General features: G+C 45.2%; 1 protein-coding gene, 2 long non-coding RNA genes and 1 pseudogene across 3 annotated transcripts; 1 reads left to right on the forward strand and 3 right to left on the reverse strand.

The window, feature by feature from the left end:
• The first annotated feature begins 17,334 nt into the window (after positions 1-17,334).
• Positions 17,335-22,672, forward strand: LOC136482907 (cysteine-rich receptor-like protein kinase 5; annotated as a pseudogene).
• A 430-nt stretch (positions 22,673-23,102) lies between these two features.
• Positions 23,103-33,843, reverse strand: LOC136482909 (uncharacterized). The gene is made up of 11 exons (XM_066480064.1): positions 33,815-33,843; positions 29,296-29,373; positions 28,956-29,032; positions 28,751-28,829; positions 26,420-26,669; positions 25,841-26,322; positions 25,540-25,569; positions 25,399-25,457; positions 25,094-25,160; positions 23,521-23,785; positions 23,103-23,409 (listed from the first exon to the last, which is right to left on the reverse strand). The coding sequence occupies exons 2-11, from the start codon at positions 29,336-29,338 to the stop codon at positions 23,232-23,234; spliced, it is 1,530 nt and encodes a 509-aa protein (XP_066336161.1). The 5' UTR covers positions 29,339-29,373; positions 33,815-33,843; the 3' UTR covers positions 23,103-23,231.
• A 404-nt stretch (positions 33,844-34,247) lies between these two features.
• LOC136482910 (uncharacterized) lies at positions 34,248-35,560 on the reverse strand. Its single transcript, XR_010765245.1, has 3 exons — positions 35,161-35,560; positions 34,411-34,509; positions 34,248-34,320 (listed from the first exon to the last, which is right to left on the reverse strand). It is a non-coding gene; the product is annotated as an uncharacterized lncRNA (long non-coding RNA).
• Positions 35,561-35,868: 308 nt separating this feature from the next.
• Positions 35,869-37,709, reverse strand: LOC136484372 (uncharacterized). The gene is made up of 3 exons (XR_010765926.1): positions 37,610-37,709; positions 37,441-37,534; positions 35,869-35,976 (listed from the first exon to the last, which is right to left on the reverse strand). It is a non-coding gene; the product is annotated as an uncharacterized lncRNA (long non-coding RNA).
• Between the last annotated feature and the right edge of the window lie 19,641 nt (positions 37,710-57,350).

Here is a 57,350-nt window from a genome sequence, read left to right on the forward strand (position 1 = left end):
CAGATGCCACCAACAATCGCTAATCAAGAGTACTAGACGATGTACTTCGACGGATCGCTAATGAAGAAGGGCGCCGGCGTGGGACTAATCTTCGTATCTCCCCTCGGGGTCCACATGAGGTACATGGTTCGGCTCCATTTTCCCTCATCAAACAATACCGCAGAGTATGAAGCGCTCATCAATGGCCTATGAATCGCTATCGTGCTGGGCATCTGACATCTCGACATCAGACGTGACTCCCAGCTGGTCATCAGCTAGGTCATGAAGGAGTCAAGCTACCACGATGCCAAGATGGAGGCATACTGCCAAGAAGTTTGACGGCCGGAGGACAGATTTGATAGCCTCGAGCTCAATCACATCCTAAGGCGCCTCAACGAAGTAGTCGACACGCTTGCGAAAGCAGCATCTGGCCAAGAGCCAGTCCTGGCAGGCGTCTTTGCCAGCGACCAACACAAACCCTCGATACACTACACGGGGTCAGAACAAGCCAACGATGGCCCATTTTGTCCGATCCCAGGGGCCGATCCGCCAATCGCTCCGCCCGACCCCAAGGTTATGGCGCTTGAAGAGGACCCAGCAGCGGAGTTCGACCCTCCCGGTGACTGGAGAATGCTTTACCTCGACTACCTCCTCCACGACACACTACCAGTGGACAAGATGGAAGCCCGATGGCTCACGCGACGCGCCAAGTCCTTCGTTCTTGTAGAGGGTGAACTCTACAAATGGAGTCACATCAGTATTCTGCAACTTTGTATCCCTGGCGAACAGGGGAAACTCTTGCTGGGCGACATCCACGGTGGAATCTGCGGTCATCATGCCGCACCAAGAACCTTGGTTGGAAATGCATTCCAACAAGGCTTTTACTGGCCCACCGCGGTAGCCGATGCCGAGCAAATTGTACGCACCTACGAAGGGTGTCAGTACTACGCTCGGCAAACACACCTCCCGGCCCAGGCACTCCAGATGATCCCCATCATGTGGCCCTTCGCGGTCTGGGGACTCGACCTGGTTGGGCCACTCAAAAAGGCGCTCGGGGGCTTCACCCACCTGCTTGTCACCATAGACAAGTTTACATAATGGATTGAAGCTCGACCAATATCCACGATCAAATCCGAGCAAGTTGTGCTATTCTTCCTCGACACCATCCATCGCTTTGGAGTACCGAACTCCATCATCACAGACAATGGCACGCAGTTCACCGGTAGGAAATTCATTCGGTTCTGTGATGAACAACACATCCAGATCGATTGGGCAGCCGTCGCACACCCCCGGACGAACGGGCAGGTCGAGCGCGCAAATGGCATGCTCCTTCAAGGCCACAAACCTAGAATTTTCAACCGGTTGAACAAGTTTGGCGCGCGCTGGCTCGCTGAGCTCCCGGCCGTGATCTGGAGCCTAAGGACAACTCCTAGCTGGGCCACCGGCTACACACCCTTCTTCATGGTCTACGGTTCCGAGGCCATTCTTCCAACGGACCTTGACTATGGAGCGCTAAGAATCAGAGCATACGACGAACAGGGGGCCGAGGCATCCCACCAAGACGCCATGGACCAGCTAGATGAAGCCCGCGACGTCGCCCTCCTCCGTTCGGCTAAGTACCAGCAAGCGTTGCGACGGTACCACAGCCGATGGGTGCGGGGTCGAGCCTTCAACGTTGGAGACCTCGTCCTCCATCTTGTGTAGAGGAACAAGGACCGCCACAAACTCTCCCTGCCCTAGGAAGGGCCCTACGTCATCACGGAAGTACTTCGCCCAGGCGCCTACCGGTTGAAAACCATCAACGGCGAGGTCTTCACCAACGCCTGGAACATTGAGCAGCTACGTCGTTTTTACCCTTAAAATAAGCGTACACTCTTCCTTATCAGTTTTTGTCATTACAAAACCTCGATCCTAAGTGACTTCCGACCCCTGCAAAATCGCGAGGGGCCAGACCTCACTCGGGGGCTGACATGAGTAATACATGTATTATGCTTACACTTGCAAAAAACCTCCTATGTTATATTTGCAAACATTCGCTAAGTTTTCCACTCTTCTCATAAATAAGTCCTAAGGGCTAAGATTTTGGGAACAAATTCTGAATACAACTGTAGGACTGCGGGAGACCCACGCCCCAGCGGCTGCAACCTCTTTGCTCACCAGCTCAAATTAGAATTAGTTCACCCACGTTCTTAGTTTCTTACGACTTAGACCGTGAGAAGGGTCGGAGGACACTAAAATCGTTTCTACAAAAAGAGAGAAAGTTATAAAACTGCTTGCCATAGGCAAAAGATGAAGATTTGTTCATTTTTTTGCACAAATTCGCCACTTACAAAGTGATTTCATTACAAAAAGGACTAATATACTTGTAAATTCAGAAGAATGTTTACTCAGGGGCTTCCCCCACAAAATTATTTCAATTACAGTCTCTGCTTAGCTTTGCTACAAGTACTACTGCGGTCGCCGTGCCACACTCTCCATCGGCGATGCCCGGGGCGTGTACATGGGCCAGTTCGTCTACTGCGGCCGCCGCGTCATGCTCTCCATCGGCGATGCCCAGGGCATGTACATGGGCCAGCTCGTTTATTGCGGCCGCCGTGCCATGCTCTCCATCGGCGACGCCCGGGGCGTATACATGGGCCAGCTCATCTACTGCCGCCACCGCGCCACGCTCTCCATCGACGACATCCCACCACTTCGCAGGATCCTCGAAGGCGCTGTCATCTACAATGCCTCTGCCAGGGTGTCCGGGGACTACGCCATCATCGCCAGCCACAACCCTGACAACGACATCAGGGTAGGAAACCCCTCCTGCCAAAGGAGGAGCACAGCGAATGACGGCGAAGTCGACGACACACGACGCCCACCAGCGCCCCTTCTCCTTCGATAGCAGCGACTCCTCAGCAAGGGTGGCACGCACCATCTCATCTACGTTGGATGACCTCCGGCTCGACATCACGCTCTAGATTCATGAGCGGATTTGTGAGTTTTCTCTCTCTCTGGCATTACTCTTCCTCACTCAGGAACCGCCGTGACGCACGGATGCATTCGGCGGAAAGGAAGAAGAAGGAGAGATAGCAGCTCAGAGGCAGAAGAAGAGGTGGGATGAGAACTCCCCTCCCCCTCCCTATTTAAGGAGGAGCCACTACAGCTAAGGAAAGGCGAAAGGTTGGACGAAAAAACCCTCTCCCTTCCCCTCCTTAAATACGGAATCAATGTTGATTGATACCTGAGGGGACGCGCCGGAACTGACGGGACGTGCCCCGGTCGACGAGGCGTCCCCCCCCGGTCAAATTGGACACTGCCTGGGTATGGCCCGCCACTGACCCGCTCCGGACGCGGCAATTAAGGCGCCCACATGGGCAGACAACCCTTCGCCTCCCCATGCAGGACCATGGAATGACCCGACGACAGGACCTCTGTAAAGGGGAGCCCAGGCCCAGGAGAGACGACAAACGAACGTCCAAAGAAAAAAGATAAGCATCTTTGCCTTCTTACTTTACGCGTTAAAGATTTATTACCAAACTTCTGACCCCGTCAAAAGGCGGGGACACAAACATCACTTAGGGGCTGCCGAGGATGTCTACCAGTCTAGACATCCGCTTCACCCGACCCCTCCGTACGCTTAAAACCAGGGATGCGGAATACGGGCATAGAACTTTGAGTAAAACTGGACGAACTAGCAGACCCTACGCCTCGGTAGCTACGGTGTTTCTATTCACCAGAAAAATCATACTCAACGCCCCTCGCGTCTCTAGCTTCGACATCTGCCTTCTCAAGAAAGGTTCGGAGGGGTCCGCCTACAGAATCTCTCCCAAAGGAGAAGATGTCAGGTTGCCCAAGTTAATTAAATGGCTCGGACCGCCACCGAGATACGAAAAACAAAGAATAGCGATTCTTATGCAGGTTACTCCAACCTCATCGCAAACATCAGGGCCCGAACCCCGCACAAACACCGACAGTTGGCGCTTTTCATCACTCATACCGCCAAGGTAACGTTACCGACCCCGCCTTCATTTCGATTATATTATACATATGCAAAACATCCCAACGCTTCGTGTCGCATCACGAAACGGCCATCGCCACATTCGATATAGGTGGCCATAGGCCGAGGTTCGAAGGCCGGCCCACGAAGGGCTCGAGGCCGCCTCATGCCGAACAGAGCCAGGGAGAAATAACTGAGACAAGCCCTAGCGGCCCTGCCCGACCCCGCTCAGAAGCGGATAGGGATGTCTCAACCTTTTCTCGTTCGATTCTAACCCCGAGCCAAACCCACAGAATCTCCATCGAGGAGAGGCCATCAGGCCACCTGAGCCTATCGAACGGCTCGGGCATCTACCGGGAGGCGGGTTAAGAAGTTGTGGAGTGCCACCAGAGGGCTCTACCAACCCCATCAGCAAATGATGGACTCGGATTCCACACGAACGTACCCATTAGCGAGCTCGTTGAGCGCAATACTCGAGCCATCGAGGCAAGTGTCGTTTACTTAGCCCCTCTGATTGCGAAAATCAAGGACGAGGTAACACGCAAATTACGGTCGACCCCTATCAGACCCTGACAAGGCCCAGGGGCTCGAGCCGATCAATACAGGGATACAGGTTCGAAGGCCCTACCTTGCCGAGCCCATAGAGTCCCCGTTTGGGGATTTATGTTGGAAGGCAGGGCGGGGAATATTGCAATGCCATCCAAGGACTTTGCCAACCCTGTCACAAAAACCACGGAATGGGATTCCATCTGAATGTTCCGATCTCTAGTAACCCCCGACCCCAGAAAATGTAGGGGGTCGGACCTTACTCGGGGGCTGGTTAAGGTACGGCTACCTCCCTTCCTTCTCTCGAAAACAATCTCCTCGCATCAAGACCAGCGGCAAGATTCAGGGGAACAGATTGGTAAGATCACAAAAAATCAAACAAAACAAAATTACGAAGCAAAACCATGAAACTACGTCCAGACTCGAAAATACTGACACTTGTTCACATATTACATATAAGTTGTTCTCAAAATTATTCGACTAACTACTCCCGCGAAGGGAGAACCATCTCTTTCAGATTATCCGCCAGGTTTTTTGCAAGGGGAGCAACCATCTTCTCCATTGCCTCCAGCTCATCATCCTCGTAGGTGGACGGGAAACCTTCGCTCATCACCTTTAGGTTGATTTCCTTCTCGTAATGAGCATGGGCGATGATGAAGGCCTGGGTGATCCTGGCGTGAAAAGCACTCTCCTCAAGCTAGCCCACCCGAGCCGTGATACCCGCAGCACGAGCCACGAGCGGGCTGGTCTCCACCGGCTCCACCACCTTTAGGGCATCAAGGACCACCCCGACCGCAGCTTGCAGAAGATTGTGCTTGTCGCTCTCAGTCTGAAGGGTCTTTCGTATATGGGCAAGCTCCTTTTCTAGCTTGATAGAGACGTTTTCGGCGCTCAACCTTCGGCTCACCGCGTCACCGAGATCCGCCCGGAGAGAACGGACCACCTTGACGTCCTCGTCCACCTTCTGCTAAAGGGTCGTGGCCCTACTCTCGACCTTCCGCCAGAGGTCCCGCTCCATCTCTAGCTCCTTTAGGACCTTACCGGCCCTCTCATTAGCCACGACATTCCACTACAGCAGCTCATCTCGCTCCTTTTGGAGCCTGGCGATCTCCTCCCCATCCAGCTTGGACCTCCTCGACAAATCCTCGAGCATCCCGTGGCCCTCCTCCATGTCCTAACGCGCCTGGGCCTCCCGCTCCTGGGCGGCAGCAAGCTGTGCGGCCATGTCTACTCGTAGCCGGGCCTCCTTAGAGAGGCGATCCCAGTCCGCCTTCTGCTCGCGGAGGAATCGGGATTTATTCCGGCTACGAGCAACAAGAACCTGAAGAGGAAGAAGACTGGTATCAGAAATGCGAAAACACAAAAACATGCGAAGAAAGAAGAAAATCAAGCGAATACCTGGGTAGTAGGAACAACGATTTCACGCAGGGCTCCTCTGGCCTGGTCCAGGGCCTCCAGCATGGTCAAAATTCCGATGTCAAGACCCTCCCGCTCCATGCTCTCGGAATGATCATCGAGCGAGAAAAGAGCCGACGTCGGGTCCTGAGCGGCCATCCACTGGAGCGGCGGCTCCCCCCGCGTGGGGGAGTGGCTTCCTCCTGACAAAGGGGTCGGGGGTGGCTCCCTCCTGACCCTATGCGGCACCACCGCCACGCTCGAGGACCCTCTGACTGGACCCTCCTCCATTTGGGCCGCTTCGAGCGCCACGGGCGGATCCACCTGGGCCCCTGGTGGCGCAGATTGCACTACGCCCTCGAGCGCCACCACGGCCACACCCGGCTGATCCTGGCTTGGCATGGTCACGACCACCTCCACCGGTGGTATGCGGCCCTCAGCCGGCTGTACCACGTCCGCCATGGAGGAAGCCGCCTGCTCAGTAACCTCCGCGGGCATGGGCGCCACCACAGACGCCGTCGGGTTGGCCAATGTAGATCCAACGTCGGCACCACTCCTACCCGAAATAGGGGTGACACCAGGCGACGCCATCTGTCCCACTTGAATGGCGAGACTCTTCTTGGGCGCCAGCCCCAGGGGGTGACCCATCCGCAAGAACCTACACAAAGGTAATAGCCATTAGGTCAAAATAGAAATGGAAAAAGGATGAAAACGGGGAATCAGCAGCTTACGCTGACGCCCTCGGCCGGCGAAAGTGTTTTGGGGATGGATCCCCAGATCCCTGCCCCGACTCATCTGGGCGGGACCGTTTTGAGCCTGCCCCCTGTCCCGAGGCAGTGGGGCTCATCTCCCTCGCGTCGTCGTAGGGCGCGGCACCAGAGCCGCTCCCCTCCATCGTCTCATGGGGCGCGGCACCAGAGCCGCTCCCCTCCATCTTCTCATGGGGCGCGGCACCAGAGCCGCTCCCCTCCATCATCTCATGGGGCGTGGCACCAGAGCCACTCCCCTCCACCATTGCCTCGGGGTCGGCAGCAGCAAGCCCGCCTTCCCCCATCCACCGATCCTCGGCTGACACGCCGTGCGAAGCGGCAGACTCTCCGGCCTCCACCGACTCACTTCCCTTCACATGGAACAGGAAGGGTCCCTGCATGGACGGGTGGGCACTTGTCAGTGTGTCCTCGTCCTCTAGGATGCCCCAATCCACGTCGACGACTACCTCATCATCATCATCATCATCGTTGTCGTCATCATCACTGCTCATGTCCTCTCCCCGATCCCATGCCTCCTGCTTCAGTCGTTTCGCCTTCTTCTTCTGCTCCCTTGCTTTCTTGTCCCGCTCGGCCGTGTGTTGATTCGCCGCTGCCATGGTCTTGTCCTTCGGCAGTGGAACTAGACTATCTTTGAAGACTAGCCCCCTCGGCTGGTCCCAACATCACAAAAGCAAGTATCAAAAAATGGAGATTTAGAAAAAAAGAGCACAGGAGAAGAGGGCTTATGAATTCAAGGAACCCAGGTTCCGGCCGCATTGGGGGATGTCCGGGCACCGGATACACAATGTCGAGGACGCTGCCTTTGGAATCCTTCGTCGGCTCCATCGCCTCCTTAATGCGCTGCGCCACTTCCAAAAAGGGGAGCGCCTCGTCAACAAGCACCGTCCCCTCGAATGACATTCCAGACATCATCCGATGCAGGGGAAGCACGCGCACCATCAGTGGCGCCACCCTCCTCACGTGATAGGCGCCGATAATCCCCGTCCCCTTTACGCCCTAATCCTTCAGGGCTTGGAGGGCGGAAAGAAGGTTGGAGAGGTGTTTCTTGTCTTTGGACTGGACGCCCCAGCCCCATGACTCCGGAGCCTCTTCAATAAGGCATCCAGTGTACCTCGGTAGGGTGGCACTCACATCATCCCTAACATAAAACCACTACGAGTGCCATCCCTTGTTAGATGTCGCCAGACGCATGTATGGGTAACCCCTCGACTGGGTATGGCGCAGATGAATGCTGGCACATCCCATTGGCACGTTCACATCTTTCCCCCCAATCTTCCTCTTCGACAAACTAATGGTAAAGAAATGCCGCCACAGATCAAAATGGGGATCGATCCCTATGAAACCCTCGCACAGGGCAACAAATGCCGCCATATGTTAAACCCCATTGGGAGTTAGATGCTGCAGCTCCACCTCATAATAATCTAGCAGCCCCTGAAGGAATCTATGCGTGGGTACCACAAATCCCCGCTCATGGAAGATGGCAAAAGAAACAACATACCCTTCAGGTGGCACTGGCTCACCCTCGTCGCTAGGTAGCAGCCACTCCTGGATGGCGGACAGCGGGCGGAGAAGGCCACGGCGGATGAGGCCCTCCAAACATCGTGAGGTGATGCTAGATCTGCCCCACAACTCCATTAAAGCAATTGGGGAGAAAGGTGGGCGTGAGCTCAATGGCGACTACAGGGCAGGCGCAAGCTTGACGACGGCTACAACGCGGATGCAAGCCGGCTGATGGTGGCGGTGCGGGCATAGGAGGCTGGGGCGATTGGCGGTGGATGTTTCAAGACGCAAAGGCAAGGGAGCGAAATATGGAACCTTGGGGGCGAACCCCGTGGTTTTATAGGGGCGACGGACGCGAGAAGGGCAACTGTCCGCCTCGATCTCTGGGCCTGCCACGCGCACCGCCGCATCACGGCATAGGACACGCGCCCGCAGTCCCTATCCTCTCCCACCAAAAATCACGGTGGACGGTTTGCCTTCCCTAGGCGAATCCAAACTCTCTACCCATCTGGGAAACGCAGGTCACGAAGATTTTTTCTCTCTTTGGCCCACCTAAGGCCCAGAAGCTTGGACGGGTCCACGAACGATCCAAAATCAAGGGCACAAGCATTACTGAGATCTTGATCCACGGTCAAGCCCCAGCTAGGTCAGCCCTAAATGAGATCCCCGCGTACGGGATACCACGACCCCCTCGAAAAATATCCAGTTGACAAAAAACTAAGTCATTCAGCCTTACCCGCGAAGGGTCCAAAAACACCCTCCAGGCGAGTCTATCCGAATCACCTAGAGGCTCGGGGGCTACTATCGGGGACCTAATATCGAGGTACCCCAGAAGGTGGATCCAATAACCACCGAACGTTAAAAACTTCTGGATGGATAAGGGCGCCATAGCATCCCTTGCTCGAATGACAGGAGTTTGGTTCCGCCTTGCCCGACGCCTTTGAGGTGGCTCTGCCTCACCAGAGGGCTCAGGGCTAGTCTCCGTCTCACCCGACACCTTTGAGGTGGCTCTGCCTCGCCCGAGGGCTCAAGGCTAGTCTCCATCTCGCCCGACGCCTTTAGGGTGGGCTCGGTCTCGCTCAAGGGCTGAGGGATAGATTCCGCCTCGTCCGACCCCGGAGGGGTAGGGTCGGTCTCGTCCAAGAGATAGGGATTGGTCTCCGTTTTGCCCGACGGTAAGGAACGAGCCTCGCCCTGCTCCATATCTAAAGACTGGTTTCATCTTACCTAACAACTTCTCCCCGTTCCCTCAAGATGATAGGTACAGGGCAAGACAAGATGTTTGGGTCAACCATGGCTCCAAGGACCATACCCTACGCCCTAGCAGGAAAAGTACTGCCAGGGAATGACGGGACAGGTGCTTTAGACCCTTCCGGGTGCCGCAGAGCCCGAAAGGGATTACAGGTGCGTACTCCTCGCCCTGTAGAGTTGTAGGCGCCGCCTTCAGCCCTGGGACATGAAACCCGACGAAGATATACGACAACCGCTACGCTCCAGAAAAGGATTTGCTATCTCCACAAACGATGGATATTCCGTCACCACACTATGGACCTAAGGGAGCGGCGCCCGCTTCTCGACCCCTCAGGTCCACCAAGTCAGAAGACCTTGACCACGGCATTACTCCGGACCCTGACCCCTCGTCCCTTCGACAAAGACTCATAGGAACCAGAAGGCATGCGGAGCAAGGCTGGGAGAGGCTAATAAGTCAAAACCACTGTACTACAGCCCATACCCTGCGTAGGGCAGCAGTCTATAATCAACCTAACATTCTACAGAGACATCAATAGTATTATAGGCGCTTATCTTCCTTCGCACTCATCAGAATGAAGAACTAGGCCAGGTAGACGTGAGCCACAAGACTAAGTAGAGTACGCATCCTAAAGCCCTCACCCTTATAAAAGCCAGCCCCTTCCTCTATAAAAGGGGATGCGCTTCCTCCATCAAAGGGACGGACTTTTGACCGAACAATACAAGACACACACACATTCAAGCTACTACCAAGCTCTTGACCTCCTTTCAACCCTTCCATCAGAGACTTGGGACCAGTCCCTCTCTCGATCATTTGTACCCCCTACTACGAACCATTCACGGTGCTAATAACACAAGTAGCAACAAACTAGACGTAGGGACATTCGGCCCGAACCAGTATAAATCTTGTGTCCTTTAGCGCACCATCCGAGCCTAACGCACATTACTATAAATTTACTTACCGGTGTTTGTACGAAACACCGACAGGACGTCCCACCAACGCTCCTCCTGTCACCTAGTAGGAGTTTAGAGAGAATTTCAGATCTTATCATATACCTGAAGGACTAATAGAGCTCAAGCAGGAGGAGTTCAGAGCTCTAAAGCAGGGATCCATGTCCGTCGCTGAGTACCGTGACAAGTTTGCTTAGTTGTCATGTTATGCTCCAAATGAAGTTGCTAATGATGCTGACAAGCAACGTCGCTTTCTCAAGGGTCTGTATGATGGTCTGCAACTCTAGCTTATGTCAAATACATACCCCAATTTTCAGACGTTGGTGAATCGCGCTATTGTTATTGGCAACAAGCGCAAGGAGATGGAGGCCAAGAAGAGGAGTCTTCAGGGATAGGCCTCTAGGAGCAATACTCGTCCATGTACCAATCCTCAGCATGGTTTCTAGCAGAGGTTCTAAGGACCACCCAGTCAGTGGAATCATGGTCAGTACCCTTAGCGCAACCCAAACCAGCAGCAGATTGGTAATCAATGTCCTCAGCAGCAGAGTGGTCCGCAGACACCACGGCAGGGAACACCCAACAACACTCCCATGAAGACCAGTGCACCTAGTACCCCCAACGTATGCTATCGTTGTAGAGAAGTTGGGCATTATGCTAATCATTGCCCTAGGAAGCAAAATTAGCAGACACCCCAGGGTCAGTAGAGTAATCAGAAGGGAATGCCGCAGAAGCCAGCACCCAACATAGGGAGGGTGAACCATGTGTCTACCAAGATGGCGCTTGTTGAACCAGAAGTCATGCTCGGTACATTCAATGTCAACTCAACCCCTACCACTATTCTTTTTTATTCTGGAGCTTCGCATTCATTCATATCACAAGTATTTGTTAGAAACCATAGCATACCATTATGTGCCATGCAAAATCCCATATTAGTAAACTCACCGGGTGGAAGTATGCAAGCTTCATATCATTGTCTTCCAACTAGTCTATTCTTAAGAGGGGTAGAGTTCAAAGTGAGCCCCATTGTGTTGAGAGCATCTGGTATAGATGTGATTCTGGGTATGGACTGGATGAAGCAACAACAAGCAGTGATTCAGTGTAAGGAGAAGGTAGTTGTGACCGCATCGAATGGGGAAAGAATCATTGTTGATGTTGTAATACAAGCATAGCCGACAGCCACAGTGAACCAGCTTAATGATAGCGGCAACAAGGAGGACCCAGTGGTTGATGAATTTCCAGATGTGTTCCCTGATGATTTGCCAGGTATGCCACCTGACCGAGATATTGAGTTTATTATTGAATTATTGCCTGGAACTGCACCTATAGCTAAGCGTCCATGTAGAATGGGGGTTAATGAATTAGAAGAACTTAAGAAACAAATAAAGGAGTTATAGGAGAAATGTTTTATTTGTCCTAGCTCATCACCTTGGGGAGCACCAGTTATATTTGTTGACAAGAAGGATGGTACTCAGAGGATGTGTGTTGATTATCGATCACTCAATGTGGTTACTATCAAGAACAAGTATCCGTTGCCTAAAATTGATGATTTGTTTGATCAGTTGAGAGGTGCTTATGTTTTCTCTAAGATTGATTTTCGCTCTAGCTATCATCAGTTGAAGATTCGTGCAACTAACATACCCAAGACAGCTTTTACTATGAGGTATGGTTTGTATGAGTATACTGTTATGTCCTTTGGTTTGACCAATGCACCTGCATACTTTATGTACTTGATGAATAAGGTGTTCATAAAGTTTTTGGATAAGTTTGTGGTGGTATTCATTGATGATATATTGACATTCTCCAAAACAGAAAAAGAGCACGCTGAACATCTAAGGTTGGTCTTGCAGAAGCTCAAGGAACACAAGTTGTATGCTAAGCGAAGCAAGTGTGAATTCTGGTTGAAGGAAGTTTCTTTCCTAGGACATGTTGTCTCTAATGGTGGAATCGCAGTAGATCCAAGCAAGGTCAAAGATGTATTGAATTAGAAACCACCAACAGATGTGGGAGAGATTCATAGTTTCTTGGGATTAGCTGGATACTACAGAAGGTTCATAGAAGGTTTCTCTAAACTTGCCAAGCCTATGACAGCTTTGTTAGAGAAAGATGCCAAGTTTGTGTGGTCCGAGAAGTGCCAGGCTAACTTTGAAGAGTTAAAGAAGAGGTTGACTACAGCCCTAGTATTGGTTTTGCCTGATTTGAACAAGTGCTTTTCTATCTATTGTGATGCATCTCATCAAGGTCTCGGATGTGTTCTTATGCAACAAGGTAGAGTAGTGGCTTATGCTTCCCGACAGTTGAGAAAGCATGAGTTAAATATTCCTACTCATGACTTGGAGTTAGCAGCAGTGGTTCATGCTTTGAAGATATGGAGACACTATCTTATTGGGTATAAGAGTGACATCTATACTGATCACAAGACTCTGAAGTACATATTCACTCAGACAGACCTGAATATGAGACAACGTCGATGGTTAGAGTTGATCAAAGATTATGATATGGAGGTACACTATCATCCTAGAAAGGCGAACGTTGTTGCTGATGCTCTTAGTAGGAAGAGTTATGCCAATGAGGTGCAAGTGACATCGATGTCAAGTGAGTTGTGTGCTGAGTTTGAGCGACTAAATTTGGGCTTTGTCACTAATGCAGTGGAGCTGGTGTTGGAGCCAAACTAGAGCAAGAAATACGTAAGGGTCAGTTATAGGATGCAAAGTTGAAAGAGATAGCGGAAAACATAGTGATTGGTAAGGCACCAGGATTCCGTATGGACGACAATGGAACTCTGTGGTTTGGGAAAAGACTATGTGTGCCTGAGGATAAGGCTATACGAGAGGCAATTCTTCGTGAGGCACATGAGTCTGCTTATTCTATTCATCCTGGAAGTACTAAGATGTATTTGGATATGAAAGAGAAGTATTGGTGGTACGGACTCAAAAGAGATGTTGCTGAATATGTGGCTTTATGTGATACCTGTCAAAGAGTCAAAGCTGAACATCAAAGACCTGCAGGATTGCTACAACCAATGAAGATACCTGAGTGGAAGTGGGAAGAAGTTGGTATGGATTTTATAGTAGGGTTACCACGTACTCAGAGAGGTTATGATTCAATCAGGGTAATAGTAGATCGGTTAACTAAAGTTGCTCACTTTATACCGGTCAAGACCACTTATAATGGACCAAGGTTAGCCCTGCTATATATGGAAAGAATAGTGTGTCTACATGGAGTTTCCAAGAAAATTGTGTCTCATCGAGGGACCCAATTTACATCTCATTTTTGGCAGCAAGTACATAGTTCGTTGGAAACCAAGTTGAATTTTAGTACAGCATATCATCATCAAACAGATGGGCAAACTGAGAGAATTAATTAGATATTAGAGGATATGTTGAGAGCTTGTGCGTTGTAGTATGGTACAAGTTGGGATAAGAGTTTGCCGTATGCAGAGTTCTCATATAACAACAATTATCAGAAGAGTCTCAATATGGCACCTTTCGAAGCTTTGTATGGACGAAAGAGTAGAACCCCGTTGTTTTGGAATCAAACGGGAGAAACTCAAGTGTTCGGACCAGATATTTTAAGAGACGCGGAAGAGCAAGTAAGGATGATCAGAGATAACTTGAGAGTGACTCAGTCTCGACAGAAGAGCTATGCCGACACTAGAAGAACAGAATTGGTTATCGAAGTAGGTGATTATGTGTACTTGAAGGTGTCACCTATGAGAAGTGTGAGAAGGTTTAACATGAAAGGAAGGTTAGCACCAAGGTATATTGGGCCTTTCAAGATTTTAGAGAGACGTAGAGAAGTAGCTTATCAGTTGAAATTGCCTGAGAGTTTGTCAGGTGTACATGATGTGTTCTATGTGTCTCAATTGAAGAAGTGTTTACGTGTACCCGAGGAGCGGATACCGTTAGAAGAGTTTACCGTTAAGGAAGATCTCACTTATGAGAATTTTCGGTAAGGATTTTGGAGATGGCAGAAAGAGTTACATGGAGCCGAGTTATAAAGATGTGTAAGGTTCAGTGGAATCGGTATACGGAAGATGAGGCTACTTGGGAAAGAGAAGAGGATTTGAGGAAAACATATCCGCAATTATTTGAGTAAGCATCGTCCAAATCTCGGGGACGAGATTCATTTTAAGGGGGGTAGAATTGTAACACCCTAAATTTTGCATATTTTTGAAATAGGAGAAAATGGTTAATTAAGCATTTTGTGGGAACTGGAACCTAGGAAAAATAATAAATTTTATTAAATTAAAAAAAAATAAATATAGGTCAACGACCATGAGTGTGCATTCATGCTGTTGCATAATATTTTGTATTGCTTGGTTGAAGTCGGGTTTCAATTTGAGTCGAAATTTCATTTTGAAATTGCTTTGGAAAAATTAGAATAAGAAAAAAAATACATTTCCTTCTTCCTTCCTTGCTTTCGGCCTGGTTGGTTTGCTTCTGCCGCGCGACCCATTTCTTTCCTAGGTCGCCGCTCACCCTCTCCTTCCCGCTTGGGCCGAAGGCTGGTTGGTTGGCCTGCCCGTTGCAACCGCCTCACTCCGCACCGCAGCGGCCTAGCTTCGTCGGCCCAGTTAGATGCCGTGCCCACGCCCGTTCCTCCATCCGCCCACTGACAGCCCTAGTCCACAGGTCAGGGGCTTCTTCTCCCCCACATCGTGTTCTAGTCGGACACTGCGCCGATGTCGTGCCCGCCTCCGCCACGAGCCGCGGGTGCCGTGCCTACCAAGTTCCGCGCCCTTTAAATGTTGCCCAACCCTGTGTCGCTCTCCTCGTCTCGTTTTGGGAAGAAGCCGCAGCCGCCTTGCCTTACAACAGCGCCGCCGCAAATCGTGGGGAAAGTCGTCGTTGTCCGTCGAACGCTACGCCGTCGTCGTCGCTTCCCGCGCGCCTCTTTCGGTTCGGGTGAGATCCCCATCCCCTCCTCTCTCTCCCGGTGTTTCTTTTTCATTGAACCAAGTGTTTTTGGCTGAAAACAGCGAGCTCCGGTGAGCTCTCCAATGGCGCTGCCGTCGGCCACCCGTCGCCAGTCCTATTCCGGCGGTAGTGTTTTTTTCCACCGCCAGATCCAATCCCAGCCGTTCAGATCTAATCCGACAGTCCTTAATTCAAGATACCCCTTCGCCGTCGGTTTTTCAAAAAGCCCCTTACAATTATTTCAGACTTAACCCGCAGTCCAAAGCACATTTTTAGATTCCGTTTCTTTCTTTTGAAAGCGTATTTTGGTTCGTTTAGATTGAAAATACGTTTTCAGCTATTTACAGTTTTGCCACTCAACTTGTTTTAGCCATAAAATCTCTGTTTTAACTCCGATTTGATCCGTTCAAGTTGCGTTAGGTTCATAATTAAGTAATCTACATGTTTATACTATTGTTAAGTGGGTTTTCAACTTTTAAAATTCAAGATTAGATTAAATCTATTATTTTACTAAAGGAAAACTTGTTTAACACATAACTTCTTCGTTTTAACTCTGATTTTTTGTGATCTTCGTGTCTGTGTGTTCGACGTAGATTTGTTTTCTAAACTTTTTATCTTGATTTTATGTTATAGGTGTACTGTTCTAATCTGTAGCCATGTTTGCTTTGCATGATTACTCCTGGATGTTTGTATGTTGCTGTGTTATCGGGTATAGACGGTGAACAATTCGTGGGAGATCAATGGTACAACTTTGACGAGCAAGACCAGCCGGAGTACTTTGCTCAAGGAAGTATAGCATGGGATCATCTTTGTTTCCTATTTACTTTAATTCATTAAATTCATGTTGCATGTGTCATCTTGATAGGGATTCCCTAGAATTAAACTATTACCTTGTCACATATGGGTTATGCATTTGGGTAGCTTTGCTAGAGCTCAATTAAACCATGATTTTATAACTTGACTAATGGTATATACAATAAACATTAAAATATGACTTTTTAGCAACATGGAAACAGGGGGCTGGAGTGTTTAGCTACTTTCTAAATGATTCAGATTTATCTCCCTAAGGACTTATCTGTAAGTGATCATCCAGGACTTACATTATAGCTGTGAGGGCTATATGGCTCTGGCTTTAGCTCAGTATGAGGACCTTTTCTAGCTTGTTAGTGGTTACCTTTATTAGCGTAAGAATGGCTTGCCGAATCGGGTATAGGACAACTTCTACTCTTATGTGTATAGCCGTGAATGAATTGTACCATTTGACAGGGGTTTCCTATAACTGTTTGCCGAGTGAATCTAATGGCCCTAACTTGTTAGACGAACTTTTGAAAGGCTTTATAGTGACCCCTACCTGCTCACCTTGGAAGTATTTTGTGAGTAATTAACCCGGGCATATGGGTATCACGACTCATAGTGAAAGTGTACAACCTCTGCAGAGTGTAAAACTGGTATATCAGCCGTGCTCACGGTCACGAGCGGCCTTGGAACCCTTATGAAATAGATGAACACTAAGTAATATCTGTTTATGCTATTCATTATTCATGTTTACATTTGATCATGTGTTTTGCATTGGGAATTGAAACAACTTGTTGCTACTCTTAAGCTAAAATTGTGACAACTTAAAGCTGAACGCTGTTAAACCTGCGTCAAGCCTTTTGAGCCTCATGAACCCCGTGTTACACTTATTGAGTACGACATGTACTTACGCTTGTTTATTTTCATTATTTTAGATAAAAATCCCGGATGGGTAACAGATGACTATGGTTACGATGATTTTTCTGTGGACTACTAGACTTGTGGTCAACCAGTCGACTTCCCTGTGAAATGGAGCTTCCGTGAGAGATCTTTTTATTACTTCCGCTATATTTATTTGATAACTCTGTCTTATTCGTGATGTAATAAACATTTGTGATGATACTATTAATAATTTATTAGCTTATGTGTGTGACTAATCTCTCGACGCACATAAAATTTTGCACTCTATTTTATCCTTAAAAGGGTGTGACATAAAATGCTGGGAAGCGTCCCGTCTCTTCTAGCCGTGTCAGCCAGCTGTCAGCCAGCTGTCAGGCGTTGACTCCTCTAGCCGTCGCCGCGGAGCTCGCTCTCCACGCGGAAATCGAGAAATGGGAGATTTTCTGTCATGGCGTTCCGCTGTCTGGTGCAAACCCAACTCTCTGATCCTGAAGATTTTGTGGGGTTTTCAGGCGGTGTTCATCACAATCATCCGTATGCGTGCAGGGCGAACACAAGGTGTTCGTGGAAATGCCACGCAGCCTTGGTTCAGAAAGGACAGTTCACGCAGCAAGGATCAAAGGCTAAAAACCGTCCAACATGTAAGAGGATCAAAGAGAAGGTCTCTCAGGTATCAAACATCCGAATTGCATTGCATGTAAGATATTCAGGTAATTGCACCCTCATTGATGAGTCAAAACACACTCAATTTCGAATGCAGTATCACTCACACTCCCACCACGGATCTATCCATGGTTTATATACTAGTTCCAAAAGGGTCACTGTAGTAGTATGGAAGTTGGAAATCTTGACCATGTGGGACCCATGTCGAGAACTGCTGCTACGCGTATGACCACTCTACTTACCTTTGTCTTTCACAGGACTAGTCCACCATTAGACCATGGTTGTTACCATCTACCTTGCTTCCTCAGAGCTTCTTTCATCCACCTAGTTGGCCAGAGCTTGTTTGCAAAAGATTGTTCTTGTTCTATTTGGATGATAACTCTGTAGCAGAAGCAGTCCAATTTCATCACTTGTACTGCAAGCAACCAGTAAAGCAGAGAGAAAATGGACATCGCGAAGCTTGCAGGGGTTGATGCTGTCAAGCTTGTCGTGATGATTGTGCAGGCAGCTCAGACTGTTCGCCAAAACAAGAAGACCTGCCAGCAGCTAGTCCACCATGTGCAGATAATCGGTGACCTCCTGAAAAAGCTGCAGACTCCGGAGATGATGCAACATCCAGAGACTAGGAACGGTCTTAATGAGCTTGAGGAGATTCTTCGTGAGGCATACATGCTTGTCACATCCTGCCAAAACAACAACTACATATACCACCTGTTCACAGGCAAGAAGCAGGCAGATCAGTTCCGCATTCTGCAGAATAGGATGAACTCGTGTCTCCAAGTTTTCCCACTCATCAGCCACATTGACACCGCAGGCCGCCTGGACAAAATTCTTGAAATCATACGGCCTCCATGCTCACAGGTATGGTAATTGGTAAGATAAAAATTAATTTGTTATAATTGCATCAATCATAAGTAGTAAGAAATAGTCTGGTTAATTTGTTCCATGAAGGTCTTGTGTTGAAAATAAATATGGAGCACCTCTAAATTGGTATGGGTTAATAAGAAATAAGAATTGTAAACTGGTCGTGTGCAAGCTTGGTGACAATGAAAACTTCTTTAAGTTGTTTTTCTCCAAAAATATGCTTGAGACATTGTTGAAACTTGAATCTTGTGAACCTAATTGGCTACGTGATTCCTGTTCACCCCAAAAAAACTGATGGTCCTCGTTATTTCTAGATAATAGTGAATATGAGAAACAAAGTGCACTTGGGGGAATACAAATTTGTATAAATATGGCATGACCACATTTACATGTTATTCTTTCTCATATTTGTAGACTTCCTATGAAGCATCATGCAGTAGTATAGTAGGATTCAAATTATCCATGTCACATATTAATTTATTTTAAGAAACGTCTTCTTTCCAGATTCTTGGTCCTCAGACACCTATTTTATTATTTCAGGTTGTAAGAGATGTGCCAAGACTGCTTGCAGGTTGCTCATCTTGTGACACCAGGTTAGAATGTGCAATTATTTTAGTGTACCCATCCTTTTTTGGCTGGCTTGAACCTGACCTGAGCCCGACGTCAGGTAAAAAAAAAGAGAGATTTGAGTTTCATTTCAATTTTTAGACAATAATGTCAATCTATTTGTATATGCTAAAAATACATAATGGATAAGTTCCATAAATGTTAACAACATATTTCCCTGCCTAATTTTTGTTGCACATTCTGGAGACTTCACTAAATAACCCCATTAGTTGGCTTGACATTTGAGCTCCCTTGTGTTTTCATCATTCATAGTTCAATAACTAACATTTAGTAACCTGTGGTTTTGCTAATAGTTTGCATCTGGGATTTCTTGTATTGGCATTTTTCTCAATGAGATGTGGGATTCCTTGAATTGGCAGCAGTTATGGTACTTTGCATCCTCAATTATATTGAGAGTCTTGAGATTCTTTAGTTATTTGGTTATGTTCTTGCACACTACCAGAAGAATCAAGTCTGTCTACATGGTTTTGTTATGCGGTTTTTTACTTTAGAGAGAGAGTTTCGTGAAAAGTCCTGTACACAATCTTGAATTTTGAACCTTTTTTATACTGATATGTAAGATGCAAGGATAACATTTTTTTCTTCTTCCTTAGATAGCACGATAGAATTTACTCAACTTGTTAGTGGCAGGACTGAAGCGTATGGTGAAGTTAAAAGGTGCTCCCTCCAATTGAATTGCGCAGGTATGGCCCATTAAATAGAGAAATGGTGATCAGAAACTACAACAGTATGCTTGTGGAAAGTAGCATTGTTTTGGAGCGCCAAATAGATTGATTTTAAGGGTCTCAAAGATCTTTCTCCTGTCATAACAGAGGCACTCAAGTTCAGTTTGTCCCAGTTGGTTGATGCTACAAACAACTTCTCCGACAGGAATCTAATTGGCAACGGTAGCTTTGGCTGTGTTTACAAGGTACGTGTCCCCAACCCCCCCACTAACACATGCCAAAACAGGGTAAACGAAATGACGCCCTAGAATGCATTTAACAAACTCTCATTGAATTTTGACCAAGGTAATAGTTACAATATATAATTTGTATACATGTAAATAGCATGACTAAATTTTTCAGAAGAATTTCTTTCATCTGCTTCATTGATGAAAATATGACAAAGAAAGTCAGTCACCAAAGTGGCATCAGATTTCAACTAAATACATACAAGCATATATGAAGGAAGGACAGGCCTGGTGCAAGCGGTAGAGTCTTACCGCCTGTGACTGGAAGGTCCCGGGTTCGAGTCGCAGTCTCCTCGCATTGCACAGGCGAGGGTAAGGCTTGCCACTAGCACCCTTCCCCAGACCCCGCACAGAGCGAGAGCTCTCTGCACTCGGTACATACAAGCATATATGAACCTAAGACTTTGAAAAGTAAAAAAAAGTGTCATATTAAATTACGGATATAAGTTTGCCCCCCTATACTTTGATATGGTCATCACTTACAGATATAAGTTTGACCTTCTAGACTTTGATACGGTCATCCCGCTGCAGCACTGCTATTGAGGTGCCTTCTATAATCTTCTATTCTATTTCAACTGTGCTAATTTGCAATAAAGTGGAAAAGGTCATAACTATCAAATAGCATTGCAATTTTACATTAGATTAAAAACTCCACTATCATGTAATCGAACTCTTTATTAGGTGCCACAATAAAACTCTTCATCACTATAGAAAGGTGTGGTGGGGTGCATTGTAGGTCCGTGGGTGCATTATTGTACTCTTTGGTACCCTCTCTTCATAATCAAATGATACGCAGCTCTCATGTGCGTTTGAGAGAAAAAACACTAGAACTCTTCATTGAGTAACCCAACCAGTTTGCGCAAAAATATTGATCATCATTTGAATATTATGTTTGCATTCAGGGTCAACTACATGATGGACTTGAGGTTGCTGTCAAAAGATGTTTTGAGTTACCTTCTTCACCTAATCAACTGGATGTCCAAGATTATGAATTTCAAAATGAGATTTTCTTTCTTCCAAGGCTTCAGCATACCAATATAATTAAGCAGGAAAGAGAGAGGATTTTGGTCTATGAATATATGTCAAATGAAAGCCTCGACTCCTTCATCTTTGGCATGTGTTCACTATTTTTTAGGTCATCTCAATTTTATACAAAATATAATGTGCTGTAGTCAGCTCATTAGAGTAAGCATTCTGTGCTTAGGTGCAAGGACAAGAAGGTTGCATCTGGACTGGCCTACACGCTTTCAGATAATTAAAGGAATAGCTGAAGGGATGCTTTATCTTCATAAGCTTTGTGGACTACATATTATACATGGAGATTTAAAGCCAAGTAACATTCTCTTGGATACCAACATGAAGCCCAAGATTTCTGATTTTGGATTATCTAGAACATATAATCCGGGAGTAGATGAAGAGTTTGCTGACTGCATAGTGGGCTCAATGTAAGATGTTATCAGATTGGTATCACGATTGTGATGGGTCGGCACAAGAGGCTCTTTCCTTCTTATTTTTCGAGAACTTACATTTTTTCCCTGTTGTAGTGGTTTTACTGCCCCTGAATGTCGGGAAAGACGTGTTTTCTCCATCAAGTCTGATGTATATGGCTTCGGAGCATTGCTTCTCGAGATAATAAGTAGACAACGGTGCTTTTCACTTGCAAGTGGAGAATCTGGTGATGATCATGGATTTCTGAATAAGAGGGTGCATAGAACTTTCATACTATCTCCATCTTTTTCAATAATAAACATCCAGCATGGACCTTTTAGTTAAATGCACCACTAACTGCCACTAAAATGGCAATCTATGATGTCATTTTTATTTTACTTTTGTTCCCTCACCTCAGGCGTGGCAGTTATGGAGAGCAGGCAGTTTGATCAAGTTTGTTGATTCACCCCCAGGCAACGAATCTGAGAGGATGGAGATACTAAGGTGCATCCAGCTAGCACTGCTGTGCGTGGAAGAGAACTCTGCAAACCGGCCCACCATGCAGGAGGTTGTTCTGATGTTAAGCAGGCAGCCACATTTTTGCGCTAGCCACACCTCAGCATCCAGCTTACCTCCGGGGCTGCTGAAATGGTGCGCGCACACTCATAGGTATATCTTGTTTTGGCAACTTGGCGGAGCTTGTCGAATGACATCCAGGCATCCTGAAGATGCAAAGCATTAGCATATTTTCGCTGAGCGGGCAACCATGGATAGCATGCATGCCAACACCCTGAAATAGAACATTTTGGTCAGGGTCTCTTCAGGATCTGTTCATTATCGGCAATGGCGGGTGTGTTTGTACTGTTACCAGACCAGATTTGTAGTATCAGTCAATATTGATGTTTTCACTTGTCTAATTTCCTGCAAGAGCCTTGGTGGCACTCATGGTTGCTGACCTTGCATGAAGCTCATTTTCCGTCAATCAGGTTCTCTGGTCTGGGAAGCAAGATTCTTGTTTCTTTGTATGTGCATGAATTGGATCAGTTTTTTTGAGAGTTTTAGGCAGTGCCCTGTCTTTCAACTAAAGTCAAAAGACAGATATCATCCATTACAGCACTGCAGGTGGTATACCACCGGAGAAAAGGCATGAATTGGATCAGTTTGGAGGTCATATCTCTTCTACTTCATTTAAGTGGCAGACTCCAGATCCAACATAAAAGAGATTTCAGAGGAGCCCCTTGAGAGTTGATTAGAGATCCATATTTCTTATGATTTTTTATTGAAAGGGAAGCAATAGATCGTTCATAGCTGCTGGCTGGCCGGAGCTCGCCGTCCATAACCGCCGGCCAGCCGGCTGCAACTGCAAGCGCGCAGTTCCCTCGGTGTCGTCGCAATGAAGCAATCCAGGACCAGGACGGGCAAGCTCAAGCACGGCGACCACAGAAATGTAATGCCACGCAGCCTTGGTTCAGAAATGGAATTTCACTCACGGAATCGGGTTGACCTCCGTGCAACGATAAGATCGGGCTCAATGACAAGGTCTCTCAAATGCCAAACATTCACATTGCATTAACTGCAGGTGAGAAATTCAGGCAGTAGAAATTGTTATAATAACTTTCGCATTCAGTATCACACACCCATCCCAATTCCCATGTCCTTTCTTCTTCCCTACTACCACCGGGCGCCGGCTGGCCTGCCTGGTCGACCGCTCCTGCTCATCCCAGTACCTGCCTGCATTCCAAGAAAAAGTAAACGCTGGGGGTGGCCTTGTAGCAGCTGCCAGAGCGGTGGAAGCGGTCTGGCGCCGTCACCCGGCCGCTGTCAATGGCGGAGCTATCGTCCTCCGTCATATGCCGGCACCGGCAGCTCTTGCTGCAGAACGCCCTGTCGCCTCTGTTACATGCATAACCGTACGCCATCGTCAGAAGCCAGAGAATTCACGACATCATAACTGACACATGCATGCATGAGTGCCTTAGCTTGTATGTGGCGAATTGAACTGACCTGTATATGTAGATGTCCATGCCCTCGGTGAGCTCCCTCTGGCAGAGGAAGCAACGCTGCAGGAACGACCAGCTTGGGATACTCGGAACCAACATGGGAGCAAGTGCCAGCTTATGACTCATGCACGCTCGTCTTATCACTACTGGAGACGGTGTTCTGCTTGCTGGTACTTCTGTGGGTCGCAGCTGCTGTTGCTTTTGCTGCGCGGTCGTCGTCCTTGCTTCGAGGACGCCTAACCCGGCCATGGCTGCCGTGTGTTGTGCAGCTACAACAATTGTTGTTGTGATTATTAGCACTCAGGTATGCATTGTTTACTCTGTCCGTTCCAAATTAGCTTTGGCTGAATTCGAAGTTAAAACTAGTAAGGTTGTCCATGCAATAGTATAGGTAGCTAGTTTTTTTTCACAGTACCATTTAGATTTTTTTACACGAAAATATCTTTTACAAATAGTTTTTGTCTTTTATTGTAATTGTCCTCTCTCCATGAGCCCTCGGAATGAAATACATATAGCTATCATCAACCAATTCCTTAAAACACCATCAAGCAAGTGTGCCCCAATTCAACATCCCATAATAAAAATAAGGTTTATACAAAGAAAAATATCCCAGTAGTGCTCCTATAAAACTTTCTAAATTTAGTGACACCCTAAATCATCCCTCTAACTCAGATCAAATTCGATTCACTCCCTGTCTAGCCTATCTTAAAAATGGGAGGTCGAGGTTTTACAGAATTGCTATGGATAAAACGATTTAGGGAGGATTTATGTTTAGAATGGAGAAAATAGGAGATCTAATTTTACGTGAACTCTTGGAGATGCTCTTAGTTTAAAGATATTGTCATTTTCCTATGTTCTTCATTTTTTTCCCTCCCCTATTTGGTGGCTGTGGATTCCTCTCGAGGCCAAATTAAGGTTGCCTTCAACTTCATCTTTGTGAGCTCCATTCCTCAACAAAACTACTATTCGAGTTTCCCAAATGTTCAGTTCATTGGCCCTCTTGTAAGTTCTAAATTTTTTATGATCCTATAGTTTCTCTTACGGATTCAGTTGCCTTATTATGTGCTATGGAGCCACTAATGCCTCAAGTAGCCACTAATCCATTTTGTATGTTGACGTGAAGAGCGTGAAGAAACCGTTGTATCTCTTGTTAGATGCAGATTTCTATAATAGGTGGATCTAAATAATTATAACCTTGAGTCCAGAACAATATCAATCGTATTTTTATTGGCTCTTCTGTTAAATCTAGACCGTTAAATGATCATTAACATCAACGGTGCATAAAGTATTATTTTTTCTCAATTAACCTTGTAATTTCTAGGTTCTTTAGACGAATATGGTACCTCCTTTAAACTGTTGTATTAATATAAAATATCTAGCACTAGTATGTGTATTTGATATGTGAGATGATATTTGTTTGATGTTTGTTGCCAGAATGAAGCCGGAATGAGTTTTGATTTGTGTTATTTATTTGAGCTTCGGAAGAGGATGGAGCGTGGCTCCGTCACAGTGCTAGTAATGACCACATCCTAAGCTAGAAATTAAATAACAAAATCCTGTGAATAGAAGTGCCGTACCAGGTAGGATACTCATACATGGGGCACTTCTGGCCTTTAGATGAGAAATTTTCGAAGCCTGTTGTTGCTGAAAAAATAACGACCAGATGGCAAACGAAGTTAGTTAAATTTATACTATGTCCTGGAGGTAAAATAATTAAAGCACTGTGATCCACCTTCTTAATCTTTAAGCATGTTCCTCTACAGTTAGGTTCATTTTATGTACATCAAAACCTTTGCAAATTAACCTTGAGTTATGGTCTAGTCATGGTTTTTGCCCCAAGATTCAAAACTTGTCTTAGTTTTCTTTAGTTAGTATAACTTACAATGGCTTCTGTGACAGTGTTTCTTGGAAACTGTAGTGTTGCTGCAGCTGGATTAAATCCTAAAAATGACCAGGAAACATTAAGGATACTCATCATCGGCAATACAGAGTGGAAAAAAGGGGGTAGCTAATCTATGGATACCTTGTGTAGGCCCATCTTTTGCATGCAACTCTGCAAACACTCAATCGACAAACATATCAATATTTTTTCCGCAAAAGGTTGTCATTTGAAAATTTCAACATATGAAACATGAATGCACACACATATGTTTTGTATATTTGAATACATACATATGTTGCAGATCAGCTGGAATATATTTCAGACTTCAATATTGTGAGTTAAGTGACTGATTTTGAAGATCTATAAAATTCCATGTTAAGTTATATATGTAGGCATGCCTTTTTTTTCTTTTACAAAATAAAGAACAGATAAAAAAGAGTACCTTTGACACGGTTATCCATCACCCGGAATGGTTCTGATATGCCTTCATGAACTCTCTCATCTTGGGCGCTGGCCAGCATTACACCCATCTTAAATTTTCCAGTTCTGGCACAAAAGGACGTTGTCTGGAAAAAGGCATCACCGAGACATGCCTCTCCCCCAACAAGAACTAAGATGCGATCACCGCCTAGGACTGACGATGCTTCTTCTCCTGGTGGCGGAGACACAACAGAGCGATTGAACTCCTCTGAAGTCCAGTAATCCTGACCATCACAATTGAAGTCACCATGGAGAGCTACGACCTCAACAGAAGCTGAAGACAGGGGACCAGATGTGATCTTCGTGTTGTTCTCATCGAACAAAGCAACTTTGAGAAGGTCACCCTCATCTGCTTTTATTTGATCCCATGTGTAATATGTCTCACACACCTTATTCACAAATCGCAACTGACATTTACTGTGCAGCTTCCTCTTTAGTGGTCGCCTAAAAAATGTTCAGACAAATTAGTAAAAGTTAGCTGATTGATTCTTTGTAGAACTTTGGTATCTCTATGTAACTGAGGAAGGATTGAGGAACATACCCTTCATCTGAATCGTCAGGCTCAAGTGGCTCAATGAGAACACCTCTTCCCCGACGAGTCTGCATGACTTCCTTTGGCATGGTGGTCAGTGAGCCAAAGTACTCTTGCATGACGCGTGCAGTAGGTAAACCACAATTATAAATTTTTAGCTGATCAAGAAGGTTAAAACAATGCTTGCTTGGCACCATACTGGGCGTATCCAATATAAGGCGCACTGGACATATTCTTTGGTGAGTATAAAATAGCGTACCTACAGAATATTAACCCCATAAGACAAATCATTTGTCCTACTAGTAGAAAGATTGCTCAATTAAGTAACACAGTTGCAGCATTCATGGGTGAGATCAAAATGTAGAAGGCTAAACTTACAAAACTGATTAAAGTCATGGGTACCTTACAAAAATGGTTGAAAAATACTCCTGTAAGCTTGTAAGCTAAATTAACTTACAAACACAAGAATATTAAATAAACTAACCCAGAGTCCCACGCAAATATGAGTCTGTACACTAATACAGGTTTTCAATTTTTTTCTAAAGGACGGCAAAAGTTTTGCCGCTATTTTTATTAGACGAGGAAAAATAAAAAGCAAGTGCCGGCCCAGTTTTTTGAGTGAAAACCGGGCCCAAAAACCACACAACTAGAGAGAGTGCACCATTCATCCCAACAACCTCGACCACTTGGGTACAAAGACTGACAACTAACAACCACTTGCTCAACACTGAGCCAACTTGGTACAAAAAAAAAATGACCCAACTAGCAACTCCACTGCATGGAGACCTGGCTAACAACTAAACAACTCTGGGTACCACAACCCTGGAGCACCACCATGGCCAAATGACAAGAGCAGAACGGCGGAGCGGAGCTAGAAATATGCCTCGTGATGCCCACTATCAGCAGCCGAAGCCAGCTAGCAGCAAGCAGATCCAGCCAACTCCACCACGGAACTGGCCAAAGCAAGGGAGAAGGAAGATGGTGAGGAGGAGAGGGCCACAGAAGGGGAGGTAGAAGCCCCAGCCGCCCAACCAGCCACTACATGCCCCACTGCCGAACCCGGCCGCCTTCCACACAGCACCGGCCACCGAACCCACAGATTCGGCCGCCAGCAACGTGGATCTCGCAGCCCCCCGTATGGATCCGGCCGCCGCCCACGCAGATCCAATGACGCGCCACCGTGGGAGCACAGCATCAAGACCCTGCGCACATGGCCAAGCTGCAGCAGCACCGGCGGTAGCCACCAACCAGAGCAACTCGTACACGGCGTCCGTGCTGCCGCGAGCGACCATGGCGCATCGCAGAATTGAGCCGCCGCCCTCCATGCTGCTCGTTGGGCACAGGCCGGCAGCTCCGGCGGCGGTGAGGGCGAGGTCGACGCCATGAGGGCCTGGAGGCGAGGAGCAGGGGGACCGCCCGAGCCTCCCGGATTGGGCGATGCGGGGGCGTGGTTGGAAAAAAGAATAGGACAGGTTTTCAATTTGAATATAACCTATCGCGCGTGATTTATTTTATTTGTTGCTAAGGACAAGACTATGCTTCTTTTACAACTCCTTGATATCAACCTATTTATAATTTGGACTACAACTACAAAGAGTGGACACAACCACACCTACAGCCAGAGAATGGATACCAAGCGAAAATGTCATGGATTGATGGACCAAATAACCATCACTGCAGAAATCCCGTGCAAGGTTATTAGAGTTTCACACTTCTTATTATTTGGGAAATTTGGAAGGAACGGAATGCAAGGGTCTTCCCGAAACATGAAACAAGCCCTTTGTCACTTTTTGCACAAATCAAGGCCAAAGCCGGGTGCTGGATTGTGGCGGGAGCAAAAAGCTTATCAATCTTCCTTTCAAGATAGTAGTCGGTGTTACTAGGTTTGGCTCCTTTTTCTGGTTTTTTATTTCTATTAATCAGTCAGTTTTTAACTCCTCTGTTAATGAAATAGGCACAATCTCGTGCCAAAAGAAAATCAATGCCGTAGATGCATGCCTCCCTCCTATGATCGGGCTAGGCTATATATTGAAGGAGGTTTTTAATTATGAATACACCTATTATATTTGCTGCTCAAAATACAATTGCACTTTTACAATTCTTTAATATGAATCTATAATGCTATACTCCTATTAATGGGTTTAATTCCAATTTTTTCTAACAAAAAGTTGAATTCTAGTCATAGACAGTAAAAGATGGTAGTATAACCAGTAAACAGAAGGACCAATATTTTAAAGTTGTATGTGTTGAAATCACAGAAAATTATTGGAGATAAGCCCAATCAACATATCAATTTAGGAATCAAATAGGGCGACAATCCAATGAATCAAAGAGCCATACCAGTCCCATTGTTCATAGGTTGGTGGGTTAAGTTCTGCCAATGATCTTGATTTTGCGGTATCCGAGCCTGCTGTACTTGCTGGACAAAATGACAAGTAGGTGCCAAATAAAATTAGTGTAAATAATTGGAAGAAAAATAAGGATATATATAGTCTTGGTTGTTGGACCTAGGTAGAAATTGTGCCTTAGTTTTTCTATTACTTACACTAGCAGATGGTCCTGTGCAAGGGATATCAGTGTTTCCTATAAAATGAAGCTGTGTTTGTCCAATTGTATCCAGCCCTGAAAATGAGGTGGAAACATTACGGTCTGCATCATTCAAAATACTGGGGAGAAAGGAAGGAGGCAAGTTTACAGCCAGGCCACTGAGGGTGCACTTTTACACCTTGATTGTGTACTAGTTTCAAGCGATGTACTAATCTTTAATGTTCACTGATTTGAGGTATATGTATGCACAGGTAGAGCATGCATCTCCTTGCGCTATCTGGAAACGAAAAAGAGGAAAAGAGAGAGCTTCAAGCCTTATATTAACTGACTCCCCCCACCTTGAGTTGAATTTTGCCATAGTGGGTTATGCATGTTAGGCATTGGGCCATTTGGTTCTGGACGACCATCACGAACGCCTACAAAATGTTACTGTGGTTAGAAATGCAACTGAACTTTTCATCCTAAAAAAAACCCAACAAAACTAGGTTCATCAAACTTTTATGCCAAAAGCAGCTCACCAACATGGTAGCATTAAATTACCTGGTAATATAACTAATCAAGTGGGGGAACACATATTTCATCAAGAAAAGCTAGATTCCATTTCTCAATATTACTTTGAAGAAATTAGGAAATCCCTTCTTTTTGCTTAATTTTATGCTAAAAAATACTCCTGTATTTCTTTCTATAATGTGTATTAGCATTTGAGAAAGACTTTCAAGGTATGCTTTGACCATTAATTTTCACACTAACAAAATCAATGTCTTACTAAAGACATGTGAAATAGGAATCTATTAATGTATATTTTGTGCACCAAACATACATATATTCTGACTAGTAGATAGTCCAAAATTTCAATGTTTGACTTTTTGAGAGGTAAGGAATTGTTTGTGAAAGCGGAGATCAGGAACAGACTGAATGATTTGATATGGAGGCTAATTATAGTCTATGGGCCAGAACAACCTGAGCTCTCTTTTTCTTTCTTGGGGGAATTGACGGGCACAGTACAGTAATAGTGTTTGCCTATAGTTACTGGTAAGGAAACACTGGACAAGGGGATAACAGGTTAATTGTAGCCTTCATTGATTCTAGTGATGACTGGTACTAAGAAAAATAAAAAGGGAAGGATCAAAGTATACATGGAAAAATAATCAAATAAGTCTGGTGGTGAGTAATATAGATAGGGTGCTGATTCAACAAACAGGGAAGATAATATTCCCTCATTGTATGCTCTCCTTTTGGCCACTGGGGAACAAACTACAAAGAAAGCCAAATAGTTCTTTTTAAGAAACATAGCCTACTTTTTTTTCTCGAACAGAAACATAGCCTACTTCATGAGGGGTTTAGAGAGTTTCAAGGATGAATGGGATAGATCATAGATGCAAGAGAGATGACTTATGAATGCTTATATTCAGTGGATAAGTGGGCATGAATGGGTGTGTTTTCCGAAATGTAAGTTGTTTTAGTTTTGTCCTAAGAAAGATAATAATCTCCGACTATAGTTGCCGCTATAACTGGGTAGGAGTCGCTGCACTAATTTGTTGGGCGTTACGGTTGAATATAAACGATATGGTATTTAACATTGCTAAGTCTAATACTTGTATACAGCTAATTTTTAGGGCGACGTGCTGGATCAGATAGTGGTCCATGCTGCATAAGGAGGAGGAGCGACCACTGTTCAAGATGGGTTGCAGAAGTTGGGAAACTTTGATTATGGCCGTCTTTTCGAAGTTTGGGTGGAACATCAGGAATCGTATTGAAGCCTAGTTCTTTTTGTTGTTAGCCCTGCTCCTAGTTCAGTTGAACCGTGTGTTGCTTTTTTCTATCTCTCTTGGACGTGAGAGTGTGTGCCTTATGGCCTTGGTTTGTATCTTGACTTTCAGCTATGTATCATCCTCGGATAGTAGAGGCTGGAACTTTATTCCGTTATCTAAAAAAATAGTTGCCGCTATAACTAGCTATGGCTGTTTTAGGCACACTACTACATAAAACTTTTGGCGGGTGGTCATTTTCAGTTTCTGTAGGCGGGCATTCCCTCCGCCTGCGCCAAAAGGTCTGAGTTAATCAAGAACAACGCAGGCGGCCTCTCTGCCCGCTGCAAAAATAGCAACTATAGAGGCAGTCTCCTTACAACGTCCACCTCGGTTAATGGATAAAAAAACAAAAAAATAGAGCCCGCCAGTGAACCCGTTCCCGAGACCACCGGCGAGCCCACTCCTAGCCCCGAGCCTGATCCGCCACCGCTTGAGGCCGTGCCGCTGCTCGGAGATGGGGAAAGGGCGTGGATCTGCCGGATCCACGGTCGGTGCTGGGGAAGGTGCACCGGATCTGCCGGATCCACGGTCGATGCTAGGGAAGGAGGGGAAGGTGCACCGGATCCGCTCGGTGGTGGGGTGGGGCACCGGATCCGCCGATGGTGGAGGTGCTCTGGCTCGGCGGTGGAGAAGGGGAGATGGATCCGCTGGATCCACACTCGGTGGTGGGGAAGAAGGGAAAAGGGGCGCCGGATTCGCCGGATCCACGCTCGTTGGTGGGGAAGAAGGGGAAGGGGCGCTGGATCCGCCGGTGCTGGAGGTGCCACCATCGAGCTGAGGAGGTGCAGCCAGTGGGGAAGAAGGGGAAGGAGACGCAACCCCGCCGAGCATGCACCGAGGAGGCGCAGCCCCACCCGGGCATGCGGCCCCCGCCGCCGAGGCACGGTTCCCACCGGGCAGCGTGCGTGCTCGCCAAGTGACACGGAGAGAGGGCTGTGTTGTACTGTGGGGGATAGAGAGAAGGGGTGGCGCGGTGAGAGAAGGAGGAGAGGTGTTCTTGAGTGGGCTAGGGTTTCCTCATTCGCTTATATAGTCTGAGTTGCTAGTGGGCCTAGATGGACTGGCGGGCTATAGAGATGGCAACGGGTCGAGTTCGGGGTGGGTGGAGCGTCCATGGACCCGCCCCCGAAACCCGACAAGCAAACCCGCTCCGCCCTCGAAACCTGTCTCGAGTGAAAATCCACCCCCACCTCCGAACCCGACCGGGACCCAAAACCCGATGGGGGACCCGAGACCCGAGTTCATGACAACACGCCAGGCAGAGCGGAGGAGTGCAGGGGTGCAGCGGACCGACGGAGCAGAGCCGCAGAGGGGCATAGGGGCTACAGGGTTAGACGAGTGGAGGCGGCGCCGACGGAGAGAGAGGAGGTGGAGTCGACGTGGAGAAGGGAGAGGGGAGGTGGCGACCGGCTTGGGGCTGCCGAATTCGAGGCGGATAGGGAAGAGGCGGCGGGGCACAGGGGCATGGTGGACCGGCGGAGTGGAGCCACGAAGGGGCGCAGGAGCCGCGGGGTCAGACGGGTGGAGGCGGCGCACCGACGGAGAGAGAGAGGAGGTGGCGCCGCCGCGGAGAAGGGACGGAGGAGGTGGCGACCAGTTTGGATCCGGGCCAGACAAGGAGGAGGCGGCGGTGTCGTGCGGGACTTCGGGAGAGGAGAGGAGGGGAGAGGGGAGCAGGTGTGGCTGCGGCAGGGGAGTGGGAAGAGGAGAGGGGAGCGGGTGCGGGTGTTAGTTCGGGTCCCCGACGGGCACCGGCGGGGGAGATCTCAAACCAGACCCCGACCCGCCCTGTTTCGGGTCCCCGAACCCACAAACCCACGGGGCGAAATCTGGACCCGCCCCCGCCCCCGCCGGGTCTGAAACCCGCAGGTTTCGGGTCCAAACCCGCCCCGCTGCCATCTTTAGCGGGCTGGGCCAGTATTATCAAAAGCGTGCCTTATATAAATGGACGCCTGCGAAAATGGTCCATTTTTTTAGGAATACGACCACCTCTGTAAATCAATTTCTGGAGGCAGTCATTTTCCAACCACTTGCGTAAATACGACGTCTGCCTCTGTAAACCTATTTTGCGAGACGAACAATTGTGAATGCCTCCGTAAATAAAACGACCGCCTCCGTTAATCATCGGGTATTTTAGGAGATGGTTGCATTTTGTGACCGCCTACGTTAATGTCTGGGTAGTGTCTCGCAAAATTATTTTTGTAGTAGTGGCAGTGCGCTGCTATCTGTAATTATGTTCAATTTAGACGTTTTAGCTCGCTATAGCCAGGTATTAGCCTTAGGAAAACCATGTCACTAAATGTCCGTAGCTTGCTATTTGTTACACTAGTCCTAAGTCAAATTCTTTAATTTTAACCAAGTTCATATAAAACATATTAGCATCTACAATACCTTATGAGGAAATTCCTTCCTTAGCCCTAAAAAAAGTTTGGCATCCTTCCTTGGCCCTTTTAGATTCGAAGTTACTTACTTTGCCTGAAATCCAACTTTCATTCCATATATAGCCCTTCCGGCCGATTTGGCCGCTAATAGTGTTAAAGTCTAAATAATCCTCAAACCATGCGAAAATAGTCTAAATAATCCTCAAAATGAAATATATAAAAACTGAACCTACCTATTTCAGCCAGGGGTAAAATCATCAAAAATGAACTTTTTTAGGACCAAGGAAGGAATTTTCTCATTTTCCCATACCTTGTTTGTGCTAGGTTTAGTGCAATGTGACGTTGTAGATGTCTATGCACTTTTCTGTAAACTTGACCAAAGTTGAGCGGTTTGACTTAGGACTAAATAAAAATGACTTACACTTTGGAGTAATTTCTAGTTTATTAGAAAAATCATGATGACCCTTTTTGGCCTTTATATATATATATATATATATATATATATATATATATATATATAACAGGTAAAGGACCAAATGTTTGGAGTTGTATGTGTTCAAAGCATAGGAAATTATGGGAGATATGTCCACATAGTTACCCATTCAACCTATGACTTGTAGGAATAAAAATAGGATCACACCATCCAGCAAACATAAGTGTCATACCAATTCGGTTGTTCCAAGCTTCAGCCTCTGTTGACCAATCAGGAACTTGATGTCGTTGCTGTGCAAAACAAGTAGGTGACAAATAAAATAATTTGGGGGCACTATGGAGTGGAAGTAAAATAGGGTCCACCTTCTTAAGCATGCTCATTTACAATAATTAGTTGAAAATACTCCTTTCCGTTCGAAATTATAAGAGATTTTAGTTTTTCTAGATACATTGCTTTTACTATGTTTCTAGACATAGTGTATATATCTTAATGCATAGCAAATGTTATGTATATAGAAAAGCCAAAACATTTTATAATTTGGAACCGAGGGAGCAGGATTAATTATGTACATCAAAACCTAGTGTTATCATATAGTTAACAGTTGTGTGCTATAGATGTAAATCGTGGCTTATTAGCTTTCATTACTTACACAGGTAGCTGGTTCTGTAGAAAGCACAGAAGTAGTTCTTTGAAACGGAAACTGGTGGTGTCCTCCAAGCATCGGAGTTATACCCCATCCTAAAAATGCGGAGAAAACATTACGATCTGTGTCTTCTTGAATTTTATTTAAAGATGACGAGGAGGAAAAAAAGAGCTTCAAGCCTTAACCATTTCCATCAGCTTGAGTCGAATTTGGACATGATGGGTTTTGCATATTAGATATTGGTCCATTTTGATCTTGATTACCATTGTCAACCCGAGCTTGCGCTACAAAAATGGTATTGGTTAGAAATGCAACTGAAACTTGCATCTTAGGATGGAGGAGGGGAAATCCAAACTAAACACATCAAACTCGTATGCCAAAAGCAGTTCTCCAAAACAATAGTGTTACTATAATCAAAACTCCTGGTAATGTGCCTAATCAAGTGGGTAACATATATTCCATCGAAAAGAGTACTAGTTTCTATTTCTCAATATTACTTTCAAGAAATTCCTTCTTTTCTATTTTATTTTATGTTAGAGAACATGTCCATTCAAACACTCAAGATGTTGAACAAAAGTATCGCTAATCTTTCATAGAAACCATTATAATTATGCCAGCCTTGTCATATATAAGTACTGATTTGGTCCTCCCCATAATCTTTCACAGAAACCCACTTGTTCCTAGCTATTTCCCATGCGGCCATGCTACTCTCCAAGCTTATGTACCCCTCCGCCTGAGGATGCTTTTCAGGCTGTTTGGCGCAGCAAAGATTTGCGCCAACAGAAGTAGATTTGTTAAATTCACGAGCAGTAGATTATAAGTTCCAATATCTGAAGTTGAAAAGTACCAACAAATCAAGACTGTAAATAAATAGTCTCAAATACAGAACAATGGATAATTTGTCATTGAATCTGAGAAAGAATATGTGTACTTACTTCTGTTTGGCCTGTCATGGCCCCGAACAAAGAAAGGATTTGATAATCCTTCTAGAACTCGCTCTTGAGTTGGCGACACAACCATCACCCCAAGCCTAACCTTCTTGTTACCGGAGTTAATGAATATTGAAAAATCACGGTGACGTTTATCCCCATTTTCAAGGTTAAATCGGCCGTTACTCACTATCGATTCTCCTGACTGATCCACATTTACTGTTGCTGAATTTCCTTGTCTTGCTTTCTTTATGTTGCTCCTGAAATCCTCGATGGACCAATTGTATTGGTTATCATTTTGATTGAACTTTGCATCAATGACAACCAACTCAACAGTTGCAGAAGCAAGGGGTCCATTTTTTACAGTTTGACCGCTATTATCAACTAGAGCTACATGTATCTCTATGGTTTGCCCCTTTTCAATTTTTTCAGTCACGTTAGATTTGAATACAAGTTGGTATCTCGGTTGCTGCTCTTGATTCCACTGTGATCTGCGAAAGAAGGAAAATACTATGGTAACTTATGAAGAAAATTTAATAATAGTTTCACTAATAATGCAATCCTGGCAATGCCCTGAAAACAAAAGATATGATGATACATAGAAAATAAACAACACCTTGGAGCGTTAGTATGAAGCTCCAATTGTTTGCGTAGATCATTGTGACTTTCATTAAGCTTCTCCAGACTTTCAGTAAGCTTCTCCAGATTTTTGCCCAACATTATGCTTTGATTGTTGTTACTCTCAATATGGTTCTCGAGCAGTTTGCGCATTTCACTGGTCATCTCATCCTTAAGCTTTACCAGAATCTGTATCATTTTACCCTGAGAGAATGTTAACTATTAGTACAGGTACTGTGGTACATTGGGGGGGGGGGGGGGGGGGGGGGGGGGGGGGAGGGTTACAAAAACAAATTTACCCACATAAAATTTATGGTGACAAGATATGATGGATTTTTTTTTCAAGTTTCACATTTAACTATGGGGTTCAAATGTCCAGTAGTGCATTTCGATTTGGAACACAGAAAACGGAACTTGAATTCAGGACATGGTCAAATGCATATGCAATGAATAGTTTGACGATACTCAGCCTGTTCCGAACTGTTGGCTTGTCGTTGCTGGTTCGTGAGGAAGTACTGCTGACTGGTTTATGTAAGAGAAAATACTTTCCGAGCTGAAAACACTGTTCATGTAAACAGTGTACGTGTGAGAGGGCTGGCCAACACCAGCCAGCCAGCCGCTCCAGCCGAACAGGCTGACTAAGTGGTAGCGCAACAAATACTACTACAAGAACTGCTGCTAGGCACGCAGCTCCCCAACAGGCAAATCTCTGAGGTCTGAGACAGGGCAGAAGGGGCTTGGATGGCAGGGGAGCTACTAGCTATCGGGAGAGGAAGACGACGCAACCCTTGTCCAGTAGTGCAAAATCATGTGCAGTTTGTGAGGCAGATTTTAGCAAAATGTGCCAAATGCACACGCAATGAATAGTCTGACGACACTACTAAGGTTCGGTTTAGTTCCCAAAAATTTTCACCCTAAACTATTACATCAAATCTTACGGTACATGCATGGAGTATTAAATATAGACGAAAAAAAACTAATTGTATAGTTTGGTTGGAAATCACGAGACGAATGTTTTAAGACTAATTAGTCCATGATTAGCCATAAGTGCTATAGTAACTGACATGCGCTAATAATAGATTAATTAGGCTTAATAAATTTGTCTCGTAGTTTTCAGGCGAGCTATGTAATTATTTTTTTTTATTAGTATCAAAAACCCCTTCCGACATCTCAAAACATTCGATGTGATATCCAAATATTTTCATTTCGTGAACTCAACACAGCCTAAGTGGTAGCGCACCAAATACTAATAGGAGAATTGCTGCAGAGGACGCAGATCCACTCTCGATCCGGCAAATCTCTGAGATCTGAGACTAGGCGGATGGGGCTTGGAGAGAAGGCCTGATCTCTCTCTGACACGTGCGCGCGAGAGGAAGGGAGAGCTGGAGTCAGAAGACCCCACGAACGGCAACGTCGCAAACGCTGTTGAGTGTTAGGGCCGGCAAGGCCGCCTCCGGTATCGCCGGGAGCGACACGGGTAGATAGGCCAGTGATGTTTGCAGCTCAAACCATCGCTCAGATGAGATCTATGAAACCAGGAACTGCACTGCCACGTTTGTAGTTGTTTCCATGAGAAAGCTCCAAAGTCCAAATGCTGAAGTCCAGTAGTGCAAAATCATGTGCAGCTTGCTGTGAGGAAGACTTTAGCATAATATGGGAAGTATATACCTTGTTCTTATTTTTCTTGGTACTACATCTTTGCACCTCAGAGCTTCTTCTTGGAGGTGTAGTTTCCTCTACAGACATGTCATCACTTGATCCCCTGCAAGTGAGGCGAGATTTGAAACAGAGCAAATGAAGAGTTCCAAGCTGCACAAGAGATTTGCGGAGGGCATACCTTGGCTCACACTCCGTCCTCGGTCGCTTCATCTTCCTGGCCATGGCGATGGCGTCCCCTCCTCGCTGCTTGTGACTGTGACCTGTGTGATGCGGCCGGCTCCTCTTTCTTGCAATTCCGATGGCCGCTCAGGTAAAGCGTTTTTGATGTATGATATGATGATCAGTTGGTAGGAGAGCATAAGCAGTATATATTATGATTATCATTATTATATTCTACGGTCTCTAGTAAGCCTACTCACTATGTTCTTGAATATATGTCGTTTTCGCTTTCTGAGAAACAATTTTGATTAAATATATATTAAAAATATTAATATTTATAGTATACAATTAATATTATTAGAAAGATCTTTGAATCTCATTTTTAATAAATTTATTTAGAGATATAAATATTACATGTATTTTCTATAAATCAAATCAAACTTGTGACACGTACACTAACAGCGACCATTATTTAAGGACGAATGGAATATTTGGCTACTATTAGCATCAGGCACGCGTTGGGTCGTTGGGAGTCCTCGGGAGGTCCGGTGGAGGTCCCGGAACTCCCTCGGATGTCGCAGCCCACTGCGTCGTCCCGTGTGGGCAGGCATGCTCGTTGGACTGCGTCTCTGCATATGCCCTACAGTATATCGTTGTGTCCACTGTCCACTAATTGTTGTTTTATCCTTTTTCTCCTTTCGCGCAGACGTTGGCCAATATTTTGGTACCGCTCTTTCACCTGCTCCCACATCCAGCTTCACAAATATATAAAGTAATTTGCGGCTCTTCTTTTGTACCCGTAGTAGGGGCAGATGCCGAAAGACACCTTTTGCTGCACTGTAGTCACAGTAAGTATAGGAGCCAAAGCCAGTCTTACTATCACATCTAGTCACTATAGCAGCATGATAGTCTGACATGCCTGTGTATTAGGATTAGATGGGTAGAGTTGTATATATCATCTTCACTGTAACTCCGTAAAGAGAGCGAGTTCAGTTTTGCCATCTCCTAGCTGAGTTCCGGCCAACGGTACTTGTGTTGTGTGTGTGCTCTGTTCTCCCTCCATTTTCTACCTCCAGCCTAGTGTGTGGGTAAGAGCGCCGGTGAGCGGACTGCTCACCTGTGCGAGTGATCTCGGGCTAAAAAGTGGTATTGGAGCGAGGTCGGGTGTTCGCCTACGACGATGGAGGGCGACGGCAGTCAGGGCGGTGGCAAGAAGTCGCTACGGCAGTCCCGATCGTCGGTGCATCGTGATGTGGTCATCCAGAGGGCAGTGCGGGAGGTTGGCGGAGCCAACTGGTCGGTCCTCACTCGTATCAACTATGGCGAGTGGTCGGTGACCATGAAGGTCAAGCTCAGAGCCCGACGGCTCTGGAAGGCGGTTGACCAGGGCACCGAAGATGAAGAGGAGGACTGCTCGGCGCTGGAGGCAATCCTAGCCGCCGTGCCTCTGGAGTATCGGGAGCCGTTGGAGTAAAAGGAATCCACCAAGGAAGCTTGGGACGTCCTCAAGGCCATGCGGGTCGGGTCCGACCGCGCAAAGAAGGCGAAGGCGCAACAGCTGCAGCGAGAGTACGACGACCTGGGGTTCCACGACGGGGAGGCGGTGGAGGACTTCGCCCTTAGGCTACAGTCCCTCATCAGTTAGCTGGCGACGCACGACGTTGTCATCGACGACGAGGAGGCAATCTCCAAGTATCTGCGAGTCGTGCCGCCCAAATACACCTATATCGCTCTCTCAATCGAGACGATGCTGGACCTGTCAACCCTCTCGATTGAGGAGCTAATAGGGCATCTACGGGCGGTGGATGACCGCACTAGGGTGACATCAACACCAGTCGGCAGCAAGCTGCTAATGACCAAGGAGGAGTGGACTGCAAAGGCAGAAACACTCCGGGGAAGGCTCCTCCAGCTGTGGTGGTGATGGGAAACGTCGTGGCAAGGCCCCGTAGAAGAAGAAGGACGGCAAGCCCCTGGGCAGGGACACTTGTCGCCACTACGGGAAGATTGGCCACTAGGCCAAGGAGTGCCCAAACCAGAAGGAGAAGAAGGCTGAGGCTCACCTAGCGCAGGTGGAGGATGATGAGCCAACTCTCCTGATGGCGATGTTTTGTGCGCTGCACGACGTCGACGCAAAGGGGAAAGTAGAGGAGGTAGCGACCACGGAGCAGGGGACTGCATCAAGGGCCATTGACCTCGATGAGCCGCACGCCCAAGTCCATCTTGGATGAGTGGGCGGCAAGGTGGAGTAGAGGTGGTACCTGGACTCCAATGCCAGCAACCACATGACTGGCTCCAAGGCGGCTTTCTCCGAGCTCAACGACAGCGTGGCAAGGTCGGTGCGGTTTGGCGATGGCTCAAAGGTGGAGATTCGAGGCCATGGCACTGTCATCTTCTGCTGTCGGAATGGTGAACACCGCGCGCTGACGGATGTGTATTACATCCCGTAGCTGCGTTCGAGCATCGTCATCATCGGGCAGCTGGACGAGCGCGGATGCGAGGTATTGATCGAGAGCAGGATCTTGAAGATTCGGGATTGGGAGCGGCGTCTTCCCATGAAGGTAAAATGCTCATGTAATCGATTGTACCTACTCGACTTGAAGGTGGAGCAGCCGATGTGCCTGGCGGCATGGCACACCAAGGAGTCGTAGTTGTGGCATGTCCAGTTCGGCCATCTCAGCTTCAACACGCTTAGTCGGCTAGAGAAGATGGTCCGAGGGCTGCCCCTCACCAGGCACATAGGAGAGCTGTGTGATAGCTGCCTAGCCGGGAAGCAGAGGAGGCTGTCATTCCCAAAGGCGACCAAGTATCATGCGGCGGACGCTCTCGAGCTCGTCCACGGCGATCTCTGCGGGCCAATCACGCCAGCCACAAACGCTGGTCGGTGGTACTTCCTTCTACTCGTGGATGATTGCAGTCACTATATGTGGCTGCAACTCCTGACAAGAAAGGACAAGGCGGTAGATGCGATCAAGAAGTTCCAGGCTCGAGCGGAGGTAGAGTTCAGGAAGAAGCTGCGCGTGCTAAGGATAGATCACGACGGTGAATTCACTTTGGTGGAGTTCGCTACTTACTGTATGGATCAGGGTGTGGTGCAACACCACACTGCGCTGTACTCACCACAGCAGAATGCGCATGGTGGAGCAGCAGAACAAGAAGGTGGTTGGCATGGCTCGATCCATGATGAAGGCCAAGAGCATGCCGACAAGGTTCTGGGGTGAGGCGGTGACCACGGCGGTGTTCATCCTCAACCATGCACCCACAAAGGCCCTGAAGGGCGTGACGCCGTTCAAAGCTTGGTATGTGCGCAAGCCAATCCTATCCTTCCTTAGGACATTCGGTTGCATCGGCCATGTCAAGAAGACAAAGCCGGTCCTCACCAAGCTGGAGGATAGGAGCACACCGATGGTGCTCCTAGGCTACGAGGAGGGTACTATGGCATACTGGCTCTATGACCCACGCGGAGGTAAGGTGGTTGTCTCGCGCGACATCATGTTCGACAAGAAGGTGGCCTGGGACTAGGACAGTCCGGGCACAAGGGAAGCTAGTGAATTCACTAGCACCTTCATCGTCGAGCACTTGGTCATCCACGGTGGTGGAGACGCTAGAGAGGTGGTGTCGACCACTCCAGCAGTAGAGCTGATCACTCTTGAGGCGGTGCCGAGCATTCTAGGAGTGGTGCCGAGTGGTCCTATAGTGGTGCCGACCACTCCAGGACAGGTGCCGAGTGAAAGCATCTAGGCCCCTAGTTGGGTTTTGGTGATTAATGATAATACAAGATTACTATGACTAACATGTGTTTTGCAGAGGCAATTAAGTTAGGTCATGGTAATGGAGATCGATTGGACAATCAAGGTGGTCATGCCCCTACGATGGAAATCATTTTGGTTTTCAAAGGATGGACGACAAGGTTAAGGATGGACTAGTTCTAAGTGTCGATTGGAGTTGAAGAGACACTTAGAGTAGTTTAGGACTTTGTTTTTCCTTTGGCCATACTATTAAGGGGGGTATGGATGGGTAGCTTGACCTAGGTGAGTCTAGTGAGTTAGGTGTGGTGCACACTTGTTAAAACTAGCGCTAGGTAGCTCCTACATATGCCTAAGATCCAATGGAGCAAACTTCATTCACGTATGATCGAGAGTTGGAAGTGAATGGAGGGTCAAATACTAACCAAACGCTGGCTTCGGTGTCACCAGACATTGGCGCAGAGTCCGGTCAGTTCATTTGACTGAGGTGAAATCGTTCGGTGTGACCGGACGCTGGAAGATCAAGTGATCGGACGCTGAGAACCAGCATCCGGTCGTTTCTAGTAAGGTTCTAGAGAGGGAAAATCATGATCAGACGTGTCCGGTCAGTGCTGACCGGACGCTGCCAGTGTTTGGTCATACTGTAAACACTGGAGTTCAGGGTATACTGACCGGTGCGTCCGGTCACCCCGCAGAGGAACATAATGGTTCGTTTTTCAGCCGGTGTTATAAATACCACCTCCACTCATGTGTGGGGGTACTTTTTCTCATTCCAATAGCTGAGAAACACCTTAGAGAGTACCAAGAAGAGCAAGGTCCTAGTGAGGTGATTGAGATTTGAGAATCCAAAGAGAGACCTCATTAGTGAAGATCAAGAGTAGCAAAGTGTGCATCCACCTTCTCATTAGGCTTATCGCGGTCAAGTGAGTGTTCATGCTTGTTACTCTTGGTGATCGCCATCACCTAGATGGCTTGGTGGTGATTGGGAGTTCGGTGATCACCCGGCGGAGCTTGTGGGTGAGCCAACTCAAGTTGTGAGTGGTTGTGGGTGATTCACCGCCACGGAGTGTCGAAGAATCAACCCATAGAGAGCACTTAATCCTTGCACAGATTAAGAGGGAGCTACACCCTTGCGTGGGTGCTCCAACGAGGACTAGTGGGGAGTGGTGACTCTCCGATACCTCGGCAAAACATCGCCGCGTTCTGTGGCAGAACCTCCTAAATTATAGAGCCCACATGCACCTGTCACTGTCCGATGACCTTTGACATTTATGCATATGTTTTCGTTAACTTAAGAAGACTGTCGGGTGTCCTCGGGGAACCCCGAATCATCCATGATTTCTGAGCAGGATCACGTTACAAAGTCATTGCAGTATTACAACATTTAATCAAATATCGACATCAGAGGAAAAAACAGCGGAAGTCTTATAGTAACATAATTTACAAAACAGTAGTTTCAAACCTCGTAACTAAGTTCGATGATTATGACAAAATGAAATAGTGGAGTGGTATTATAATATAATACAAAACACACAATGAAACTGCCCTGCCCAAGGGTCACACATTTACTTCTCCTCATCATCACAAGGAACAACCGTCATGCAGCACGATCCAAAACAGATCTGCTCATGAGGCTCACCTACAACAAGGGTCAACGAACCCTGAGTACAAAAGTACTCAACAAGACTTAACCAAAATAAAACTAAAAAGACTCAGGAATGCATGCTTAGGGATTCAAGGTATGGTTTTAGCAATAATCAAAGTTATTTTGTGTAAAAGCCCTTTAACAAAATTCTTTATTTCAACAGTTAAAACTTCATAAAATCATATACAAAGATGACACGATCCGTAATGAGATCATGAATCTTCATATCCAACACCTTCACAAACCATTCTCAAGTTCTAGTTATTAATACTACGATGATGAATAGTGAGTTGAGTCTCCATAACCGAGGAGCAACGACGATTCGAACCGATTAAAAACCCAGCTAGGGATTCCAGACCACACGACATATGCAGGTCCCCGACCTACATATACCAACCTACTCTCAGGTCCTCTAAAACAAGAACGGGTCTGTGCCACCCGAGAATACAGTACTCCACCATTCCAGCCCATGGCCACGTGGGTACACGCTATTCCCGCCATCTCTCCACTCCTAGTGCGCGAGTAGCCATTCTCGTACTAGAATCGCCAAGTTAAGGCTTACTAGAGTATGTGGTTAGTATTACAAAGTCTCACCTCATGCAATTCAACCATGGTACGGACCTTAATCGACACAGACAGAAAGTACCCGCTCACAAGACCTCCATGTCTTGTGGCTCACACACACTGAGTCCGCCCAATCTAGATTTATTACTCCACATTCCCATATCACATGATAACATAAGTAACCAAAGTTCCATTTAAAACTTGCAGGTGGCAGGTAATCACCCGACTTTCATCGTTCTAAGTATAGCTAAGCAAAACTAGGCATATACAAATTTAAAACTGGTAATATGGTAAATATAGAATAACAAGGTTGGTAATGTACCAATTTGGTTTTTACTTGACTCCTAATCACTTAATGCAGTAAAAAGAAGAAAAAGCGAAATCAATTTGTAAAATACAAGGTAGGGTTGTATGCATCCGGGGCTTGCCTTCGTTGACGGAAAAGTCCGGTTCCTACGATGTTTCACAAGTATTCGATCCGACCTCAACAGACGGATTAACCTCCTCCGCGACTTGATTAACTACCACATGTTCACCTTCGTTCACTATACGTAGTAACAATGCCATGTTTAACATGATGCGGAATACGAAACATGATGCTCGATGATGGATGCAACAATTAACAATTTGAATACAACTTTCCTTCGCGGTACAGTTACAAGTCAAACTAACCAAATCTTTTTCGTATTACTTACATCAATTGCCAAGGATCATTACCAACTAATGACCCAAAGACATCACTCAATCAAAAATTCAAACAAAACCTAAATCACTAAAGGTTACTATTTGCTTTTAAGAATTAATTAATTAATTAAGAATTATGAAATAAATCAACTTGTTCCAATTGACTTCAAAATTTTTGTAAATGTTCATTACATGATAAGTAAGTGACAAAACAAATTTCATAAATTTTGGACAATTAAATAAGCCTAGAAAAATCATGGAAATCCATTTATTAATAAATTGAGTAATTTTTATCACATTCAAAAAGTACTAAAAAACAGAATTTCATATTTTTCCTAAATAATATACATCACAGAGAGTTCACACAAAAATTTTCATAATTTTTTGGAGCTCTAAATAAATCTATACAAAAATAATAAAAATAGACACTATTCATTCAATCGGAAAATAGAAAAAATCCATTTTGAACATTGAGTCGCTGACAACCCGACCCCACCCGTCATCTTCTACCTCTGGCTTTGACCGCGACGGTGATGGCGCTGACCGATGATTCCCCGCCGCCGGTGAGACTAACGGCGAAGGCAACTGCACCAACATACTCCCCACGACTAAGCGCACCTACTGACGTCCTTAGTTGCATCGATTGCGGCATGAAATGAGCATGGTACCGGCCATGGTGGACACGGTGGCTTGGCGGCGTTACGCTGGTAAAACAAGGACAGTAGCAACTAAACAAATGGCCCAGAAAGACTCAGGGGCTCACCCCGATCACGCTGGAGTCGATGACCGAGTCGGAGGACCAACGGAGAGATGGGTCGACGTTCACGGCAACCACGGCGGAGCAAGCCATGACGACGGCGATGTTCCGGCTACTGCAGTGGACAAAACGGTCAATCAACCAGGCACGAAGCACCACGGCATCACGAAGAAGCTGAAACAAGGCTTCACAAGGTCAGAGGCTCACCGTAGAGCGCTGGCCACGACAGCGCTGCCACGACGGAGATGCTGTCGGCCGCGAGGAAGAAGAGCGTGGTCAGCGAGTTCCCGGCGAAATTAGTCAACCACAGTTGGCTGGGTGGATGCACAAGAAGGAGACAGAGCTAGAACTGGTTTTAGCTGTGATGGTGGAGCACTACCGCGACGGTGCGAGCTCACCGAAGATGAGCAAGGCCGACGGGAAAAACAGAGCAAGGGAAAAAGAAGAACGACGACTGCTCCAGAGCTTTATAGGATGGCCAAGGAAGCAAGGAGAAGCCTTGGTGGAGTCTTTCCCGCGCCAGCACGAAGCCAAGGCCGCCACGCGCGCGCCTAGAACACCGAAGACGGTCGCCGGCCATGTAGCAAGAGCGGTGAACACTGTTCATCAATATTACAGAATTGCCATCCAGTTTGAAACTCAAATTACTCCCAAATTATTGTAACAACTCAAAAATCTCTAAAAAATAAAAGTTGTTCAAAATCAAAAGTTCTACAACTTTGCTTTTATAACCACCCCAAATTCGGTCTCGATTTTGAAATGAACTTTTGAATTCGAATAGGGGAAATTTAACGAATTACGCCTTTTTGAATTACTCCAAATTTTTCATAACAACTTTGAAAACTCCAAAAACAAACTTTGTATAACTTGCCAAGCTCTACACTTTTGCTTTTGGGCTCAACCCCAAAATATGCTTACATTTTGAAATGAGTTTTCAGGGTAGGATTTAAATGCTGAAAATCAGGGTTTTCTCGAAAATTTAAAAATCCAAGCAAACTTTAAACTTGAGTCAAACAATACAATTCAACACATACCACATAAATATAAACTTGTTTTAGTGTGTGCATCTCAAAGTTTTCACCAAATACCAAATGCTTTGCAATGCATATGATGACATGTCAGGTTTTAGTATTTAAACACCCAGGGTGTTACAATCCTTCCCCCTAAAAGAAATCTCGCCCCGAGATTCAAAGCCATAGGGTAAGTAATGGAAAAGGAAATGTGTCGCGAGAACACATTCAAGATCTGTCCATAAAATAGTTGAGGTCTCTTTACAAAACACAACTTGTACAACCGAGCTCAACTAACATTACTCTATTCTATATTGACGCTAAAAACTCTAGAAACTTTTCTAACAAGTAATCTTCTGATTCCCAAGTAGCTTCCTCTTCTAAATGTTGATTCCATTGTATTTTATAGAACTTGATTATCCTCCTTCGAGTAACACGATCCTTCTGATCCAAAACTCAGATAGGATATTCGGAATAAGTCAAATCTGGTTCAAGTTCCACTCCTTCAACCTCAACATTTTGCTTAGGCACTCGGAGGCACTTCTTCAATTGAGAAACATGGAACACATCATGCACAACTACGAGATGTTTAGGTAATTTCAAGCGATATGCCACTTTTCCATACCTCTCCAAAATTTGATATGGTCCAATATATCGAGGTGCCAACTTGCCTTTAACACCAAAACGGGTAACTCCCTTCATTGGTGATACTTTCAGATATACAAAATCTCCTTTGTTAAATACCAATGGTCTACATCGTCTATCCGCATAACTCTTTTGTCGGGATTGAGCTATCTTCAAATTACTTTGTATTTGCTTAACCTTGTCTTCTGTTTTTTTCACAAGGTCAACCCCAAAGAATCTTCTTTCTCCAGGCTTAGACCAACTCAACGATGTTCTACATCTATGACCATAGAGTGCTTCAAATGGAGCCATCCTAATGCTTTCCTGATAACTATTGTTGTATGAGAACTCGACCAAAGATAGACATTCATCCCACTTTTTGGAATAGTTAAGAACACAACATCTTAACATATCTTCAAGTACTTGATTGACTCTTTTAGTCTGATCATCAGTCTGGGGATAATAAGCTGTACTGTACAGAAGTTTGGTACCTAACGAAGCATGTAAGTGTTTCCAAAAGCTGGAGACAAACTATGTACCCCTATCTAACACTATGGTCTTTGGTACTCCATGTAAGCTCATGATTCTTGCTAAGTACATCTTGGCATATTGGATCGTAGGATATATAGTCTTGATAGGAAGAAAATGTGCTGACTTAGTGAGTCGATCTACAATAACCCATACTGAGTCAAATCCCTTTGATGTCTTGGGTAGACCAACAATAAAGTCCATACTTATGTCCTCCCACTTCCAAGATGGAATAGGTAATGGTTGTAATTCACCAGCAGACCTCAAATGTATAGCTTTCACCTTTTGACAAGTATCACACTTTGCTATATATCCAGTAATCTCTATTTTCATTTTAGTCCACCAGAATCTTTGCTTCAAGTCATGGTACATCTTGTTGCTTTCCGGATGGATAGATAACCTAGTAGCATGTGCCTCTTCTAGAATTGACTGCCGCAACTTAGCAACTTTTGGTACCACCAGGCGATCCTTGAACCATAGCACACCTTCATCATCTATGCTAAAGCATTCCGCTTTTCCATTCTTGACTCTTTCCTTGATATGGGCTATACCCTTGTTTTCCTTCTGAGCAGCAACAACTTGATCTTGAATAGTAGCTTCAACAATTATGTTGGTCAAGCTACCTTGTTGAATTACTTCTACATTTAATTTCTCCATTTCTTGGCATAAAGTCAAACCCATTGTTCTCACTACCAGACAATTGCAATAACTTTTGCGACTAAGGGCATCTGCAACCACATTTGCTTTACCGGGGTGATAATGTACTTCCAAGTCATACTCCTTAATCAGTTCTAACCATCTTCTTTATCGCATGTTCAATTCTGACTGAGTAAAGATATACTTTAAGCTTTTGTGGTCTGTATACATATGGCACGTATTACCAAGCAGGTAATGCCGCCAAATCTTTAGAGCATGGACCATAGCTGCTAACTCTAGATCATGAGTCGGATAGTGTTCTTCATGTTGCTTAAGTTGCCTAGATGCATAAGCAATGACTCAGCCTTCTTGCATCAACACATATCCAATACCAATACCCGAAGCATCACAATAAACATCAAACAGCTTCTTGATATTAGGTTGGGCTAATACTGGTGCAGTAGTCAACAATCTCTTCAAAGTCTGGAAAGCCTCTTCACAATCAGATGATCAGACAAACTTGACTTGGTTCTTCAACAATTTGGTTATGGACTTTGATACTTTAGAGAAATCTGGAATAAACTGACAGTAATACCCTGCTAATCCCAGAAAACTCCGAACTTGATGAACTGTGGTTGGCGGTTTCCAACCAAGCACATCCTTCACTTTGCTTGGATCAACTACAACGCCTTCAGCTGACAAGACATGTCCAAGAAATTGCACTTCCTTAAGCCAAAAATCACACTTGTTGAACTTGGCATATAGTTGATGTTCTCTCAAGCAGGTCAGAACAATTCTGAGATGTTTCGCATGTTCTTTCTTATTCTTGGAATATACTAGAATATCATCAATAAACACTACTACAAACTTGTCTAGCTCAGGCATGAATACTGAATTCATCAGATACATGAAATGAGCTGGAGCATTTGTCAAACCAAAAGACATTACCAAGTATTCATATAATCCATATCTTGTGGTAAATGCCGTTTTGGGAATATCTTCAGGCTTTATCTTGATTTGGTGATATCCTGACCTTAAATCTATCTTGGAGAAAACTTTGGCTCCGGCCAATTGATCAAAAAGCAAATCTATCCAAGGTAATGGATATTTATTCTTGATGGTCACTTCATTCAATGGACGATAGTCCGCACATAACCTCAGGGTCTCATCCTTCTTTTTCACAAAAATTGCCAGAGATCCCCAAGGTGATGAACTAGGTTGGATAAACCCCTTCTCAATCAATTCTTGTAACTGAGTCTTCAACTCGGCCAATTCCTTAGGTGGCATCCTATAAGCTCTCTAAGAAATCGGAGCTGTTCCAGGTTGCAACTCTATGTTAAACTGTACATCCCTATCAGGTGGTAGACCAGGTAAATCTTCAGGAAACACATCCAGAAATTCACACACTACTAGGATATCTCTAATTTCTTTGACAGCAGTTGCACAAATCTTGCCCACTGATCTTCTTAAGGTTGGAAGTTGGATGAGAAGTTGAGAAGTACTATCTGGCAAACTTACCCTTAAAGTTCTATTCAAAGCATCTATAACAGCCTTATGCTGATACATCCAATTCATTCCCAAGATTACATCTATATCCTGATCCTTAAGGATAATCATGGTAGTGGGAAAAATATGCCCACCCAGGTTTACGGGTACCTGGTATACCATTTCCTTAGTACATAGACATCCCTCGGGCGACTGTATAAAGAAACTTTCCTTTGTTGCCCCAATTGAAATTTCATACTTCACGACAAATGTTCTATTGATGAATGAATGCGATATGCCAGAATCAAAAAGTATAACTACAGGGTGATTGGCAACAGGAAACATACCCATCATCACTGGCTCCCCTTCCAGAATTTCTCCAGCTTGAATATAGAACACCCGTCCTGTCTTCCTCTCATCTTTGCCCTTCTGAGCATTCTGATTGGGGTTCTTATTTGGTGCCTGACCCTGTTGTTGATTGGCAGGGGCCTTCTGATAATTTTGATTAGCCTGCCTAGAATATGGACATTCCCTAGAGAAATGACCAGTCCTTCCACAATTATAACATGGATAGTTGTGACCCTGGAACGTTGGAGCATTGCCACCAGGAGCATTGGTCGACTGTGAATTTGGGTAGGTTATAGTAGGATGGACATTTGACTATTGCCCAGCTTAGGACTGCGACGGACGATAAGGAGGACGATTATGATGTAATGGATGATAAATCACCCTCTGCCTCTTCTGATTTCCCCCAAAGGATCCAGACAACATACTCTTTTTCTTTTTGAGCTCCTTATGCTACCGATACTTTGCCTCTGAAGCAATTGCAATATTTACTGCCTCATGATAAGTGACATTGGTGCAAGTTGTCATCATCGTCTGCAGCTTGGTATTCAGACCTCTCATAAACCACCTCTTTTTCTTGGCATCAGTATTGACATATTCAGATGCATATTGTGATAGGTGATTGAATCTTCCCACATACTGCATCACTGTTTGATCTCCTTGCTTCAAAGCAAGGAATTCATCCAGCTTCATAGCCATAACTCCTTTAGGGATATAATGGGCTCTGAAGGCAGTACGGAACTCAACCCAAGTTATTGGAATGCCAGCTGGTTGCATAGCCACTAAGTTTGCCCACCAAGCACTTGCTGCTCCTCTAAGTTGCTGAGCGGCAAACGCAGGTTTCTGATACTCCGTGCAGGGAATAAGATCAAATTTCTGCTCCATGGTTCGAAGCCAGTCATTAGCCTCCAATGGTTCATCTGCCTTGGTGAACACCGGTGGTCTTGTGTGTGTAAAATCAACATATGTAGCCTCCTATCTGTTATGGTGGCGACCACGGTTTCCGTGCATCTAATTCTGATTACTCTGAGCTATCTTATGAAGCAAACGAGAATTTTCGGCCGTCATATTGACAAGTGCGGTTATAGCATCAACCAGATTTGTTGGAACTGGTGGCGGATCTAGAATACCATCCTCATCTTGTGAAGTTCCAGGAATATACGAACCCCGTGTACGACGCATCTACTCATAACAAACCAAACTTTATTCACAAGTCTTTATTGAATTGCACCAAAACTTACTCCAGACACATTACATAGAGTTTACTTAATATAAACACAAACCCGCAAGTTCCAAAACAAGACTACATAACTTAACTAGAACTAACTATTATACAACTCTACTCCTTTCCTTGATTACTTCAAACTTCAGGCTCGGTATCCATTCCGGAATTATTACCGCCTTCATTATCACTTTCATCGATCATTACTAATTCTTTAGGATCTTCTTCTTCTTCTGATTCGTCATCATCGGCAAAGATGACACTAGGATCCATGGCATCAGCTTGGGGTTCATGATTTGGATTTAGTAGATTGCTAAGCCTATGAACTTCCTCATATAGATAGGTATTATGTTCTTCTAAATCTTCTATATAGAATTCTAGCTCATGAGCTCTAGCTACATTTTCCCTATGCTAAGCTTCATTCCTTCCCTCCACCGTATGAACTAACATGCTTTTGCAGTTCCTGTGTGTGGTGGTGAGACGCCTCAATTGATCCTGTAATTCTCCTACCTGTATAGCATCCAAAGACCTATCTCTAGTAGCTTGTGCTAACTCTGTAGAAATCCTCTGTATCTCTGCCTAGGGATCAGGCCTAGAGTTGCTACTGCTAGCACTGTCATTCCTAGGGGCAAGATGGTGATGAGGAACTCCTTTGGGTCCAGTGGACTTACGGGGCGTCATCTTGGTACGAGCCATACTGTAGGAAGTCAATTTAATCCAAGTAAGATCATTTGATCAAAGTCTAAAGAGCAGCTATGATGGATTACATTACTCAAACCAGACTCACTACTCAACTCGAGACTCAAAGGTGAATGAAGTAACTAGTAAATTAATCATGATGCATGAATCGTTTTTACGATAAAAAACATCAAAGCTTATAATGCACATAAACAACATTTGTTTTTATATAGGGCATAATAAGATTACTACTCCACCACACAAAACCTTTTTAATCAAATAAGGAATGGCGAGAGAGAAATAAGATAAGTCAGAAGCAATTTGGACAAAATTAACAAATTAAGTTTAGTCATTCAAATCATTTTGAAGTTTTTGTAAAACAATACAACAAAAACCTTGCAACGATCTCTCTGATAACATTCTGTGGCAGAACCTCCTAAATTATAGGGCCCACATGCACCTGTCACTATCCGACAACCTTTAACATTTATGCATATGTTTCCGTTAACTTAAGAAGACTATCGGGTGTCCTCGGGGAACCCTGAATTATCCATGATTTCCGAGCAGGATCATGTTACAGAGTCATTGCAGTATTACAACATTTAATCAAATATTGACATCAGAGTAAAAATAGCGGAAGTCTTATAGTAACATAAGTTACAAAACAGTAGTTTCAAACCTCATAACTAAGTTCGATGATTATTACAAAATGAAATAGTGGAGTGGTATTATAATATAATACAAAACACACAATGAAACTGCCCTGCCCAAGGGCCACACATTTACTTCTCCTCGTCATCACAAGGAACAACCGTCATGCAGCACGATCCAAAACAGATCTGCTCATGAGGCTCACCTACAACAAGGGTCAACGAACCCTGAGTACAAAAGTACTCAACAAGACTTAACTGAAATAAAACTAAAAAGACTCAGGAATGCATGCTTAGGGATTCAAGGTATGGTTTTAGCAATAATCAAAGTTATTTTGTGTAAAAGCCCTTTAACAAAATTCTTTATTTCAATAGTTAAAACTTCATAAAATCATTTACAAAGATGACACGATTCGTAATGAGATCATGAATCTTCATATCCAACACCTTCACAAACCATTCTCAAGTTCCAGTTATTAATACTACGATGATGAATAGTGAGTTGAGTCTCCATAACCGAGGAGCAACGACGATTCGAACCGATTAAAAACCCAGCTGGGGATTCCAGACCACACGACATATGCAGGTCCCCGACCTACATATACCAACCTACTCTCAGGTCCTCTAAAACAAGAACAGGTCCGCGCCACCCGAGAATATAGTACTCCACCATTCCAGCCCATGGCCACGTGGGTACACGCTATTCCCGCTATCTCTCCACTCCTAGTGCGCGAGTAGCCATTCTCGTACTAGAATCGCCAAGTTAAGGCTTACTGGAGTATGTGGTTAGTACTACAAAGTCTCACCTCAAGCAATTCAACAACGGTACGGACCTTAATTGACATAGACGAAAAGTACCCGCTCACAAGACCTCCATGTCTTGTGGCTCACACACACCGAGTCCGCCCGATCTAGATTTATTACTCCACATTCCCATATCACATGATAACATAAGTAACCAAAGTTCCATTTAAAACTTGCAGGTGGCAGGTAATCACCCGACTTTCATCGTTCTAAGTATAGCTAAGCAAAACTAGGCATATACAAATTTAAAATTGGTAATATGGTAAATATGGAATAACAAGGTTGGTAATGTACCAATTTGGTTTTTACTTGACTCCTAATCACTTAATGCAGTAAAAAGAAGCAAAAACAAAATCAATTTGTAAAATACAAGGTAGGGTTGTATGCATCCGGGGCTTGCCTTCGTTGACGGAAAAGTCTGGTTCCTGCAACGTTTCACAAGTATTCGATCCGACCTCAATAGACGGATTAACCTCCTCCGCAACTTAATTAACTACCACGTGTTCACCTTCGTTCACTATACATAGTAACAATGCCATGTTTAACATGATGCGGAATACAAAACATGATGCTCGATGATGGATGCAACAATTAACAATTTGAATACAACTTTCCTTCGCGGTACAGTTACAAGTCAAACTAACCAAATCTTTTTCGTATTACTTACATCAATTGCCAAGGATCATTACCAACTAATGACCCAAGGACATCACTCAATCAAAAATTCAAACAAAACCTAAATCACTAAAGGTTACTATTTGCTTTTAAGAATTAATTAATTAATTAAGAATTATGAAATAAATCAACTTGTTCCAATTGACTTCAAAATTTTTGTAAATGTTCATTACATGATAAGTAAGTGACAAAACAAATTTCATAATTTTTGGACAATTAAATAAGCCTAGAAAAATCATGGAAATTCATTTATTAATAAATTGAGCAATTTGTATCACATTCAAAAAGTACTGAAAATAGCATTTCATATTTTTCCTAAATAATATACATCACAGAGAGTTCACACAAAAATTTTCATAATTTTTGGAGCTCTAAATAAATCCACACAAAAATAACAATAACAGACACTATTCATTCAATCTAAAAATAGAAAAAATCCATTTTGAACGTTGAGTCGCTGACAACCTGACCCCACCCGTCATCTTCTACCTCTGGCTTTGACCGTGATGGCGACGGCGCTGACCGATGATTCCCCGCCGCCGGTGAGACTAACGGCGAAGGCAACAGCACCAACATACTCCCCACGACTAAGCGCACCTACTAACGTCCTTAGTTGCATCAATTGCAGCATGAAATGAGCACGGTACCAGCCATGGCGGACATGGCGGCTCGGTGACGTTACGCTGGTGAAACAAGGCTGGTAGCGACTAAACAAATGGCCTAGAAAGACTCAGGGGCTCACCCCGATCACGCTAGAGTCGATGACCGAGCCAGAGGACCAACGGAGAGATGGGTCGACGTTCACAGCAACCACGGCAGAGCAAGCCACGACGACGGCGATGTTCCGGCTACTGCGGTGGACAAAACGGTCAATCAACCAGGCATGAAGCACCACGGCATCACGAAGAAGCTGAAACAAGGCTTCACAAGGTCAGAGGCTCACCATAGAGCGCTGGTCACGACGGTGCTGCCACGACGGAGATGCTGCCGGCCGCAAGGAAGAAGAGCGTGGTCAGCGAGTTCCTAACGAAATCAGTCGACCACAGTTGGCTAGGTGGATGCGCAAGAAGGAGATGGAGCTAGAACTAGCTTTAGCTGCGACGGTGGAGCACTACCACGACGGTGCGAGCTCACCGCAGATGAGCAAGGCCGACGGGAAAAACAGAGCAAGGGAAAAAGAAGAACGGCGACTGCTCCAGAGCTTTATAGGATGGCCAAGGAAGCAAGGAGAAGCCACAGCGGAGTCTTTCCCACGCCAGCGCAAAGCCAAGGCCACCACGCGCGCGCCTGGAACGCCGAAGACGGTCGCCGGCCATGTAGTAAGAGCGGTGAACACTGTTCATCAATATTACAGAATTGCCATCCAGTTTGAAACTCAAATTACTCCCAAATTTTTGTAACAACTCAAAAATCTCCAAAAATAAAAGTTGTTCAAAATCAAAAGTTCTATAACTTTTCTTTTATAACCACCCCCAAATTCGGTCTCAATTTTGAAATGAACTTTTGAATTCGAATAGGGGAAATTTAACAAATTACGCCTTTTTGAATTACTCCAAATTTTTCATAACAACTTTGAAAACTCCAAAAACAAACTTTGTATAACTTGCCAAGCTCTATACTTTTGCTTTTGGGCTCAACCCCAAAATATGCTTACATTTTGAAATGAGTTTTCAGGGTAGGATTTAAATGCTGAAAATCAGGGTTTTCTTGAAAATTTAAAAATCCAATCAAACTTTGAACTTGAGTCAAACAATACAATTCAACACATACCACATAAATACATAAATATAAACTTGTTTTAGTGTGTGCATCTCAAAGTTTTCACCAAATACCAAATGCTTTGCAATGCATATGATGACATGTCAGGTTTTAGTATTTAAACACCCGAGGTGTTACACGTTCTTTTCTCTCTATTTACTTTGAGCATTTACTTTGTGCAATTCAATTCATGTCTTTATATTCTTAGAATTGCCATGCTAGAGTAGGATTGGAACTTAGGTTGCAAGTCTTTTGTGTGGTAGAACAATTAGAAATACTTTTTAGGCACAAGGGGTTAATTGGGCTAACCATAGGACTTAATTATTGCGAAGAAATTTAGAATTAGCCCAATTCACCCCCCCTCTTGGGCATCTTGATCCTTTTCAATTGGTATCAGAGCCTCGTACTCACATATTTAGGCTTAACTGCCTAGAGCAAGATGTCTCACAGGGATAGACCTCCTCCTATCTTTGGGGGGGATAACTTTGCTTATTGGAAAAATCGAATGGAGGCGTATCTAGAGGCTCTAGATGTTGGTATACTTAGAGCCGCCTCACAAGGCTTCCCAAAACCTCAGGTCGCTACTAACCTACAAGGTGATGAGGTGAACTATGAGAAGTGGAATGCAAAGGCTCGAAACACTATCTTTAGAGGCCTTTGCAAAGATGTGTTCAATTGTGTGAGAAACCACAAAGACGCCCATACACTATAGTCGGACGTTTGTGCGCCCCATGAGAGAACTAAGAGTGAGTGTGAGGAACGCTATCATCTTGTCATGAAAAAGCTCAACTCTTTTGAAATGCTTCCTAAGGAAACTACTAATGAAATGTATTCACGTTTGAATGTTCTTGTAGAGGAAGTCAATAGGCTTGGACTCACTCAAATGCAACCATCCGATGTTGTAAGAAAGATCTTAAGTGTCCTCCCCATTGACAAATATGGGCATATTGTGACCATGCTATATCAAGGTGATCTTTCCACCGCTACACCGACATAAATCTTGAGGAAGATCAATGCTCATGAGATGTACATGCACATCACGCCACAAGATGGCTCATCCTCTACCAAGAAGAAAGATAAGGACTTAGCATTCAAAGCTAGCCAAGAGAAGGGCAAGGCAAGACTTGAGTATGAGAGCTCAAGTGAAGATGAAGTTGATGATGAAAGTCTTGCTCTCATGGTGAAGAAAACCGCCAAGATGCTAAAGAAGCTCAACAAGAGTGGCATCAAGTTCGATGGCAAGAAGAAGTTCTTCACAAGCTCAAGAAGAAAGCCAATCTCTGAGATGGATTGCTACAATTGTGGCGAACTTGGCCATCTAGCTCATCAATGCACAAAGCCCAAGAAAGACAAGTTCAAGAACAAGAACAAGGGCAAGAAAGATGACTCAAGCAATGAAGATGAAGATGAGAAGAAAAAGAACAAGCCGTATAAGAAGAGAGATGGCAAGAAGAAGGACTTCCATAAGAAGAAGAAGAGTGGAAAGGCTTACATCGTCGATGATTGGCTCACGGACATTGATTCATCTAGTGGATCATCCGATGATGAAAGTGACAATGAGAAGGTGGCCGCCATTGCTATTAACTCATCATCTTTACCGCCACCACCACCATCATCCTCTACACACCTATGCCTTATGGCCAAGGGTGAACGCAAGGTATCACATGATGATGATAGTAGTGGTGATGATCATGCTCATAATGATGATAGTGATAGTGATAGCGATGATGAATATGAGTCACCTACTTATGATGATCTTGCTAAATTACTAAAGAAATACAATAAGATCATTATAAAGACTAGAGCTAAAAATAAAAAGCTTGAGATTAAGAATGATTCTCTCTTAGCTAAATATAAGATAGCTGAAAAGGCTAGTGTTGAGCTTAGAGAAGCAAATGATGCTATGTCATCCAAACTCAAGGAGCTCAAATCTTCTAATAAAGAGCTCAAAG

The sequence above is a fragment of the Miscanthus floridulus genome, chromosome 9 (genome assembly GCF_019320115.1).
Source record: "Miscanthus floridulus cultivar M001 chromosome 9, ASM1932011v1, whole genome shotgun sequence".
Classification (NCBI taxonomy): Eukaryota; Viridiplantae; Streptophyta; class Magnoliopsida; order Poales; family Poaceae; genus Miscanthus; species Miscanthus floridulus.

Bases quoted from the DNA above. Each gene is read 5' to 3' on its own strand.
- LOC136482909 (XM_066480064.1), bottom strand. From the start codon at position 29,338: ATGCCTAACATGCATAACCCACTATGGCAAAATTCAACTCAAG. The intron at 25,570-25,840 runs GTACTCTTTTTT...GAGTGTTTGCAG, and splicing joins GATGGATAACCGTGTCAAAG to AGTTGCATGCAAAAGATGGG. The intron at 23,410-23,520 runs GTCAGTTCAATT...TGCATGTAACAG, and splicing joins ATGGACATCTACATATACAG to AGGCGACAGGGCGTTCTGCA.